General features: G+C 30.3%; 2 protein-coding genes across 11 annotated transcripts; one reads left to right on the top strand and one right to left on the bottom strand.

The window, feature by feature from the left end:
• Window positions 1–2,947: 2,947 nt before the first annotated feature.
• LOC132752034 (uncharacterized) lies at window positions 2,948–6,091 on the bottom strand. Its single transcript, XM_060742307.1, has 2 exons — window positions 5,875–6,091; window positions 2,948–4,825 (listed from the first exon to the last, which is right to left on the bottom strand). The coding sequence occupies exon 2, from the start codon at window positions 4,808–4,810 to the stop codon at window positions 3,218–3,220; it is 1,593 nt and encodes a 530-aa protein (XP_060598290.1). The 5' UTR covers window positions 4,811–4,825; window positions 5,875–6,091; the 3' UTR covers window positions 2,948–3,217.
• A 9,412-nt stretch (window positions 6,092–15,503) lies between these two features.
• LOC132752033 (FMRFamide-related neuropeptides-like) lies at window positions 15,504–65,446 on the top strand. Of its 10 annotated transcripts, XM_060742296.1 has the most exons (23): window positions 15,504–16,121; window positions 46,918–46,956; window positions 48,073–48,120; window positions 48,808–48,864; window positions 49,162–49,203; window positions 49,429–49,486; window positions 51,562–51,603; window positions 53,517–53,564; window positions 54,382–54,417; window positions 54,597–54,809; window positions 55,111–55,149; window positions 56,014–56,058; window positions 56,516–56,548; window positions 56,866–56,907; window positions 57,273–57,305; window positions 57,593–57,625; window positions 59,304–59,390; window positions 59,951–59,992; window positions 60,322–60,363; window positions 61,363–61,485; window positions 63,631–63,666; window positions 64,013–64,210; window positions 64,770–65,446. In XM_060742296.1, the coding sequence occupies exons 2-23, from the start codon at window positions 46,934–46,936 to the stop codon at window positions 64,812–64,814; spliced, it is 1,365 nt and encodes a 454-aa protein (XP_060598279.1). In that variant the 5' UTR covers window positions 15,504–16,121; window positions 46,918–46,933; the 3' UTR covers window positions 64,815–65,446. The 10 variants fall into 10 exon arrangements, with proteins under 10 accessions (XP_060598279.1, XP_060598281.1, XP_060598280.1 ...); XM_060742298.1 differs by lacking the exon at window positions 60,322–60,363 and having other exon boundaries at window positions 15,506–16,121; XM_060742297.1 differs by lacking the exon at window positions 57,593–57,625 and having other exon boundaries at window positions 15,507–16,121.
• The last annotated feature ends 6,643 nt before the right edge of the window (window positions 65,447–72,089 follow it).

The raw sequence follows: 72,089 nt of genomic DNA, 5'->3' as shown, positions 1-72,089 counted from the left end.
TTCTGCCAGTGAATATCACATCATATTCCATGGCTCACTAGTCAATAATTGTTTTATTATATGAATAGGTTATAAGAACTAGAAAATAACAGAAATCACAACCTTATACGTGTATTACTTTTGCCTGTTTCGTTGAAGCGCGGGAAAAAAGACGCACTTGTGAGGTGTGCAACAACTACGCTAAAGCTGCGCATACAAAAGTAATTCAAGTTTAAACTCATCATTGCGGTGTAACTTTCAACTATAATAATAAAGTAATGATATTTTAATCGAGAAATATACCATACAGAGCAAAACGCAACGATTAGTTTTTAATAAGCACGTGTAATGAACAGTCTACGATATATGATCATTGAATATGAGTCTCAATCTATTTTTAGACGGGGAAAATCCAATTTAGCCAGTGAATATCATAGTTAATTACTACACCCAGGGAATATGATTTTATAAAAATTTTGTTGACTATAGTTTGAACCAATGAGATTGCAGCTATATTTAGACCATATAATAAAGTATTATAAATTCGCTATAAAACTTCTTGGTGGGTTATATGGCCGTATATACGTTAGTTTGTAATATAACATATACACATGTATATACAAACAATCGTTTATATACGTCCATATAACCTGTCAAAAAATCTTTATAACTAATAGTATATACGAATTCTCCTGTGATATTTAAATATCCTTGAGGAAAAGACATATCTTTAAAAAAAACTCTTATATTATATAACTCGTTGAAAAAAAACACTGAAGAAATATGATCATACAAAATTTGCTTTGTTCGCATATTTTAAATGTCGAGTCATTAAAAACTCGATCAGTTACATATAATTTCGCATACTATGTCACTTTTCGGTACTTAAGCAGGAAGTCTCCCTAAATAAGCCAGCACAATTGGTTCATAGCAATGATCGTTTCATTCTAATTCTAGGTGTATTTACTGTGCAAAAAGATGCGCAGTTTGTGCCAAAAAGTCTCGACTTGATAATTACATAATACGTTTGAAACTTTATATATAGATTGCAATATGTCTGAACATTCCTTTACAAAAAAATAAATGAAATGTCTTCCAAATAACCTTTCTGTCAGAAAACCGATACAAAAATAAATTATGTAGGCGGGTATGATTCTGTTTTGATTTCATGATACATCATGGTTTTTCATGATAGTTCATCAGACTGAGTCACAATAACAACTCATAAAATCTCTAAGTTTTGATGACTAAATTAAATGAAATGTATTAAAGAATTGATAAGAATATGACTAGTATGTTCTTTCTTCTTGCGTGGGAGTAGCAAAAGGCAGGTGGATGGCGATACAATATGAAAATTATTTTTTACATGTTTAGGTTTTAAACGTAGCAACTTTATCCCATAAAATATATGAGTGAGACTATAAGGATTGGAGCACCACATTACAAACCGTATTCTGATTATATACAGGAAAAGGCGCTTGAATGAGTAAATGCTAGAATCTCGCCTTTTCATCCATCGGAATAAATTTTAAAAAGTCTAATTGAGCCGCGTCACGACAAAACCAACATAGTGTGTTTGCGACCAGCATGGATCCAGACGCTTACCAACCCTATTACAAGCAGAGAAACTGATAGCAAACAGCATGAATCCTGATCAGACTGCGCGGATGCGCAGGCTGGTCTGGATCCATGCTGGTCGCAAACGCACTTTGTTGGTTTTGTCGTGACGTGGCTCAATTCATCTTATCACACTGATGTATATACAATAATGAATGAAAATGTAGGATTCGGTGAAAAAAACAAATCAAACAATATTTGTCTATTTTGTAATCCTGATTTCTGCAGCATCTAGAGGTACTGCTCCGGGTTCGATTGGAATGTTCATTTAAGATATTTAGCGTGGTCAGGGTTAAGGTTCGAGTAGCAAGGGCGTCCTGTTTAGCGAAAAGGTTTGTCAGGCTGCACTGTTGGTCAAAATTTATTTTGCAAAATAACAAGTCTTTGAAGTAATAAACGCGATGGCATAGTTAATTTATTGTTCCTTTATTCTACACTTTAAAGGCACCCCACTGAGGTTTCAAAGCCTTAAAACATACCATTTGAATTTCTTACATAAATGAGCTGGGGCGTATTAAACAGAAATATATGTAAAGATAGTGAAGAAATATACTATGAAATAAATTGAAAATCGTATTTTTATGCTTTTCTTAGCCCGATTTGAGTGAAAAAGCGTTTATACGCTTTTCAATTTGGGTCACTTTTTTACATTTTGAATTATTATTCTGGAAAAACGAAGTGCTCGAATGATCTGAAATTTTGCACAACGTTTAGTGGCAAATGGTACATTATCTGGAAAAAATATTTTCAGTCCAATCATGTTAAAAAACCTCAATGGAGTCCCTTTAATATTAAAGTGAGTTGGTCTATAAAGGAAGTTCTGTTATAAAATTGATCATAATCACGTTGACAGTATTTAGTATCAGACATAACTACAAATAACGAAAAAAAAAATTATTGTGGATGTTGTTGGCAATTATGAGATACATTATCCGGTATTGCATAATTATATTTATATAGGTTACTATAAAATGTTCTGGAACAAAATACTACTATTCGTCATATATATGTTCATACTAAATCACTTAGAACTTTATCAACATTTTTTTTTCAAGGAATATTTTGCTTTTATCAATATTTAAAATAGTTATGGAAATATGTTCTCATTGCAGACCATCAACTTTAAAACTTTAGTTATCAGATAATATAACTATTATTCATTTCTTTTTATAATCATTTAAGGTTGGGATTCATTATAACACAAAATTGGGATTTCACAACAAAAATGAATTAATCGCTCTTGTTTGATTTCAAATGTGACTTGAAACAAAAACAATAAAGAAAAAAGAATAAAACAGTAACATTAGATTTTATAATTTATTAATGTTTCATCATATTAGTCTATTTACAAATTTGCTATGTACAAATAATAAAATTTAAAAACTTAACAATTTTCATATAAAATATTATATGAGCACCAACCATCCAGCTCTTGCGATAAACGAAATGCTTTTAATTTTATCGGAAATTTCCCAAAAGCATGAATGATGTTAAATTAGCACTTTTCTCATTTGGCATTGCCTCATTTGTCTTAATTACTGGATATGATATAACACTGTACGGCAACGCTGGGAGTTCTAGATCAGTACATATGCCATATCTTGCTTTGCATTCCCTTTTTTCAAACTATTGACTCTCGCTTCAGTTTATAATGCCGCCCACTAGAGGGCGCCGTACAAATCCTGCTTTGTCTACACAATGCACTCTTTCTTCGGGGACTTGGTACCACTGGTTTAATTGCTGGTAAAAGTTTTGGTCTTACTTTTAACGAACCATTTGTTTTTATTCGAGTACATCTGTTCGCACGTTCAACTCGCCTCTTCAAATCGCAAACTACATCGATATCCAATTCGTCGATGGGGAGAGTGTTTATAGGTTTAGTTTTCCCGAGGACACCAAGTCTCGGACGAAGTCTCGTTTGACCGTTTTCTTCGTTCACTGGACTGATATATTGTTCGGTGTAATTTACTGGGTCAAATCCTGCGTTCAATTTTGGAGAACACTGTGAATTTTGAAAAACAAGCTTTCGTTGACATTGATCAAACTTTAAGTTAGACATTCCCATAGAATGCAAGCGTCTGCTACCCATAACCGGTCTAGATACATTTCTTTCACGGTCACATTGGTTAGAAAACTCTCTTCCACTTATTTCTATGTCAGTTTCAGAAGCTGTTACGTTATTGACGTCACGATTGTTCTTTTCTTCAGTAATAACAGCAATGGTCTTACGTCTTTCATTTTTTCTAAGAAAATCGGAAAGTCCTCCTATGTTAGTAGAATATCTGGTCTTCCTTTGCCGCCTCTTCTCTGATGCCGAGACGCTCTTTAAACACGATGAGATATCTAAACTTCGTTCATCCGAGTTAGTTTTAGATTTCATAACAGATCGTATTCCACATTTCACAAGTTTAGTAATTTTTGATTGTGGCATATCGACATCATGTACTGATCGTTGTTTTTGGTGATCATGTTGATTCACTGACAAATCTTTTGGTTTTGATAAATAATTGTTTGAATCCACTTTGTAGTTTATAACTGGGGCTGTTGACATAGCATTTCGAAAGCTTGGAATTCTTTTTACACCTCCGATTTTACTTTTATACGAACACGGAAGGATTGGTTTCACTAAAAGGTCCTCGTGTTTCGTCCTTGTACACTCAGCATAGTTAAGACTCAAAGATCTTGCTACCAACGCATGTCGGTTTTTATGTTCATGGTCTGCTTTTCTTTGAATCTCAAGGTTAGAGTCACTGATAAAGTTCCGAGATAATCTTTTTTGATAGCAATCGGTTTTCCAATGTTTTCTCACTGGAACGTGAGCAGGCTCCATGTTTGCCGATGGTGTTGCTAAGCAACGTTGTTTTGGTGTAAATATGAGTCTTGCATCTGACATGTTACCATAGTGATGGGTCAACGCATCCATACTAACAAGCGTTTCTGCTCTATCCATTACTGGACTGCTGGCCAATGGTGTCCAAGGGAAAATATCGTCTGCTCTGGGACTTATGATAGTGTCGACGAACGAGAGCTGGTTGGTGACGTCATATATACTGTTCTCCTCGTGATACGCAGACGACTCCAGACTCATTATCTGAATACTCGTATCTGTCGTGAGATTCCTCCAATCATGTCTGCCCGTGGCAGCAGGCGTTGCCTCGAACTTCCGGGATACCACGTGACTTGCGGGCGGTGTTGAGAACATAGGCGGTCTCATTTTTACAACAAGTTTCTGAAATTATAAATAAATACATGTATTTATTTCCAAGCAAAATATCCGTAAATCAAAAGGGGACAGAGAAAAGACGTGAAGAACCATCTGCTTTTTTAAACAAAGTTTCAAGCCCGTTTATATTTCCATCAAACTTGTTTTACAAAATCAAGGAATTTACAAGGATCAGATTTGAGTTGATAACTTATTCTATAAAATTTGTAATTATCATTTATATTTAAGGTTTTATTTTGTTTCGGCCTACAAAAACAGAGGAAATAAATGTGTCTAATCTAAACTGTGATCTTGGTGAAATTATAAACAAAACAAATACGCAAAAGACCTCTGCACATTGTACATGACATTGTATTCATTTCATCCAATAAATGCCAAAATAACTTGACAAGCTAGATTCATGAAATGATTTATTCGTTTTCGATCCAATATCTAAATAATACTCCGAAAGTTGTCTGGTATAAGGAGACTCGTTAATGAAAATATTGAATGTGGGCACCCCCGTCATGAAAAAAGCCTTCAAATTTGATAGCGGTAATTTCCGTATCGCATCATCTGTCACATATAGTCATGATATAATGAAGTCGGCAATAAAAACAATAAAACTATCCGAAAATCACTCCTCTGCGATTTGGACGGCGCTTCGTAAGAATCACGCCTTGTGAAAAATGCCAATAAAATATACGTTTATTTTTAATAGCCGCCGATGGAAATCATATTGAATGAGTTTTCGTCATGCGTTTAAATGTTCAATTTCTTAAAGAAATCGAAATATGAAAATTAAAGCAAGACTAAAGCTTTTTGATTACTGACAAGGGACTCGTTTGCGAAATATATCAGTTATAAAACTAAAATACAATCTGATATTTAGCAAAACATGACTTTCTTTTACAATAACAATAAAATATAAATACTCTAAAAGAAAATCAACTATACAAAACAGAAAAAAACATCATTACAAACAAATAAGTTGCAAGGTTTGCTCGTATAAATAAATTAAAAGATTTTTTTTTACAAATATTTAGAAAATAGTGATTATTTTATAGCATACATACCTTAGATCTACACAAGTTAAATCCAATTCAAGAGTCCACAAAGACCCTATCACAACAACAATTACAAACGTTCCTGTGAGAGATTTTATAATATTCTATATGTTTAATTTTTCAAACTTCTTTGCCTGGCTGTTTATGGTTTGAGAATGGCATACACTTCTCCGACGACCTAATTTATAGCATATAGAGAAAATTGAGAATTTGAGTAAATCCGTATTTAAATTTTTACTCACAATTGTTATATTTCGGCACCTCAGATGATTGGGTATATTGAAAGAATGTTTGTACAGGCGCAAGTAATTCTTCTATTGATGGTTGCAATTAGCGCTATAGAAAAGACTTTTACTAACGGCTAATAGGTTTTTTACAAGGTGTGAATCGGTTTGCCTTTTTCATGAATAGCTAATTGATGTATACTTTGTTTGTATAAACAAACAATTATCCGGTAACAACGGACCATCCATCTGTTGTGGTTTGATTGAAATTTTGATTTTCGAATAAAATTCTTTCTTAACAGCAGACGACTTGTATCTATTTCATACGACATAAGTAAAAAGAGATGTCTATATATTTGATTGACATTACTGTTTGTCTAATAGGAAATAAATCGCCTAAACATCAGTTATATAGTGTAATGAAAATAGAATAGATATTTTTTTTAATAATGTTTTTTTAGTATATATTATCATTTATAATTCGAAAATTACCGATTTTTACGGATCAGATTTTTTTTATTAAAATACTACTATAATTGTAATATTCACAAAATTATCGAACAAATACACATTTCATGTACATGTATGGCGGTTTTATAAATTTAATTTTTGAGTTTTTATAATAGATCTTAAATTTGCATTAAAAAAACCAAAGAATTAAAATACAACATGAGGATATGCAAAATAAATATATTTAGCTATTTAGCCTTATACGGAAAAAAATAAAAATATATCGTCCCCAGCCCCCACACATACAAAAGAAAAAAAAAGTTGAACAATAACTTTACTGTTAGAAATGCATTATTATTTCATGCTTTCCAGTGTCCATGATCAATAACCATAACTTATCTTAAAAATAAATAAGTAGATGCAATGAAATAAAACAAAATGGCATTTTCAATATTTTTTATTGAAAAATTGTTAAAATACAAAATCAATTTGGTAAAATGAGTTTGAATTTAGTCGTATGGAAATTGATTTAAATATTTAACTAGTACTGATAGATAAATGCGACTGCTCATTACAAACAACAACAACAACAACAACGACCTTCGAATGAATGAATGAATGAATGGATGGATGGATGGATGGATGGATGGATGGATGGATGGATGGATGGATGAATGAATGAATGAATGAATGAATGAATGAATGAATGAATGAATGAATGAATGAATGAATGAATGAATGAATGAATGAATGAATGAATGAATGAATGAATGAATGAATGAATGAATGAATGAATGAATGAATGAATGAATGAATGAATGAATGAATGAATGAATGAATGAATGAATGAATGAATGAATGAATGAATGAATGAATGAATGAATGAATGAATGAATGAATGAATGAATGAATGAATGAATGAGATTTATTTTCTCAGGCATGTGCAATCTGCATGGGCTAAAAAAGTATTTTCCTGCACATACTATGTATGTATACGTTAAATTAGGCTTGTAACGCGTTCATACATATTCCAACCCTCGAACTAAGTTTTAATACATGAACAATACAGTAAAATTATTCAGTGCATAGATACTATAACATAAGGACATGAGAAGGTTATATAAGTTCAATTAATATATTGAAGTGTAATCCTTCATAAATATACAACATGTTATTTATTAGCTCATTTCTCACCATCATGTATGATCCGTTAATGGAATATTCGTGTATTCCGAACATAATCATCACGGATGTTTCTGAAATTCTGATGATTTTTTATCGTATCGTAGAAACATGTCACTTAAAGTTATGAGCATTCAATATTTATATTTATTTTGTGATAGAGATATAAAGATATGGGGATAAAATCCTGACCCCGATTTTCTAGATGTGAATAAGTACAAATGCGTATCCTTATTGTTAAAACTATACATGTAATACTTCACTTTCGCTTTTAAGCTGTTGTGTTTTCATATCTTTTTAGGCGTTTTTTTTCTCTTAAACTCTTGATTTCTATGAATGATAATGATATTGTGTTACTACCCCTCAATTTTTTTGTAATGTTAATTTCCCGTAGGCCAGTGGGAGTTATTCTTACTGTTAAAACAAGTGTATCATGTGACTAAGATATTTTTACTGTTACAGGGTAACAGTACTTTTTAACAGTATAAAGTCTGGTCATGTGGTGTTGTCTTTTCATAAATAAATAAGTTTTATAGATTACATTATTTGTTCGGGGTAATAAAATAAATATGGGTTGTGAGTAACAGTAAAAATTTCACCTCTCGTTATAATATTGGTACCCTCGACTAACGCCTCGTGTTTTTTTCAGATGATATCTTTACTGTTACCCACAAACCCATGTCTAATTATATAATGTTCTGTTGTTTTTTCTTTGTCTGCAGCTGTCTGTTCTCCGTTTAAAACAAACTTAATCAATTTTTCTAGAATACCATAAGTTAAACTTTTGAAGTCTTTATTATTAACATTTTTGTTTCCTTTGCTTTTGTCACGTGACTACAGAATTATTATATTTAAAATTGTAATTTATGTATGTAACGATATGCTGTAAATATATGTCACCGAAATGAACTATTTTTTCTTCTTCTTCCTTAACCTTGTATTTAACATTCTTACGACTTGAACTCTTCAATTCAATGTTTAAGGATTCTTGATATAAACATTCAAAGAGAAAAATGAAGAAAGAAAGCCACCCCCAAAAAAGCCTACAAAAAACAATAACAACCCTAAGTTACCAGCAGTAAAGAGACTAGTCAGTCAGATTGCCCGGATGTATCGTCTGTCCTCTGAATCACTAAACTGATGGCAAAAGTCAACCACTTCCGGTTCTAGCAGGTTCAGGTTAAGACTTTTACTGGAAATGTCTTCTTGTTTAAGCCGTTAACAGACACGCGGGGACTTATCAATAGATACTAAGATCTCCCGTTAACTAACGAGATATCAGATTCAACATGAAACAGCTCACTGTACTTTGTGTGATTCGAACATTAAATCGTGATTTGGAAAGTTACCAGCGGTATTACAACTCGAAACCATATAAGGCCGTACCTTTATGTAGGATTAAAATCTTTTTTTTCTTTTTACAAGTTACAGTAATTTTTATACTTATAATAGGCTTTTCTATAAAATTTTGTTCTCTCTATTGTGTCTATTTCAAGATGCGTCTATTTTAATTTTAAACAGTTACATTGTGATTTTAGTTTGATTATAAGTCAGATCGACACTGTTATGGTCAAATGGCGTCAAGTGGCGTTTTTCAAGCCTTCCTTGTAGATGAAGATACGGACGAATACCTGAGTAAACCACTGACTGGCCGCAATCTATCGTCCTATCATGCTCTATATTAATTTATTAATAATTATATCACGTGATGTTTGACATTACACATATTATCATATTTTCAATGTCATTGCACGAACACTACCGCTAAATGATGATATCTCATTTACTTAATAAACTCACATTAATAAATTAGTATTAACAGTAACCTTGTTAAATGTCACTCTTACAATTTCTGATTTTCCCCTTCTTGCTCAACCTTCATTCAAGGTGTAATTTTGCCATAAATACTTAACATACGTAAACTAAACGTATTAATTTATTGACAGTTGGAGTTCCAGGAAAAGTCTTTGAAGTTTTATAACAATAAATCTGGACACCTTTTACCTAATACGCCGAGTTTAATTAGTGGAATGAAACAAAGTAGCAATATCGCCTGTCACCCCGTCCCCGTACCGTATTGACGCATTCCCAATCTGCTTTAAACGATCACGCAAATGCACCTTCGGGAACATTTGAATACAGCCTGACAGACATGACCACAAACGAATACGACATTAATGAGACTATAAATATTGGTCATCTAATAATTATCAATAGTACGTATAGGTATTTAATATTACACGCAATTGTTCCATTAAGTCACGTGATAGAAGTCAATATGAGCGCGTGAGTGCCGCGAGACTTGAGGGAAAATGGCCGCCCCATGGGATAACGACATTATAACTGTAATCTACAGCATGGAAGCCGACGTGAAGCAGTATTCTCCATATGAATTCGCGTCTTTCATTGTGAATTAGTAACTTAATGATTTTTTCTGATTGATGCTGTTCAGGAATTGAGTTCCTTTTATTGTCAGTATTAAACCGCGGCGGCGCTTTGATAAGACATACATGCTGAATGAATAGGACAGATTTTATGACTGATGTTTTTATACGGAACGCTGTATTGGGGGAATAAGAGAACAAGTTTGTACTCTAGTTCCTCTTTGAATGCGTTTCATTTACCATGTAATGTGATACAAATTGTATAAAACCATGATTAAAGGTTACACGATTAGATAAATTTACCAATTAGTTTTAAAGGCCCCCTTTAATGTAGCAAATTTGTTTATTCATTTTCGCTGTTATGATGTATAAGATTCTCTTGAGGACGGTGTTAGCTGGCAAATATATTCATACTCTCCTTCCCTATACATGTATTTAGAAAGAATGCAAACGGATGTTTAATATTTCAATCTGGTTTCCCTCTCGTTACAAAGAAACAAACGGTGTACATGCTCTTAAGAGTTGCTTAGTGACCTTAAGGTAGTCGTGCTGCAATGCTTTCCCGCCAAAAAGTTTCTAACATCCGCCAATATAGCAATAAATCGGTCATTCCCGGAACATTATTTTTCACAATCTTCGGTACCGTCAATAGCCAGAATTTAGTACATAGTATAAAATTGAATGATTGTAAATAATCTAATGCCCAATATTTTGAAAAAATAATGTTCCGGAAATAACCGATTTGCTACGATACTGGCCGATGTTAGATTTTTTTTTGCGTGGGACAACCTTAAAAATGTAAGGAAAATTATTTTTATTCTTCCACAGTGTATTTCGTAATTTGTTATTGTTAGGATTTTCAATCACAGACTTGCATATGAATCATAATATTTCACGTAAGCAGACAACACATTTATATGATTGTTTCTCCAATCTTCGTCAATCCCTGTTTCTATCAAAAATTTCCGTATTACACTATATCTGTTAGCATTTTGTCTAACAACGGTAAAGATAATAAAATCTGTAGCTATAAATGAAGAGTGTAATGAAGTAAAATTGCTCGCAAGAACAATAGTAATTCACAGAATTTTTGAAAATTTATTTTCCAATGAAATAGAACAACGAACACTTATTTTTATTTTAGCCAAAAAACAACTGTCTTTAAATATAACACAAAACAGGCATGACGAAATAGATGAAACAAAATGACAATACGAAATTAATTGCGTTTTTTATAACGTTTAGGATGATGACATCGGGTGTTTTGTAGAATGTTAATTAACAAAGCGGAAAAGAATCAATGATCTTAATACGAGGTATTAAAACCTTCGAAGAAGAATCCGTAAGAAAATTCTTAATCAAAACATTAGAGAATATCTTATATGATAAAATCAGCTAGATATACGGAAATACTGTGACAAGAAAACTGCCACCAACAATACCGTACCGTGTCTTAAACATTGTCAGGCAGTAATAAGTATACCGCAATTTGCTCGTGCCAATGGTTGTGTTCTATATTGTCACATCAAAGTACCATTATTAAACTGAGAGATGCACGGTTTTGCAAATATCCAAGAAATACTATATTAAGGATCAAGTTTTTTTGTCATACTACTATTCGTGTGTATTCAACAATATATACACCCTTTTTGAAATCTCTGTTGAGAAATAACCATCAGGATGTTAAAACAAAATTGATTATTAAACTTTTTGTTATCTTTATATAGCATATCTTAAAGCTTATCATGTGTAACACGGAAGTCTTGGTAACTTTCCGGGTTTTTTGTGTGGCTGGTTATGTCGGAGTCTGCTTTCCTTGAAGGTCTCTCGCCCTTGATGCTGTTTATTTTCATAATTTACACTTTTACACATTAACTGTCATGTGACTGTATGAAGAACTCCCCCCCCACTGCTGTGGGTTCGAATTTCTCATGCGAAAAGATTTCAATAAGCATTAGGTTGACTCCAGTCTTATCCTTATTTGTATTCATTGAAAATTTTATGTACATTATTTCTTGTACATGACAACAAAATATGTTCAAACTAATTCCGCCAGGGTCTTCTGATTATTTTATGATTGGAAGCTATCAACGTAGCTGATGAAAGGTATGTGGCTCTTCCTCCACCAAGCTGGAAAATTGCCATATGGCATTTACTTTATCAGTGTGACTGAAAAGCAAAAGTATAAATAAAGTATGTGCTTTTTGTTACAGTAATGAAAAATTAAAAGGGAGATAATCGTTGATTAGTTTTCCCATACGGTTTCCCTGCTTAATAATTCCATTTTTGTTTGAATGGCAAACTACTTATTATTCTATTGAAATTGGCCTTTTGTTAAAAAAAAGACATTAAAATTATAAATCAAATCATTGTTAATGACGACAACATATTATCTTTGCTACGCCATAATATTATAGTCATGTAATATTTATAGATAACAAAGAATGTTATGATAATATCTAAACGTTACGATGCATATATCCTGCAAAGATTCAAGTCAAAGATCAAAGTAAAAGTCTCCTACAAAGCAAATTTCAATTGAAATATCAACAAGCCCGCAAAAATAGAAAAAAAATAGAAACCTGGCTTTTTTTTATTACACAAACCGATAACAGCCATAAATCATACCACGTGCTTTACATATTTTATTTCGCAATATGATTTATTGTTATTATTCATTTCACAATGTCCCATGGGATTGTTCCCGTCGGGATCATTCAATTAAAATATGCTATTCAAATACGTATTGAATATAACCGACAGAGCGCTTCACCAGAAAATACTGTTTTCGATAAATATTCTTTTAAACAATTACACACTGGTTATGAATATTTAATTATTTCCTTAGAACTCAATTTATACGTATTTTGCTACATACTCAGCGTTATTTTAAATAAATAAGTTTAGAAATGACATTCGTTTTGGTGCTCGGTGTTATACTGAACTTTAATATAAAATACTTTGTTTAGACATTTGTTTCAACCATTCCCTGATGGAAAACCATGAAGCATAAAGCTAGAAATTTTCCATCTAAATCCATGTTAATTAAACTAGCTATAGATCAAAGATATCACGTGGTGTAATGAGCCCAAAGCGTTTATTGTCTTCTGCATAAATCTGCCGCTGCACGTGTTTTTTTTTCCCGACCATTGGATGTTTGCTTTCTGTTCGTTTTCCGTTGAATTTACAAAATAATTCGCCCTTTACCGTAATTTGCTGTAAATGTAATAATATAAAACGTTCAGAAATTATATAATACACCGTGGAAATTGAATGGAGGTAAATTATCACTACTATGTGCTTAAAAATTAACCCTTTAAGGGTATGACTGGTGACATGTCCGGCGTCCGTCCTCGACAGCGAAAGCTGCTTGTTTTGCCCTACATTGGCGAGGTAGAAAACGAAATGTGCCGACGATAAGATACATGCTCTTGATACCTCTAATCTACCTATCTGCTCTCGTTTCCCAATTTTCTATTTTTAGAAACGAACGTCACTGACCCGTTATAAATAGCTCTCGGGACGCTGTTTTTAAGAACGCTTAACGGTGATATGATCCACTTTTCCGAGATAAAATGACTGAAATGCTTAGTTTGAAAGAGTACATATTAATTGATTTTTCCAACAGAAAATAAAAGCCGAATGCAGCTTTAAGAAGAATTAAGAAGAGGACGCACAATTTAAGATTTAAACAATACGTGTATGTATTTGTTTAATTTTAAAGCTATGTCTCTGTTGCCTGCAGTTAATTTATTTGTCTGAAAAAGAAAATTTCAAAATACGTGAACATATTAAAGGACTTTAAAAATGCACGCTTCGTTTAACAATATTTTCACAAAGAGTACACTTATAGAATCATATTATTCATACATATTTGTTTTAAGCTATTTATTGTTGTCAAAAAGACACCAAAATATTTTTAATTGAATAATTATTAATGATCTAATTGCATTAGTAAAAACAGTGCCAAAAAAATGAAAGTAAAATGTTTGTCTACTTTGACATACTTCATGGTTCCTTCCTAAGAAGATGTAGATTTCTATTTTTCTAAACAGTCAGGTTGTTTTCGTAACGGTATAAATCCGAAAAAGGGTGATCCCTCGGAAGCATTAATCGCAACAAAATTACATGAAAGCTGCATACTCGGTTTGATTGAGTTTGTATATAATGGATTATGAAAAAGCAACATCCCTCACGCCTCCTAGTAGTTTTGCTTCTGAAATCATTTTAGTTTCACTTCTTTCAATAATAAAGATCGAATTCAACAAAATTAATATTTCATTTATGTTTTCTATGAAATGGAACATAATGTTGTATATAATATGGCATATATTGTCGGCATTTCACAGCGTATACATTTAATGTGTGTCAAGGTGCTTGGCCACCTTACTAACTGGTCCTTCCTTTTTTGTTTGTTTGTTCAGTAATATGCTTGTTACAGAAAAGTCAACCCCTTTACATGCTGTGGGATATAGAATACTATATATTTTGATTTGTAGAAAACAATATAAATTTTATCAAATAACTCGCATAATTAAAATAGTGACATATGCATTGTTCTATTTTATTACAAAATATTCTTTGTATTTGGATAGAACATTTTAATAAAGCAAACTCCCTGATTTTATTCAAATTACTTAAGCACTTGCTGGAAAGGGTTACATAACTAGAGGACAAGAGGCGCTTAACCGTACAAAAATCGTAACTGATTTAGTTGAATAAAGTATGATAACATCTAACCAGGTTCATTTATTTATTAAAAACTAATCTTCTTGTTGCTTTATTTGTAATCTAACAAATCAAAACGTTTAAAATTCTCATAATTGTGTTCGTAAATTATGGGTACATGGCATAACAGACATTTTGACGTCAATCACGGACAACACGAATCAGTTAAATTAGAATTACCGAATGGATACGATCCACAAGGGTAAATTCTAACATCAAAACGGCAATAACAGAAATCATAATCACATGATTCCATTAAAATCAAAGAATTCCGAATGATGTTGTGTGTAGGCTTAACATAAAACAAGGCACGTCGGTTAATTGTTTTAACGATTTGATAGCATACCCGGATGTTTGATAAGGTATCAGGGTACATTCCAGTCGTGCAGCAGACGTGATTCATTAATCGTCTGCTGCAATTAAATCAAAGTCTTTTATCAAATTTGTACTTCATGTTACTTTATTAAATAACAAAAAAGTTATATATCATTGAAAATGTTCGCCAAATACTGTCGGAAATTAATCGCTTTAAAATAGCGCAACGTTGCCAACAAACATGAATTTACGACAATCTACGCACGAATACGTTTATTATGAAATGCATATTTTGCGACAATCTGTTTACTATTATTATTGAGTCCATGAAAAGGCCAAACCCCTGACTGGTACCACCTTTTATTATAAATCTATAATGTGGTGGCATTATCCTAAAGTGGGTGTAACGAGTATATAAAACTAGTTGAATGCATCAGTCTATTTCAATATCACTACAGCCAGCGCGTGGAGAATTTTAACCAACCGCTTTTATCTGACGAAATAACTTGGATACGTACAGTAGCTTGCAATCATTTAAAAACTTTCTACGAAACAAATCGCGCTTTTTAGAATTCACTTTCATTAGGTAACATAAATACAGATGGGATTTTAGTAAATAAGTACTTAGGAAACTATAATATAAATTCTGTCTAAAAAGGGCAAGTTTGTAATAAAATTAAGTATTGAATGCGCATTTACAATAATTTTAGGCTTCTTTGATAATAAAGTAAATTTAGCATATTAAACAGTATTTTGGAATCGTTTTGAGAAGAATTTTTGCGACAGTGAAAGAACATTTCCAAGTCGTTAAACGTAAGGAGCGGGATTACCAAAAAGCGATCCGGGATAACACTTGCACTTGGAGGAACACCGTCGGAACGCAGGAAAAACACAAGCAGACGACAAAATGTCTTTTTTACTACGATCACTTTGCGTTTCTTTCATCGTCCTATTAGTGCTCAATTATTCACAGGTAAGATTATGAAAAAAATATCATCTTTGGGTACTTGAATTTAAAGCGGCATGTCTCATTACATAAATAAAAGTATATTTTTAAGGAATTTAGAAATTGAGAATAGATTTTGAGAAAAAGATGTTGATATTTATAGTTGAATAAGCGTGTGTTTTTAACTAATTATTTATTTATCAATTCATTTTTACACAAATAAACAAAAATATTATTTCAATTAATTTCGTATCATGAGTTCATTTAAATGTGTTAAAAGTCACTTACTGCAAATTTCATTGCGTTGAAAATTAGAGTCAGTTTAAAAAAAATGAAATAAAATTTCAAAACCAAAAAAAAAAAAAAAAAAAAAAAAAAAAGCTTGTAGGATTTTCTCCTTGTTTAGTTTTACTTTAAGTTTAACTATCATTTTCGAGAATTTTGAAATTTAAATGAATCTAATGGCAAGCCGCTTTAAAATACTGCACTCTTTGATTAATTTGACTTTACATATTTCAGGAGAATTCATCCTTATATATATATATTATATATATTTTTCATTGCAGCATTTTAGATTATTTGTTTCTCGTTTATTTAAATTTCAGGTTTGAAATTGCCAGTTATAGTTATTTTTTTATAGCTATAGCTTTCCTTCGTATAGAAATAATGTCTATTTTTATATTTTATACTAACTATACTGTACAATTTAATTTCAGGACATTGCTAACCTAAGTTTTATCTTTTTAAGGATAACTTTAAGTTCCAGATTAAACTCACTTTTTCATGCCAATTCTAAGCTTTTTATTATCTTATAGAAACAAATATTTTTTAAGTTAACAATAGCTTCAATGTAAATTGAGAATAAAAGTTTTCGATTTTCCGGATTTCAGGAAGGCTCAGTGTTTGCTATATAAACAAAGCTTCCAGACTTGACAAGCGTATTACTTAAAATATGGCGGAAATTGTTTAAACATTCACTAACTTAATTTACAGACTGTTTGGAAACGTCTACCATGCAAACATTTATAAGTTCTGCTGAAAACACCGTAGCATACTGCGAGATTAGGAAATAATTTTGTTTGGTTTTTGTAGCGAATAAGGAATAAATTTCACTAAAAAGTGAGAACGTTTGAATATTTAAAGAGCTCAAAGCACGATTGACACAATCTATCACGAATTTATACTTTAAATCGAGATATTCCATATGCGATGTCTCATATTTACTAAAAACAAAGAATTTTGTTTACATCATAATTTATGCCGTATTCTGTATTTGTTCTGCATTTAGTAGACGTTTTCAAAGTTGGCACAAAATGACGCCAAATTGTAAACAAACTTTCAATATCTCGTCAAAAATCATGAGATTGAATAATTCACTTTGATAAATAAATGATAAAACGATAACTTAACTTTTCAACAATTGTAAATTGGCGCCTTGCATTGAAAACTAATTCTTATTGTATAAAATAGTGCCCTGCATTCATAAATAATTCTACTAGCATAATTTGGTGTCCAATATTGAAAAAAATGATTATATTCGCATAATATGGTGCCCTGAATTGATAAATAATTCTACTCGTATACTGTTGTGCCCTGCATTGAAAAAATAATTCTACTTGTATAATAAATTGCTCTGCATTGAAAAATAATTCTACTTGTATAATATGATGCCCTGCATTGATAAATAATTCCACTCTGTACTGATGTGCCCTGCATTGAAAAAAATAATTCTACTCGTATAATACAGTGCTCTGCATTGAAAAATGATTCTACTCGTATCATATGGTGCCCTGCATTGAAAAATAATTCTTCTAGAGGAACAAGGTGCCCTGTATTGACTTTTGAACCTGCTCTTTAGTGTTTATTAGAATTGTTGATATATCGAAAAGCTAACAGTATAGAGTATGTTAAGGCTGAACGGGTGTGCAGGTCGACTTTGGTTTATGCCAGTAATTTAAAGTTCTCATAAAATCTCCTACCATTCAAAGACTTTTAACTTTTTTTTTGTTACTGTTGCAGAAACTTACAACAGTGTTTCGGACAACGACGAAAACAAGATATTTAACTGTATTGTAAATTTTATGAATAATTTATGATAATGTTCAGGCTAAAAACAAATAGGTGTTTATCCATGGGATAAACATTTACAAGTATTTTCCGTCTATCATTATATATTTATTTATATCTAGAGCACTGAAAAACGTAAATTTAATAGGCCTCATTTTCACTATGAGCACGAGTTAAACTTCATTATGTAATTTACTAAATCATATCTAAAATGTATCCACCAAATTTAGATAGCAGCCATTTTCGATAGACAAACCTTATCCATGCCTAATGTACGTAGTAATTTGCACATTTTGCAGTTTTAGCAAATCATTATAGTAAAAACCAAATAGCATAAAATTTTATATCCCTATTTTACGATAAATGAAAGCATTGCAATATATTAATATAATGCGACGCCTGATGTAATGAAAACTTATATTTTGATGGATCAAAGTGCGGTAAATATTCTAGTATCAAACTTTTAATAGGATGGCGTCACGTCAAGTAAAAGTGTTGTATTTAACGATTCTTCATGAACAGTTTTGAACTTCTCTAAAATGTTTGAACAGAACAGTTTGAATAGACAGCCAAGCTGGAAGATCTACTTTGAATTCAGACGCATACACAATCCAAAAATACAAAATGTATTCAATGTATTTAAGGCAGTAAAGTAAAAAATACATTGTAAAATATGTATTGCTATATGAATGACTAGATCATCGATGTATTGCCACTTGAGGATATTTTGAGCACCTATATATATAAAAGGACCGATCATTTTACTTTGATACAAATTTGTGGCCGTTTTATCTTTACTTACTTAAAGGGACTCCACTGAGGATTTTTGACATGATGGGACTGAAAGTATTTTTTCCAGATAAATGCACTATTTGATGTAGGCTTTGATCTCTAATCATTATGCAAAATTTCAGACCATTCGCGCACTTCGTTTTTTCCAGAATAATTATTTAAATTGTAAAAAATGACCCAAAATGAAAAGCGTTTAAACGCTTTTCAGTCAAATCCGGCTAAGAAAAGCATAAAAATATGATTTTCTATTTATTTCAAAGTATATTTCTAAACTATATTTCCATATACATATCTGTTTACAGTGCCGCACCTCATTTATGTAAGAAATTCAAATGTTATGATTTTAGACTTTTAAACCTGAGGTCCGACTGATTAACTAACTCAATAGGGCGCGCATGGGGTTAGAAATCCAGGGAGTCGTTGAGAGGCTAACTATTTACGTGACCATTGACCTCGGACGTTGAGTCTGATGGTTATTGAGCTCTCGTCGCTGACCCACAAATTATTTGGGATTAGTAGTTGGTCATTTGCGGAGAAAACTTGTAATTACAAGTTATCAAGAAAAGCCGATCAGGTCAAATGACCGCCGCGAAAAGTCCAATGTATTAAAATCGGCGTTAAAGATGATCTATTTTTGTGAGGACACTTTCATATATAGATAAAAAAAATACAATGCATGTCTTTTCGGCATCCCTTTCCTACCTGGAAATCCCTGCACAGTAACGATTATTCACTGGCATTTTATTTTCACGGAGATTAAAAATATATAAATGAGTGGTGGCCTGGTGGTTAAGGTGTCTGCCTCTCAACCCAGAGATCATTCCAGGGATCATTGGTTTGAGCCCTAATCGGTCACGACCATGTTTCTTCATATGACACCAGTACTGGTTGGTTCCAGGAAGCAACTCGAAAGTGCTTGATATAAGTCGCAAGAACTTGTTTTGCAATCGAGCTTTAATAAATATGTTTAAACCAAACCAAAAATATACGAGAACACTTAATCTAACCATACCTAATTTTTGTGAGACTTTTGGCCTTAACACATTTTTTTTTATTTCTCTGTTAATAACATTGAGTTATTTATTTATAATTTGGAGCCGCCGGAATTTTAATTCTGGGGAAGATCTAGTGCAGACAGCTTAAGTTACGAAACCAAGTTCTTATATATTAATCAATTATCAACGGCACGAACCTACTATTCATTCTGTATCAGACTGAAGAAGTGCTAAAATCAGGCTCATTTCATTTTCATTTATTTTCCCGCTTATCTAATCCGTGTTATCGTCTGTCGGAGGAAAATGGATAATCCGCTTTAGATTATGTGGTCATGTTAAACAAGAAACTTTGTTATTGCGTTCCCGTAAAAATAAATTGCACGTGCGATATTACCTCACATCCGGAGAACATTGACAACATTAATTGATTACACAATAAAAAAAGTGAACAACTGTTCTCAAAATTGCTTCATTTTAATAAAAACACCATCACGCCGCCGGAATAAAAGTGTTATTACAACAATGTCCTGCATTAATTCTTATCAATTTATACAACATAATGTAATACTAATGTTGCATGGCCCTGGCGATAAATCAATTTGTTAAACCAAATCAATCACGCCGCCAAAGTGATTAAATTCTCACGCGAGAAGTCACTAAGAGAGGTGGCGCCCTCTGTCGTCATGTCACGATACTATAATTTACTCACATACACATTCTCTCATCAATCACCCTAACTGATAATTTCGTTCATCCTTCAGCAATTAGTTGCAGAAAAAATTGGTGTATAATTATAAAAACTGGGATAGCTACTGAAAGTCAAATGTCACAATTTCTAAGACAAGAAATGTTTACGCAATCATGTTTATGCTACTCGTCGTTCAATCAAAATTTGTCTGTCTCTGGAATGACCATAAACAACAGGTATTAGTATCGTACACTTTTTCATATTTTCTCACCCTTTAATTGTTTTAAAAGTTTTTAAACGTGTACAATGCAAATGTTTAAAAATTATGCAAAATTGCACGTAAATTACGTTCACTGACCGATAACAAACACATGTACGTCATTTTCATTTTCTATTGGTCACCATTCCAGTTAATAAAATTACTTGTTTATCAGATTTATGCTCATTTTTTGTGTGAAAATTGATGTAGATAATTTGTTAACAAATCTGATGATATAGTGTTGAAAACAACAACAATATGAGAATCTTTTACTATATAAACAAAGACCATTTTTAATTAAATTGAATTCGTTTCTTAAGCAAAAATGTAATTTATCTTATTGAAAAAATATACGTTATATTAACATTTTAACAAGAGAAAAAATACAGTTGTTTCTTTAAAAGGAAAATGAAGTTTAAAGATGTGTTTCAAACTTTATGTCGTGGCTGTAATTAATTACAATATATATCATTTCCAAACGTTTACTTCAGTCGAAAGCTGAAAAATTGAGGTTTTAGGTTTAGACTTTCGGGTATAAAATTATTTCAATATGTACAAAGCAGTTCGTATCTATCATTTTGATGTCGGCAATTAAATCTACCCAAGTGACCAGTTCCAACCAAGATCTGCCGGCAAGTCCGTGCCGTCTCATCATAAGTTTGCATCGTTCGCTTTGCCTTGTATTCACTTATTTTCAGTACTTATTTGAATATTTTTCCTAAAAATAAAATATGAACAAGTCTAAAATATTTAACTTGGCAAAGATTATTTATAAGTTGGCGCATGAATGGACAGGTTATAGTCTGATGGTATTGACGTATTGTCAGTGTCACTTTGTTAGTAGTAAACCAATACTCCGAATTCCCGTGAGCGTATCACTTTTCTCGCGAGACTTTAGGTTTCAGGTAGTCAAATTCGTTAATTATTAAGAAATATGCATGTCACGAATATCTGATTTACCATAACACCGGGAAGTCATGACCTGATTTTAGTATCAACAACAAATCTTTGAACAGATTCCGAAGACAAATTATTATGACCACGTGAGCACTCATAGCACTAGTCCATCATTGTCAATTAGCGCGAGATTAAATTAGCAGACGAACTACGCTAGATATCTACAAAATTGGAGGCTGTTCTACATCTCCGTATCTTTCTTAAGATATTATATACAGTAGTGAAAAGTGAAAAGATCAGCCGATATAGTAAAAATGAAGCTATTGTATGTTTTTATAAAACATAACATTTTTTACTTAAGTATGTTTTTCTGTGTTAGTTCTTTTGCAAGATTACGTCGGATGGTTGTAAATTACGACAAGCAATACCACATATTGTTGACCTGTACAGCCATTCCTGCCTCTTAAATATCACGCAAATTTTCCTATAATTCATATACGAATCGTATATCATTGCAAACAAATAGAATATTTACATTAAATATTAATATTATTGTAAATATCTAATTGCCAGATAACGTTGTCATGAAATGACAATTTCCGCTTCAAAATGTTTACATTTGCACGTTTACCCATTGCACGAGACGCCTGTCACGGCCGCATACTTTTTATATACAAAAATAATTGACAAAAATATGATATCACAATGCCCTGATATCATTTAGTCATATTTTAGACATTTTTCTACGATTTGTGTCAAAAATGTTTTGTATGTTTACGGTGCAAAATTATTTGTTCTTAGTCATCATACATTTTGAGGACTACTGCGATACTCGTCTTTATGGACTTCTTTCAGGGTAGTTTATATGAATGGCTTCGTTGTTGTTCTTTATTGACGTTTATAATGTTTGTCTTAATGGACTTCTTTAATGCTAGTTTATATGAACGGCTTCGTTGTTGTTCTTTATTGACGTCTATAAGGTTTGTCTTTAGGACATTCTCGATGTTACTCTCTAACTACTGCCACAATGACAAAAGTCTTTATGGATTCTTACGGGAATATTCTTTATAGACTGTTATGGGGCTTGTCTTTATGGACTTCTTTATGATTATTTATTTCATGGAATGTGCGCATTCTCTACCCATTTATAGTTTAGTAAATATTATAATCAGCCTGTTAATCTAACTTTTACTAAGAAGATGTGGTACTATGTATGCGTACTAATTTGCATATAATATTAGATAACCTGTAGAATTATATTGCACTACAGTATACTATTTATAGAACTTAGGCATTATTAGGACAAAACTACGTTGGGAAGCAAACATGTTTGACCTCATTATCTTTGTTGAACTATTTTTGTACTTTTTAGACTTCGCTGACCATAATCTTATTTCCTTCATTATAAAAATGTTAACGCGTGCTTTTAGCCATGCTGTAAACATTAGGAGCGTATGTAATTAAATTGTAAACGCCATTTCCAATAACTACAGCTCGAATCGTCCATAATATTGGCTTCACGCGATGATACAGAATACAAGCTCACTGTGCTTTACGAGCTGTAATTCTAAACGTGGTAATTACTAACACAAAAAGTCAAATTCATAATGAAAACGTTATCATATTTGAGCTTGGTTCTAAATCATTTCCGATACTATATTTTCTATAACAATCGATTGTTTGCAAATCATAGCAGCCGAAAGAGAATAAATGAGCCATTTTTTTCAGCGGAAAAAACTCTTTCACGTTTGCTCATTAACTTGTTGTTACACTGCATTGTTTAATAATTTCTAAACGTGTGTGAATGTTTTTAACTAACTTTCCTGTCGTACATGCTAAATCAGGGTCGAAGTGGAATCAAATGTTCATGTTACTTTATATCCCTTGTCAGTAAATTGCAACAAAATTGTTGCCCTTACGTATGTTTACTGATGTAACAAAATTTGTGTCACTTTTTTCCCCTTTGTTATGTTTCAATTCATTAGAATTAACAATTTGTTGGGGTTTTATTTTAAAAATCAACGATTGCTCATTAATACACACGTTAATCGACCTTTCTTTGAAAATTAAGTTAAACTTGCCTACCATTGTAAAACTACAATGGACGACTTTGTAATTATTATATTAATATAGTATTGATATCTCTGATCTCCGATATTGACATCTCGCGTGAGAATCAAATGAAATATTGAATGATATCAAATAATTGAATATCAGTGGTCCATTTTCTCAGACAAATGTATATGAATACTTAATGAGTAGTTTTAATTGTAGTTTTGGGACACTTGTGTCGACCCCGAGTCTCGTCTGCTTGCAGATTTCTAACTTAACCTAAGGCAAGCACGCATAGTGTAATCAGTTCACTAAGTGACAGACGTGCATAAGTCATCTGAAACATTTACAACCGGCAAGAGACAAATAACGTTACTAAACAATTTAACCTAAAGCAAACATGCGCCATTTTTATTATTTTGCCAACAGATAGACATACGTTCGTGCGTAACTGTGATATTATGTTTGTACGAACGATAATAAGACTTCAGTAACAATAATCAGAAGAAAAAAACGCTATTTTATAATTAAAATCATACTTCTTTCTGTCGTTAAATGTTTGGTATTGGTTAAGTTGTGCAACTGTGACAAAACAGTATTTACTCGCTGTGACGCCTGACATAGACTCGTGAAATCTTTGCTTAATTATTGACTTAACAACGCTGGAACTACTATCAAAATATAAGAAGGTTTAATATCTTATTTTAAATGTTTTGCCGCAGTCAAATTCAAATTGGTAAATCTAAAACTGTTTATATGCACTTTTATGAAACAAAGTTTTACCCCTGACAAGTCTTGCATGATTCAACCTTTCCAATTGCAATATATATTCAGTATCAATCAATGCACATGACATGTTTCTCTGGTGGAAAGCAACATTCCCCATAGCAATTAAGTCGCATACTTCTGTAATCATGTACAAAATGACGACACGTGACTGGCAGGAACCGGAAGTTGCAATCAAAGAGTCAAGGCGTTTCGAATCAATACATATCATTTGTCGTACAGGCTCTTGAATTGAACAGCCCACATAGCTTCTCAAGCTTTTTAAAGGCAAACTTCCAACTTTACCACATGCGCTATTTGTAACTCATTATCTGTAACCATTTTTTTCCCGTTGAGTTTTTATTGTTGTTTTTTTCTTTGAATTGTAAAGTCATGTTTGAACATTAAAGTAATCATGAAAATACATTAAGAACAATGTATAGTAATCATTGATAGCTACAAACCACTTCGGTGATTTATTGCCCAGACACGTGGCGCATTTTCTTTCTCCTTATACTTGATCAAGATGGAAGCACATCAATATGAAATGCACTTGGACTGCAATTTTCTGAAATTTTTGACAAATAAATTTCAATCAATTTGCAAAATTTTACAATATCTGGTTGGCATTTAAGTTACACAAAAACTATAAAAGCTTTATTTTTTTATTTTTTATAAATTAAAGAATTGCAATGGAGCCTTGTTTTAGGGAACATTTCTTTTGAGAAGGACTGACTAGCGAATAGTGCAGAATTAGTTCCAAAATTAAAATAAATCAAAAGCGTGTTCATTTCAGTTCAGTCGTTTAATTTTAAATATAAATCATATTCAATTTAAATTCATTCGGCAAAAGCATAATAGAGTTGTAAATGTTCATTACCAATTCAACATATACACACAATACATTTTAAATGAAATAAAGCAGACATCGAATGATAATGAAATTTTGTGTAGCTTTTTTAAAACAATTAACAAGTTCCTTGAAGCAAAGAAAACAATTGAAATTACATTGAAATTGCATTACAAACTATGTGACTGGTCTAATCTCGAGTATCACGTGACGTGTTGTCTTTATCAAACATTTTTTATACATTATTTCTTGGCTACAGAAGAGTTTAAAACAATTAGATATTATATCAACATTTGGATAATTTATTGTTTGATCTTATTGATACTTAACTATAATTATGTTTCAGATTTTTTAACATTGTAGGCAAAATATTTGCCCATACAGTATGACAGTGTTTAATAATCAATGTCAAACAAATTAAAGTGAAAACAACAACAACAACAACACAACGATTTTGTTCATTAATTTATATTTGGTTCTACCATGAATTGAACGTGGTTAATTCCACTTTGTTCCCATGTCTCGAAAAGATACCTCATGCGTATTAGTTATATTTTAAGTTTACTTCTCCGCCGTGTGTGTTTCGGAATGTAATGCAATTCTATTCGTTACATTGTCCCCCTTTTTAGTTGTAATATTTGAGCATTTGATTGTTTTTACATCTTCTTTCATACACACAGAGCACTTCAAATACATTTTACACTACTTTCATTGATTAACTATTAGTTAATAATTAAACAAAACCAATATGACAATTGGAAAACGCTTAAACTTTTTGGACCACTCCTGTCTGATTCTTGAACTAATTTTGACAGGAATGAACAGAGTGCCTGCTGTTAATTGCAAGAGCAGAAACATCTTCGTTTAAGACAATGATTAGAATATACAGCTTTGGAAGTTAATCAGTGAAAGCTCTCCGTTTTTACGTAGCAATATGGAGTAAGACTTTGCTCATTAACTTAATTATATATTCATGATCCAACAACCGGTACAAATTGACATGACAGCTGGTATGGTCCGCGAGTCATTGGCAGGTTGACTGGAAAATAACTGTATTCTTAAATTACACAAAAGAAACAACCCATGCAAAGTTTGCCATTGTTTAAAATAACGTAAAAGATAACTCTAGAACAAGAATAATTGATGTGCACCTTTTAACAGACTCGTTAATAGTTAAATACTGTCTGTGGAAACTTTGCTTTCATTGTGAATAGTACCAATAGAAGCAAAACGTGCTTAAAGTGATATTTGTAGGTATGAATAATTTAATCAAATCAGAAACACAATTATCTGTTCAATAATATGTAAAAATTTAAAGAATTTTATCTCTCAATTTAGAGATAATAGTTTGAGCATTATATGCGTCACATGTGCCGATCCCTTTGAAGAAAAGGACTCGAAAATAAGTAAATGTGCTTATGCAAAATGTATTTTCATTCACAATTAGTTTGTAATAATACTGGTAATGTTGAAGAACATCAGATTTCTTTAATTAGATGTTTTAAACGGTTCAGTATTATTTAAAAGTAGAAAGTAGCATTTGTTTAATTGAACATTCAATAAACACATACATGTACAAGAAACACATATAATACACATATAAAGTACACACATGGAAATATACTAATACAATACAATGATACAATAAACACTTACAATACACATGAAATACACACATACAATACACACATAAAATACACACATACAATACACACATACAATACACACATACAATACACACATACAATACACACATAAAATACACATATAAAGTACACACATGGAAATATACTGATACAATACAATGATACAATATACACATAAAATACACTCATACAATACACATATGCAATACTGAAATAAAATACACACCATTTAATTTCAACAAAAGCTATGGGAAAAATGAGTTGCCATAAGACGAAAAAATACCAACATATAAGCATTTGATGAATGCCCGCCAAGATTAAGCATATACTTCGTCGTCTGCATATTTTGAAGCCTTTTGACAAAACGACAATAATTCATCTTAAGTACTTAAATTTATTTTTATTGCCAATGCTCAGACACACGTTAATATCACCAAATCAAACACATGAATGAATATTTGTAACTGTAACGTCACTTTTGTCGTCTGTCGTTTTCGCGCGTGCTGACCAGACGACATCAATTTCAGAGGATTCGCTTTTAACTTGATATCCGTATCTTTATTGTTTATTTGTGCACAAAAGCGATGGACGTCTTAGTTTTCAGCTGTCTGTCTAAAATGATAGCTTAAAGTGACATTTGGCAATCTTGCAGTGGAGAAGAACGTTGCTGGAACGTGTAAATGTCTCACGGAGTGTCCTTTATCTGATTATATTTGTGCCTTTAAAGACACTCAGCGAGCTAATTTATTTACTAGGTCTGTATTATTTAACTTCACTTATACTCTCATAGTTTTTCTAAACATTTTTTCAGTTTTACTAAACTGTATCTTTGTATCATGAAAATATGCTAGAAACACATACTGATTGTTTATGGCGTTTCTGATAAAAAACTGACTAAATAGTGATTATTCAGTGAATAATATCCCAGAAATACTGTAAAAGAAAACACTTATTCAACCTCAAAGTTTCAACAATCAAATCTTGAACTTTTACTTTACCCTAGAAACTCGATATCTATATTACACTCTTATACGTTAGGTCTATTACTTTAAATAAACTTTAGGAAAAAAAGGCACAGTGACCTATTTTGCCCATTTCCTTCTTCATACTATACATTATTTGCTGGATTTTATATTTTATAATGGTCCAACTGATCACATCAGCAAGACATACTTTAATATTCATGAACTTAAATCAAATTTTAATTCACACCAGTATAGAAAGTAATTTAGTGATTACTCGGAGTTTACAGCGCATTGACTTTATCTGTTCTCATCTTGTTAAATTTGTCACAGTCTCTGCAAGGCGGCATTAAATAGATATGCTAATCGCATAAAACTGCATAATTGGAATTTATTGATATCTGGAAAGTCAATTTACATATCTTATACAAGATTACAACGGTATTATCGTGCTTTTGATTTTGGAACTAATTTGAAAGACATAATTCCTCACGGGACATGATTTGTTCCTTTTGATAAAGAAGACAATGTTAATATAGTTAGAACATACTTTAACATCACAAAGTCTCACTGAGAACACTGTTCTAAGCTAATTGCTTGATTATTCACATATATGTTCATTAAAGCTGTCATTTTATGATATTTTATAATTTTGTTCAGAAATGACTTTTAGTTAATTAGTGGCGATGTATGCTCAAAATTACGAATTTCTGGAGTTAAGCAATAATTCATCGTTTTCAAGAGATCGGTATGATCTTGACACTTAAAAGTAAAACAGTCTAAACTGGTCGGAGATAAACTTCGCAAGCTAAACACGGCTCTTGGTTTTTTCCATTTTTTCTTCACTTTAAGAAAACGTGTGTTTTGAATACAGTGGAACATCTCTTGGGCGCCCCTCTTACCCGCCTTATCCGCTTTTAAAGATCAAATGTCCGGTACCAATTTCTCTTTTTCAATATAATATTTTTTTTCAGATGTAATATAAAGATCCTCAAGGACTATAATATCGTTTTTTTGTGGAGTTAATTCTTTAAAGACCCATTATGCCCCAAAAATGTTTTCAATTTATTTCTAAAAAGCTTCTAATTTCTGGTATACTTTTATAGTTCATCAACCAATTGCCTGAGCTATCCTTTTCTTCTGTTGTTTTTTGGCAATAAGTACAATTATAGTGATTAACTGTTTTGTCAACATACTACTAATTATTTCACATTTAGTGCTACCTTTTTAGGTAACAAGCAGCTTGCATGCTCTTACACCATTATTTAAAAGTTTAAGAACTAATGTTTGCCCTGTCTAAAGAAGTAAACAATATTCGTTTCTGAGGTATAATGGGCCTTTAAGGTATTCAATTCATATCAATTATCGATCTCATTGTCAGGGGAAATTCAAATGCATGTTAATAGTTCAATAATTACTGAATGAAGATGCATAATACTGATATGTTCGTTTTTAGGCCTGTCTTTTGATGAAAACGTCACGTGATTTTTAAAACTCTCTCGCACAGTTAGTCTTATCAAGATTAAAGGATCCACGAGGAATAGTATTATCAAAACCTACATCTTATTCAAACTTCCCCTTTTCCTAACATAAATTTTTACCATTAATATTAAAGTCTAATTTGGAAATCAAAATGGCATCATAATCAAAATCAATATAGAATATACATGTATCTTAATTACAAAATGGAAACAATAATGTTACCCAATGTGCTCTAATTATGGACACAATGTTCTTTAAAGATAACATTTACTGTCATATTATTCCTCTCCGCTTTGATACTTTCCATTATGATATTCAAACTGCTGTTGTTTTTGTGGTGGTGTTGTTGTTGTCCTTTTATCAAGTATATATTTTGACGTTATTTACACGTATTTGATATTTCTACATTTTGTTGAAACATCTGGAAAACGGTATGGAAGAAGTTTATAAGATTTGTAAATGTTCAATACTTGACTACCTTATGCATTTAAATAGCTGAATCTATGAAAATATTGGAATAAAAATCCATCTAAACCGTCTCAAATAAACAGAAATGTTAGAAAATCATGGATATTTATGTCATTTAACGGCGCTTAAATTCCGTTATTTATTTTCCAATATACTCATAACATTGAAGTACCTCTCGAAAAAACAAATCATGGTTTGCCAAATGAAAAGGGATAACGTAAAGAAATAGAATTTATTGCAATCTTTCAGGAAGATAATATTGAATTTTGCGCATTTTCCGAACGTTGTTTCGTTTGTAAGAACGATAAATTCGTTTAATGTTACTATTTTTATCACTTGTACACTGAAAAGGAAAATAAATAACATTTATTACTCCCTATTCAAATGCTGATCTGAGACACATCTTTAGCTACCATCGTCTAACATTTATGTAAAGCCGTTGTAATAGTCTAATTTCCTTCGAATTTGACCTGTTAATCACCGTCACAATTGTCATTTTACACAAATATTTCAGAGAACGAATTGTCGTCTGGTCACCACGCGCAAAATTAACAGACGACAAAACCGCAATTTAAAATAATTCTATCTTTTGTTTACTTGTTAAACTTGTAATATGTGTTATTTAAATAATTGCTTTGCAGAAGTATGAATTATTTATAAGCCAATCTTTAGTAAATATTTCGCACATATAAAAGTATTTTAGTGTTTGAATAACAGAATAGATAAACTTATTTATTTGTAATCATCTTCTGCTAACGATTTATATATTAATGTAATTTGGATAAATTCATATTTTAATTTTTATTCCTTCTGGTTTAAAATTCGAACCCCATAAGTTAATGGATAGCTATTTGAATTTTGTATTAAAACAGTACTATTAACAATACTTTAATGACAAAAATTACTCGAAACGGTCTTTTTTGGCCTAACATGGACATATTCGATAAAACCGGAAATGCAACTTTTTTCAACTTTGCAGACCTCATATGATTTGATAACATAAAATATTTCTTCTATTTAAACATTTTTATTGTAACAAAAATGTCATTACAAACGATTTTTTCATCTTAAAATTCTTCTTCATCAATGACCATAATAATATATAGATTAAATCATTATCGTTACTCGTTATTACACACAGGAGAAACATTTGCAGAGTAAGCTTATGTTGAGAGATAACGTTAACCTTTTTACACTCGCAATTTTGATTCATCCCAAAGAAAGTCTTCTAAATATATATTTAAGCGCTGTATATTTGAACACCTATCAGCAACAAATAAAATCTTTGTATCCAAAAAGATGATGCTATGAAGTGATTTAAGTGTTTTGTCGAAACACTGTGACCACAACAATATAATACTGTAGACAAAATAGTTTTCTTTCTATCTGTTAAAAGTTAATATAGTTAATGTTATTATTTTATGATTGTAAATAAGTGCCCGGAAACATATTTTGGTGATTTATATCAGAATGGTTAAGTTCCGTAAACATGTACTATACAGTGTAATTGCTGTTATTCTATGGCATACTAACTATTCATATTATATATTTACGAGTTTATACTTTAAGTGAGTGTGTATTATCAATGTAAGATATTGTAATTATTTCCCCAATTTCGTTCCATAGTTTATATTCCGTGTATTGAAGCGTTCGCAAATGGTACATAATTAAACTCTTTCCTTTTATGAATGACCCTTATGCTTGCCAAAACATAAATAAATGATGGTAAACCGAGACATGGTTATTTCAGGCTAACCCCTATAATGCCAAAATCTGTGAAAGTTAGCCAATATTTATAGCCCTACTTCGAAACCAGACCTTCTAATGTGGCTCTTCGGTGTAACAATAATATTTACCGATGGCTATTTCCGTCGATTCTAAAGTAAAATAATGTTGAGAAAGGAAAAGGGGAGCATAAATATAAGTATTAAGAAAATATTGATATGTACGTATGAATGTAATATATTTTGTATGTTCAATTTTCAGTGGAGGAATATTACTATATAGATTGCTTTAATTAATAGAAATTGATGCTATGTATTTTATATCACAAATATTAAATCGATAAAGACATAACTACAATACGAATACAAGAATATATGCATATAGATTACTATTCCAGTATATAAAAAATTTTCATCACAAATAGGAATTGTTGCGCAAATGTTATATTTAACTCCGGTCAAAAATACGATTATTGGACGATGCTCTCGATTTGGTGCCAATGATTGCAATAGTGAATTCCTTGAAGTCAGCTCTTTGAACGGAAACCATGATGAATCTGTGTTTAACAATAAGTTGTCGAACGTATAAGAATTATCATAAAAGACATGTGAAGTTATTGGCCACCGCGCCGAAGCGCGGCGCCCTTATGGAATGAAATCAGATTTTGTGAAAGGGCGACAGCAACTTCTCGAGCCTTTTAGTCGGTCATAATAAAAGCCGATCATTCCGATCGGTATGAGGGTGCTTGATTATTAATTAAGAATGAAATGTCGCGATATGTTACAATGAATAGCGAACTGGAGAATTTCGCAATGCAAACATTTTCAAATGAAATAACCTTTTCCGTCAATAAATCGCGCTCTTCGGGGTTTTTTATTTATCATTTTGTAGTACACAGTGGGTTATCATGGTATGTTATTGTTGTACATGTATCCTAGAAAGATCAGTTGATGACCTAAATATTCCAAAAATCTATTTATAGATATATCTATTTATCACTCCTATCGGTAATTACCGGTCTCTCCCGGTCTATTTTGACCGGGATTTACTAGTGACCGGCGAATAGTACCACACGTTTATTGTCCGGTCTCTCCCGGTTTTGGAGTAGATGTTTGATATCGTTACAATTAGAAAAAAAACAACAATAGCATGTTTCATTTTATCTATATGAGATAAAAACAATAAATATGTACACGGATTTATATGTAATATAAATCCGTGATATGTACAATAATTGAGAAAAAGGTACATTTTTATGGTATTAGAATGACATTATCAACTTTGAAACATTTTATCTAATTTCTTATCCGTGTTTAGTAAAGATGCCGAGGAATTATTCAAAGTTACAAATTAGATTTTATGAATTATTCAATTGATTGATAATTTAAAAAATGATAAAGAAAAATACAAATGTACATGTACATGGTTTAAAAATAAACAATATTATATATTAAAAGATAAACCATATTTTACTGACTTTTTCCAGTTAAGCTTTGACTTATAATCGTCGGTCAATATGACAATTGAATTCTTAAAATTTATTTTACAATTTTAATAAAAAAAGAGTAGTAAAAACTCAGTATTAAAATAGCACATAAAACACAAAAAAGAAAAGAAAACAATATTCATAAAATTTGTATTTTTTTTTATTAATATTAATAGATATTACAATTATTGTATAATAAACAATTATGCTCAACATGATCAACATGGTAATATAACCAGTGTCATATTTTTACTAACTTAAAGTGTGAACAGATACCTTACGAGGTGGTCTTCGCTAATAGCGATAACATAATAAGGGACAATTACAAAGGTGTGGTACGTGTTGATCATGCGTTACACATATGGATTATAAATGATTGCATACATGTTTATCCGTTGCTATTAATAACCACGATCATAAAGAAATAACAAGTAATATTCTAATCTCTAGCATGCCAATCAAAGTTCATAATGAACAATGTCTTTCGTCCGCTCATTCATAAGTAATATACATTTCTGGTAGTTTATAAGAATATCTTGTCATCATATGTGTACTAGTTCATCTTCACTTGCTGCATTTCTTGCTTGGACGCCCTGTGATGCTTTGCATCAATGCTTTTCTTGTATATATTGTCTCACGTTTACTTACCCTAAGATGGGCCAAAGGCACATGTCCTTTTTTCACTAAACTGTTTTAAAAAGACCAAAGGTTCTAGTTGACCTTGTATGAAAATCTCTGACTGCATGGCTAATGTTAAAAGGTTTCCTAATGCTACATTAACTAGCTGAAAGGACATCACTTTATTAGTGTTATTCATCTTACTATTGACATTTCTAAACCTATGTTTATGTCGCCTTTAACAACCTGTTACAGGGCATAATTACATTATCTGGGGCCAATCTTATAAAATGGTTATCCACGAACATGCTGAAAATGTATATCGCGTTGAATAAATTGTTAGGTTAAAAGCAACACTTTATACTGTTCCTAAAACGTATAACAATTACTGTATTGTATTATATATTGTAATCGTAGATTTATCACTAACATTTGGATGCATAAAGCTCTATTAGTTGAAAAAGCGTATAATTTTACTCTGCAATCAAATTTTATTCTCATGTCTAAGGTAACATGCTTTCAAATGAGTAAATACCTCTTCGTAATCTCAATACAAATCTCGTTTCAAACCTCATTGCTATACAGAAACCTGGAGAAAATGTTACATAGACTAAATCAGTGCATGTCAGAAAAAAGTTTGTTTCATTATTTGTTTGTTTACTGTTGAGATTTAGCGGCACATCGACACATAACTGACCATAACACTATTATTGTTAACGTAAGATCGAGTTTATTAAACCTGAAAACAGGTTAGTACAAGGTTATAAAACGAGTCAGTTAAATCTTAGAATACAGGTTAATTCCTTTTAAGTAGTCGATCAATGTTTGGAAGGAACTGAGTCAAAAAGTTCTGAAAGTGAGTTTACTCGGTAATATCTATCACCAACTCGAACAAGATATTGTAATAATTGGCACCTATACAAAAGGAACATCATCATCTCTTAAAAGATTAGAAGGTGTTTTAGAAAATTTTCATTGGTTTTTGTGAATAGATTCACTTATTAATTTTCCATTCATTAACTATTTTCTAGATTTTATTTAATCTTCTTCTTCGAATCGTTTTGTAATTAATATGATATTACTCAAGGAAAGGAATCATATCAAGAATTAACATTATTTATAAACGTTAAGATTAATATATTCTTTTGTATAAAATGTAATTGTTTTTGTAACAAATAAACAGACATTAAATCATATACCTTACCACATATTGTAAGGACAAGAATAATTGTAAAGTAACGCTATTAAAGAGAACTGAACTATCGTTAGAACGACTGACAAAAGAGAATATTCTAAATACTAACACTTATTTCCTATGACGATGACATTTAAACAGAAGAAAAGTGTCGTTCAATAACCGTTAGTATAACTCTCACATCGCAAGGTTTTTTTAGATATGTTACTGTTTAACGTGTTTGTAGTTCTTGGCCTCCGACACGTTTTTGTATTTCCTATGGAAATGACAATTTGAAATAAAATTTGAAGGTGAAAAAGAAGAAAAAAAGAAGAAAAGTAAAAGCAACAATTACTGTATGAAATACAATTGCACGACTTGAAATTACTACTATGTTACTATGTGCCTTAAATAAAGAAAGGATGAGGCCAGGTTAAGATTACGCTCGACATAGTTAGATAGATTCGCGGGATGTCATGTGACATTCTATTCACTTTAATGTACTGCAATATTATTATCAAAACTGTTCATTTCTTTATTATGTTCATCTGTACATCAAATGTTTTAATTAAAGACTACAATTTCTTGAAGAAGTAACTTTACCTTTATTAAAAACTCTAAACCCATAGCGTGCTGGCGGCAACTAATTTTACACATGCGACAAAAGCAGACCACTTCCGTGCTTTCTGATCATGGTCTGCACTGTTTTTTTCAATTCATTCAAATGTTAAAAAGCTGATAAATGATTTTACCTAAAATTGAAATATAGAAACAACTATTTAAGATATTCAGATGTAAAGATTAATCTAAATTCTAACAACAAAAACCTATCCATGAATATAACTAAAACAGCTTTAGATTTACTCATAAAGAGAGCATCAAATCGTTGACTTCTATAATAGTTGATTTCAATGACCGATTATGTACTTTTACGATCCAAACGTCTATAAAAGACCATTGACTGTTGATGTAATTAATGAGGTCTAGTTTTCTGTTCATTATGTTTCAAATTTGACAGTTCCTTAATTCGGCTTTGTCCTGACTTGTCCAAGGAGAAGAAAGGTCAATGTGCAATAAGTGAGCGTCAATGTTTTGAGTGTGATTTTTATTTATAGACCAAGTACATTACCACGTTTTTTGATGGTTTTATTGTGAGGTGTGGACAAGCACACTACGGTTACATGTTTGAAAGCAAATAATTGATACTTTTCAATATAATAACATATGATTGACTGCCTTATTTAAAATCATTTCGAGTTCGATTTTTTGCCTTTTGTTTGAAGGATTGCAACGTAATCACGTTTATATAATCATATAGAATACTTCTTGAGAAAGGACATAAATTAAGTAAAACCAAGGGTGAATATCATAAATACCCTTTTAATTACTTATACTGTAATATACGGCATGGTCTTATTTTTTATAAGAATCCGATAGATAGTTTTAATTGCCAGCAGTTTGAAAGAAAGATGCCAATGTTTATAACTAAAAAAATATGCTGCTCAAATGTTCATAGAGTATTATAAACGTTATTTATTATATGATCATGACGAACATATTAAAAACATCATATCTTTATGGCCTTTAATAATGAGCTTATCAAATTATATATAGAAAAATGTATGTACATCGTCTGAAGAGCAATACTCTTTGTGAAACCGCACATTCGAATATTGATGAGAGGTATTGTTCCAAAAAGGGTAAATTCATTATGAAATAGAGAAATAAGAATCCTTAAAGAAAGCCCAACAAGACAAAATTGAACATGTTGAAGACTCGGTTTGATTAAGCCTGTTCATGAACGGTACTGTCACCGGCTTAAGCAGTATTCAACATTTAACATGAACTGGTAAAATTTAGAATTTTGAAACATCCGCAGATGTGTTCATTACTTTTAGGAGAACAAGTATTTTTGTTGTTAAGAGGTTATTGCTCACTAAGGGTCCGCTCTGCAGAATTGGCAATTACATAAGTTTCAAAATGAGTTTTTTATCAAAGCAATGCATTATCGTCTTATTGATATTATGATTGTTTTATTTTAATGTTCACGATTAATCAATTTAATTCAACAAACTACCTTATCATTTCAATTTCATACAAAACAGACATCTATTCTATAATAGCATTTGGACACATGCCAAATATTGCCAAACATATCAATAATTTGATGCGAATGCATTGTTTGAATTTATGCACTATAGTTTTCATCGTTTTATATCAATCATTTTATGAATTAATAAGACAACTTAGAATGCCTCTGAAACGTTCTTCTAATAGCTATATGTCTGTATCTTATGATGTATCAGTGTTCTTAAACTATCATACCATTTGTTTTATATGGACGGTAAATTATACATCATATGTTTAAACATGTGAAACGTATATTAATTATTCATTGTATTAAGGCCATACTTTAACAGAAAGAAAATGAAATATTGCAATAACGTTGAACTTAACAGTTTTTAGCCTGCAAAAATATGTTTTTATCATTTCAGCACTGCAATAACTTGTTGTTCACCCTATAGAGTCACAACAGAGCGGTGTAAAGCCGCCTATACGTACGATAATTCAAAGCGTTTTTATTACAAGAATCAATTTTCATATCACATTTCTATGAATAACGACATGCTGTCTACGATCTATTTAACTAACACAGAAAATAGATATAGTTCAGGACAAGAGCAATGGCGCTATTTAAGTAATTGTGATGTATGAGCAAAAGTTGTACAATGTTACAATGTTGCTCCGTACTTTAATCTCAGAGGTGTATTCTTGGTCCTTCAGGATCTGTGATTATAATACTTTTTATGTTTATGATTAAATTCTGCTTAAGCCGGTGCTAGGGGGTCCTACAGAATATTGCGCGTTACGTAGTCTCTCGTGAACAAACGTACTAATATCAATCATATGTATTTGTTTCAATTGCTTCCAAGGGATCTTCAAATTCCTAATATCTATTTACCATATATAGTATTTTGTTTATACAACACATGAAAAATATTATACCATTGTCAACGTGGTCAAATTATCTCAATGCAAATATGGCATGATGAATAAGTGGCATGTGTCCAGAGAATGTACGTTTATGTATTGTATTGCTCAGTGCCAATAGTTGCGTAAACGAGCGTCTATTACCACAAACTAGTTTTCAAGATCAGAAATATCTGGGTGCAATCGTTTAAAACAAGCGTAAATCTATTTAAAAAATAGTTCTGTGCAACATTTTATCGACGAAAATAAAATGAGAAGGTCTGTCTGTCATTTTACCAGGTTATTAATTGACAAATATTAGATTTAAAATTGCCTGCCTATGTTTACATTTCAATTGAAACAATGTTGTCATATGGATATTGGTGTGATTTAATTACCATTCATAAAATGAATGTTCTTATTTGGAAATGTTTCCATTTCTATTATTGTCAAACTAAAATTGATCTAACAGTTGCCTTAAAGTAACGATGTTTGTCCCTCAGCCAACTGTGCACGTATTCGAGCCGTTCTTTGGTCTCAATTATGTTTCCTTAACTGAAACTAGTACTGGTTAGTTTGAAAAAGCGGTCTCGATATCATCCCCGGTATTTGAAAGAATTCTTTCTTAATGGAGCATAAATAAATGCTTAAAGTAATTTCCTAAGATTTGAATAGCTCACAACGTGATTTGTGTATCAAACATTCCATAATAAAGTTTAGTTAAACCTCTGAGGAATAATTATAACGATAGATCTGTAAATACGTACATCTACTACGTATTGTTTCTAAACGCATTTATCAGTTATGTTCAATCAATCCTGCACAAAGTCGTTGCTATATATCATATATATTTATTATTTTTACACACATTACAGTCTAGACGGGAAATTGGGGTTCGCTGATAATTCCACGTTCCGTGTTTAAAGACAGTTCAATATTTATTACCCATCCCCTATGTTTATTTCAAAATAACTATGGAACGATTTGATTATTCGAAGAGATTTTACAGTCTGTAAAACAACGTAAATCAATCACGTTTTTGTGCTTTGTTTCTAACAATCACTTTTTACGAGAATGTGTTGCCTGTCTGCATTTTTCAGAAAATAACAACATAAAATATATCAAAACTAATATAACGCAGTATTTATCAAACACATATCCAAAATAGAAAAAAAGGAATCATTGAAAAGCGCTCAGAACGGCAAAATTAAAAATGCTACAGGCACGGTTTGATGAAGCCTGTTCATGGACATAAGTGGTAATTGCAGGCTACAGTCCATGCCCCCTAGCACCGACTTAAGCAGAATGCAACTTTTAAATATGTGAAGGTGAAATTTTGAAAATGGAAACATCATCAGAATACCTCAACTCAAGGATTTACAATGAATAGGCCACGTTGAACATTGTCGAATAAATATGTGCACATGTATATCAATTAAGCAATCATTCAAAATTATTCCAATTGACCAAAACGTAACGTTGATTGTAATAAAATGAAATATTCGAAATGTAACATTCCGCTATAATTTTTAAACCGTTTCTGCAATTTTCGCTTTTTTACTTTCTTTTCCATTGCTCCGCGGATATTTTGTCTTTTTAGAATTGTTTAAACAATTTTTGCAATTTTTGAACATCAGCTCCCCAAATTATGGTAGACTTTTGAAAATAGTACAAAAATCTGCTGCCTTAACATCGCTGCAATCTGTGTGAATTAATCATATTTGTAACATATTGTTTGCAGACGGATTTTGATATCAAATAAATATAATATAAACCAAGTCTTATATGAATTCAAAACTCAAAGCTTATTAAAACTAAAACAGTAAAATCATAGCTTTGCAGCAGTGTCATTACGCAGTGCATTTTATTATATAAAGTCAAGTTCTTTATTACCCAAAATGACATTACAACAAAATACTTTATTTTGCTTTATACTCCACGTTTTCATTTTGTCGTCTGCGACAAATAAATAGAAACGTATAAATCATTCACAATATTTGTTGTCGGTCACAAAACGACTTAGAGGATGTTAAATATTAGTTTTCTTTAGCTTCTGCTATTGTGTTCCCTGCAATTAAGAACTGACTTTACGATGTTTGACATGGTTCGTGAAGTAATTTGTTACACAGCTCAGACGTAATATTGATAGATTGGGATATAATCTCGTCTTTAAGACGAACATTATGAATGAATTGCCGATAATTGAGGCCGAGGAAATATTATGGTTCAAACAAAAACAAATATTAAACAAACATAATTAATAAACAAAAATAAAAATTAAAAACTTTTTTATCATTGAGTTAAATTTTTGTTATGAACATTTCAAAGTCGTTTTGAACCTGCTCAAAATAAATAATGTAGCTGTGCAACATGTGACATGACATGACCCCCCCAAGCACCGGTTAAAGACGAGATACTGATATTTTGGAAAAAGCCATAAATTTTAATAACTAAAAGAAAAAATAGTAATCAAGACTGAACATAGGAAAAAAATACTTAAATGACAGTGTGTTGCTTTGTCTCTTATATCTATGTCATAGTATTAATTTACATCTGTTGCTTTTCATTTCTCTAACTAAATATGATTGGCTATCAGAGAAAGCCATGTGTCTATTATCATACAGTCTCTGAAATATTGTTCGAGAAAAAAACAACAAACTTTCCTATAAATAATTAAGTAATCACAAAAAAATAACATAATCTAAATTAAAAACAACAAACTTTGTATCTAAATTAATCAGATATGTATTTCCAAATACAAATGTTGTTTATGTTATACAAAATATAATCACTGATTAAGAGTCTGAAATTTCGAAAAAGGCACATTTTCTGAGGAACTTTTGAGAGAAACTGTTATCATTTTTGTTACATTAGGTTTGTGACAAGTAAAAAGTTCAATTAATTGCTTTTTACAAATTTCATTTACAAGCTTGTGGCCTGACATGTTTCTGTTTCAAAATAACTATAAAATTAGACACTCATAATTATGATAATAAATGAAAAGACATCAGATCTCCAATAAAGTTTGCTTATTTTTTGTATTGATTTGGTTCGTAAGGTTTGTTTCGACGTTTCTATAACCCCAACTATATTTTAACGACAATCACAACAAAGATAATAAAACCGATTATCTATTTGTATTTATTCTTTTTCGTACTTTAAAACAGATACATCTCTTACTCCCTAGCACCGTCTGTTGACTCAACGAATCGAATCGTCTTAAACAAAGGTCAGCCTATGTTACAAAGGTATTGAATCCTGTGTAACATTTCTGTAAAAATGTGAAACAGTAAAGGAAGAGTGATGAACACAAATAATCTAAATAAACTAACGATACAATTATCTTTATAAACAGTGCATCTATTTTATGCAACACATCACTGATATAGAAGCATGTAAGTGTTAAAGATAAGATCCTAAGTAGATTTGGATTAGTTTTTGTAATTAGTTGTTAACACAACTTCTAATTGAGAAATGCACATTGCTATTCACTTTCAGAATATTACAGACATTTAATTAAGATGTTATTTTGAGAGACATATAGGCTTTACCATAATAAACTAGTGATGTTTAAACTTCAATCTTTTATTACTATTTGTAGTAAGTAACGCATACAGCAAGCAACAAATATGTTCAAAATAAGCACCAATTAAGAATATTTCACTGCACTGCACATGTCTTAAATTTCTTTTTAGCAAAGTTACAGATAAATTCCTTGAGTTTAAAGACGCATCAAACATTACAATGATAGTACATATAATATATTTTCTGCACTGTTTTAATAGTTTGTTGTAAATCATAAATGGCTTTTACGATATATCGAGGCAAAAGACTCATTTATTTTAACAGTTTATGAAGATTTTAATATTTTCATAAACAAAATTATTATGGAATAAGATATATAATGTGATTGTTTAAAGAAGTAATGTCATAAAAACAAAGACTTTATTGCTGATCTATTTCTTAGAAATCTTATATACAACTTCTGTGGGCAATAAAAACATTTTGGAAAATGAAAATTTAATGTTGTAAGTTGATATGAATTGCCTATATCAATATTTAATACGGTTTATAGCGCCAGGATTTAAGTGTGTAACTTTGTAAAATTTCCCCAGTGTCTACTTTATAAGCTGTTTTCTATTTCTTGAAAAGTATTTTATGATATCATTATTTTAATACCATCATAAAATGGCGGGATAGTAAATGATAGTAAGCCCTTTTAAGAATGAGCAGTTAATAAACATTTAGATGTTCCCTTTTTGCCATTAGAACACAATCTATTTTATTTTCAAAGTGTTAAGATAAACAAAGATAATACAGCATTTACTACTGAAATCAAAATAATAATTCCTTTTATGTTTATATATATGTACTGTGATATGCGAAAACGTCTAATTAAATGTCCATGTATGTTGTTCTCATTCTTTTGGTTTTTAAATTAATCCCAATAAATGGTATAAGAATGATTTATAAAAATGTATATTTCTATAGATATTGTTTATCAATTCCCCATAGAATATCATTTCTTTAAATTAATTTTATATATCAGTTTTATTGGCAATATAATTGTTTTATAATTTTATATCAATATCAAAAGTTTCCTTATCTTGGACGTAATTCGTCAGTAGCAAAACAATGTAAAGCACAAGCTAAGTACGTTTTTTGTAAAAAAAAAAGAAGCTTCGAAAAGAGAAAATCGTAAATTACTGCAACAGTAAAGAATGACGTCAAAGCATTAGTCAAAGTATAGTTGTCAAAAATGTATAAATATACTCGATTTTCTCAAGTATTATACTGATGTTTAATGTGTGCGTAATAAGGGGCTAATATATTTTTTTCGCAGATGTTCCTTTTAGTATCACAACTTTAAAAAAATTTTAGTAATTAAATAATTATACAGATGACGCAAGCGTGACAAACCACTAGGATGAAAACATCTTATCTAGTTGTCGAAATTGTATTACTATATCCATTAGGAAATGAAATTGTATTACAGATATGCGTAACAAAATAAACGAATAAATGGTACTTCAACGCCTCTGAAGATAATATAGTTTTCGTTATATGTGGTTTTCATGGTTTTCAAGAAATTTGATTTTCAAGAAAAACGATTTCTTTTCTCTATAAATAAAGAAGGACAAAAATCAAATGTTAAGGTAAAATTTGATTTCATTTTTCATATATATTTGTAAAAAATATAAAAAGTGAACTGTTATGAAATATTAACATCTTATCTATAAATAATGGTTTGTTTTCTCTTTTAATGTAATGTGTTTGCCGGTGTTAAAACGCCAAAAGTAAATTATATTTCTTCTCTTACTTGTTCAGTTGTCATTTCAAAGAAAGCATGTTGCTTCTTTTGATCAAAAGACATGCCTTTTTTATATCATTTAACATTTACGTGACATACATGAACTTGTAATTGATTTATAATTTTATTTTAATGAATGGTTTAATTTGTCTTCATAAGTGAACATGTATATTGCATGTTATTTCGAAGATACATGGTTAAAATAATTAAGCAAACATAAATGTCACCATGGAGTGCCAGTTATGTCATATTCAAGTTACTTTCTAAAATAACTAAAGCGTTATATCATGGCATTTTGATACATGAGAAAATAGATTCACTCATTCAATTCAATAATTGCTTATATTTTGAGTTTAATTGAGGAGTCAATTTAACACCGGATAGTGTCAAAGACAATGTCGTATTTTTAAGCAAGTGAAGTAAATAAACATGTTACTTTTATTTTATCAAACACACCTTCTAGGAGTATAGACAGTATATTGTTTTAATTAAATCAAAATATAAAATGAGCAAATACTAATGTTTTGAGTGTTGTCGTGAACATAATTTCTGTACGTGGGCGGTTTCAATGATACCCCCTTCAGCACCGGTTTCACCTATAACAGTCAACGATTCTTAACAGTTTCTGGAAAAAAATATGTATACATGTAAAAATTTCAATGATGTTCGAATATATTTTTTCTTATAAATCTGACAGAATTTGGCAAGATCTTTAGAACTACTGAATGATTTGGACTCATGTTTAGTCATATGTCCATATATGTCTAAATATTGGCAGGCTTTTGGGATGAATGTAGAAACTCTACTTCTGAAATTGTGTCGAGGGCAATATCGGTCAACGTGACACGAGTGATAAAGTAGACCAAATGTACTTTATAAAATCTAAAAAAGTGGTGATCCTTCGACAACAATAAAAACTAAATTTAAAAGTGAAAAAATTGCAGCCTCGGTTTGATTTAGTCTATTCCTGAGAGTAAATGGAAAAGCAATATCTCTCACCCCTCTCCCCGGCACCGGCTTAAATATTAATGAAAATGGTAAAAGGCTAGTTTTTTATCTTGTTTCTAATATTGTTTTACTAAGCAAATGTTTTGGATTTTTAAGTAAAATAAAAGGAAAAGAAAACGTTTTACTATATGTTACGAAACATTAAATTTTGTAATATAATACGTTCCAAACTGAATTATAGATATTTCAAATTTACACTTTTACCCATTGTTTGATACCTAGTGTTGGAATTAGTTCAATAGTTTTAGAGAAGCAAGAACTTAGAACTGCATAACAGTTGATTCCTCAACCTAATAAATGAAATACTGTAGTGAGGAAAACACCAATAAATTGCTTTATTTCGTGTAACGCAATCGGATTGTAGAGGAATGATTCTTAAAGCGGTTTTTGCTTCCCTGGTTCAAGAAGTAAAAAATTTAGAAATATGTCATTTAAAAATAGAGTCTACCTAAATCTGTCATATTTCTTGCTGACAATAATAATAATAATAATAATAATGATGATGATAATAATAATAATAATAACTTATGCCAAATTTCCTACAGGAACCGAGAAAGCAATGCGTATAAAAAATAATAGGTTGTTTGCCCTTAAAATATCATATGTGATCAGATTAAAATATTTAATTGAATACGAGATTTTATATAAATTGTCTTAATTTGAATTGTTTGTTCTATGTTTTGCATGTAAAGAAAAAATGTACTTCCAGGAAATTAGAGACAGTCAATTCTAGCTCAATTCCTGGAGAAACTACATATCAAATCACATATTTGTTGATTTGCAACAAATAATTCAGTCATACCAATTCTAACGATAAGTAGACACTTATCAGAACCTTTTGATTTTTCTCTGTGTAGAAATGTTTTATAAATTCAATCTCTCTTTGTATATGCTTTAATGTATTATACGCACACACGTTTTATCCTTGAGAATACTTTTTATCGTCAGGATTTGGTACTTAATGACCATTAATCAATGATCCTATCATGATACGATTAATGCTAAATTCCCACTGGAATTGGTCTTCTAAATATGTAAACTGTTATTAAGTATATGTTTTAGTTAAAAACATTTTATCACGTGCAAAAAGCAATTAATATTACGATGGTTTTTAGTCATTCGTTTATAAATACATATTATGATAACGATTATGAATGGAAACAAGAACAACAGACACATTAGGTTTTGTGATAAACCTGTCTGGTATAAAAGAGAACTAGATTGTAAAGGTGATCACAGGAATGTCATTTCATAACAATCTGAATCTTCTTTCATTATTGTAAAGTTGTACTGAACAACTTAAAAAATATTCAACAGATGAAGTACAAAAGTCGTGTTTAGACATCTTCAATTAGATGACGGAGGTGTATTTGCCAAAGTATTATTTTTCAAATGGAATCGGGAAATCGGTGATATTTGTTTGTCCATAATGAAAAGGAAACACTTAACCTATTTGACATTTATTGTCTGTAAACATAATTCAGTGATTGCTATTAAGTTTAGCTGTAAGTGTACCGCATGTTTTTGTATTTCTAAATGATTAAAGGTGCTGCTAGCGTCATTAAAATGATCAGAAAACTGAACATTTTTAATTACAAACGAGTATCTAAACTATTGTCAAAAGAAAATAATTCTTGCCTACGCTGTTTTCCCAACTGTGACTTTTCCCACGAGGCTTTCATGTAAAGTGTTCTGAATTAAATAAAAGAGCTATATTATGTTCTAACATTATAGCTGAATCACTCTATTATCTAGTGTTTACTTAAACTTTACGACATTATATTCCATCTAAAATTACCGCATTAATAATTTAAATATAGCAATTAAAAGCCTGCTAGTAAAATGTAGTTGTTTTATTGTTATTTCTGTTCCGTTTCACTCGATGTCAATGTAGCGGTCAATAGTCAATTATAATAATCGAACGTTTTAAGATATGCTTTAATTGCTAAAATGATTATTTCATTATAATTTACATTGTTGTCAGCAGTTGGGGGTGAGAAACATCTTTAAAGTGTACCTCAATTATTTAAATATGTACTAGAATAATCAAAGTACAAAAATGTTATTTGAGTACTTTAACAGCGGGTAATTCGCGCCTGGTTGTGTTTACTGTTTTAATTAAGCAAACAGTCCTGTCCTGACATCCAAGAATAATGTTTGTACATCTATAAATGCTATTATGTTACGTACGAGTATAGATACTTTTGAACACGTTCTGTACATTTTGTACAACAGGCTCAACAGCAAAACGGCGTAACAATATTGTACAGGGTTTGGACCCTTAGAAGACATCAAGTTATTGCAAAGATTGTCATTTATTTAAATATGTTTCCGATATTTAATAGGAAATGTCATTTGTGTTAGATAATATAGGATATTCTTTTCAGGAAATGTCATTTATCAAGAAATATATCAGATTTTTTTCAGGGGATATCATGTGTCAAGAAGTCAACTTTTTTTCAAAGGAAAGTTATATGCCAAGAACTATATGTCAGATGTTTTAAGAAATGGCATGTTCAGAAGTATATCTGAAATTTGCTGTCATTTTCGAGATATCATGAATTTATTGTAAAATTAAAACTTATAAATTATGTTTTGATATTTACAGGGTTTTTCATTAGGATATGGCGCGGAGTCTGATGAACCGGTATTTTGCATGACATATAAATGTGTAACAGTATATATCTTTCCCATGTAAAATCTCTAAACTTTTCCAGACATAATACATTTACAATTTTCAGCATATGCCTTATCTTTCACATGAATGTATGTTTACTGTAAACGACATTGTATTAAATTGTCTTATTGTAAAGACATTACATCCATCTATGTTATTGTAAAATACATAACATCTATATTTGTTATTGTACAAGACATTGCAGCAATTTGTGTCATTGATGAAGCTATTATAGCAATGTTAGCTCTTGTCAACGATTTTAAAACAATGTTTGTTCTCAACAAGACATGTTATATATCCTTGACTTGTATACAGCTATAAAAACTGCCTGTAAAATGTGTTGCCTTTGTGTTTGTGTTAAATATATATGTGTTTGTTTGTTTGTTTGTATTCAAGTATTGTAAAATGTCTGGTATGTCAAATATACCTCATTATCATGGTTAATATACGAACTTGCCAATATATTCTTAGATCACTTATTTCTGGAAAAAAACATATGTTTTATATGTTTCGTTCACAGAAAAATTTTGATTTACCTTTTTTCTCTCTATGATTAAATGTAATAAAATGCATGGTACCTTTATATTTGACATATAAACACCTTGAAAATAAAATAATAAACCATAAATATGTCTGTCTTCTTTCAATCCTTATGGTAAAACAAAGCATTGAAAGTGCCAACTAAAGAAAAGTTTGCGGCATAAATGCCACAACGTACCCCTCTGTTTCATTTGATGCACGCTTTTGAATATTGTTCTTTTATTGTTTAAAGTGTTGTTTTCTTTTATTTGTTTATCATTTGATTTTAACAACATAAGTTATTTTGAAAATAAGATTCAATAAACATATTCCAAAGTTTAATTTATTGGTAGCAGTAGATTTTCAATTGGGTGATTAAACAATCATCGTTTCTACAGTTAATTTTCTTATATATCATTTTGAATTAATTATGCTTTTTACTGTATATTTTAATTTAGTGTTAAATTTAAAGTAGAATAGAATTTTTATGTTTTTATTTAATATGAGTTTAAATGTTTTGTTTATTATAATTTTGATTTGCTATGTTTTGAACTAATGCCACTTCAGGGGACCGAATGGGAAGATTCACCTGACGAAGATAAAAGAGCGTTGTCGGTGCGTACATTTTTCTCGAGAAAATGATATACATGTATATTGTAATATATACCAATGAATGAAAAAAAAAAACAATATATCGATATATTCTAATATATTTATAATATACATATTGAATTGCATGCTACATATATAACTCTAATACTTTATTGTATTACATACGGGTTACGTAAGCTGGTATTTTATAATTAATAACAAAATGTATTATCGAGTTTAACAAATTAAAGTTGATCGTGAACACACCCAGTCGAATGGGTCCATGTGATATTTAAACAGATAATATATTAATAAAACACTAATATTAAATGACATACAAACAAATTTGGTAAATTAAAGAAATCTTAAACATAGAGAACGTTTTGTTTAAGTACTTGAAAAAGTAGGCTTTTGAAAGGAATATGTGGCAACGTTACATATATAAGTATAAACTATTATCATACTAATTAAATTATACAAATACTGCATTGATCAATGGCAGGATATCAAAAAGACGTTAAAGATAAAATGAAAATGAAATCTTAAACATTAAATTATTGTATTTGATATATGTAAGTAATAAAGTACTTGTAGTGATAGTAATAATAATAATAATGAAAAAAAAATACTTAACCAATCTATATGTCTGAATGATTGTACCAATGGTTGTAATGGTATTAAATGATTTTTATTATGTCCAATTTTTTAAAGGATTTTTATCAAGCGCTTTATCCACTACATAAAAGACGACGACCTTCATTTAATCAGGTTCGAGAAATTTGCATTTATTCAATCCCAGAATTCGTTGAATTATTCATTTAGAGTATCAAACCTTAGACATATTAACAGTTTCATCTTGTAGTAATAAAGTTATTATTGAAAGTCAGACACATCCCTATTAAAAACAAAACATTTTGGACTAGTTTTTAAGGAAATGATAATTAAATGAAATGATTACAAATATTTGATAGTCAGTATATAACATTTTAATTCTATAAAAGCTTCTTGGAATTATCATATTTTAACAAACATTATGTTAAAAGTCAACCTTTGGTTTCTACTTAGAGAAATTTTGCCGCACCAAGAGGAAAACGCCAGGATATTATGGTACACCAATTTTTTGAACATTATGATCTTTTTAATACACATTTGTAAAGATTGATGCCTGATATTATAAGAACTGTAGCTTATGATTTTAAATAATTAGACATTTCTTTTAGATACATTTAAAAAGTTTTGATAAGTACTCATTATCACAATAGCTTTCTTTTCAAAATTAATAAACTTATTTCTATTAAATTTTCGTTAAAAATAATTTCACAAATTTATAAGTCAACTACAACCGAAGATGAATACATATTCAGAGCTCCGAGACCCGGGAAAAGATTCGGTAACATTTTCATATTTCAAACATGTTTTTACCCCTGCTTTACTTATGTAAATTGCAAAGCGTCCTAGTAAACTGTGCGTCTGAATTATTTCGTACATTAAACCTGGCATTACCAATGACATGTTTTTGCCCTTTTATGAGTGTTTATATCATCGTGCTTCAAAATAAGCTGATTTTTTCCTTTGTATATGATAAGTTTTTTTTATACCGTCTTCCCTTTATTATCACAAAGGAGTATTTTACGATTTACTTTTGATGACCTTAGTGAACAGTTCTTTATTTCAATATGAAAACATGTCTAAGTACAATAAGACTAAACATAAACGATGATCAAAATGTACAAAACACTTATTGGTTTATTTATCAACTTATTTATCACTCTTTATTCTGTATTCCACAAAATAGCAAAATCATACAAATTGCTATATGATGCTATTGTTTTCGAATATATACCAATTCAGACATTTGACGTTTTGGTTGTTTTTTTGTGTCGTTATCTAAGCCATGTCACCATTAGTCAAAATGACAAATTGCTATTTTATCTAATCGGAAGGTAACACATTTACCACCATGTTACAGAGATAAACAATTGTTATAGCCCTCATACTTTTGTCATCGTTTAGAATTTCAACTCATTTGTGACTTTAATCAATTTGGCAATTGGCTTCACTCATTTTTAATGTTTGCAATTATTTTAAAATTGACAAGCAAAAACATGCGACTGCTGTCTGAAGTATACCTTTGTCGCGACAGTTAAACTAACGCATGTTTCCCTTTCCCGCAATTTCTGTTGTGATTTTACTGTCACTATCTCTCACATAACATGCCCAATTTACTCTCTCTTTCTCTCTTTTACAATTCATTTGCAGGGATTGAGTTCCTAGCGTATTACGGCTGCTAATTTGTAATTGTGTGATATCACGTCTCATTGTCCATTAAACATAATTGAATTTGCTACAGTTTGCTCTTATAACATGTTCAATAAAAGTAAATGTTTGATTTTGCTTCGAATGGAATAAACTTAATGGCTTACAGTTAATTTAGTTACACTTGAAGCATGAACGTAGAATGAATGGTTAATGTTTAAAAAAGAGAATTTGAATGAATGTTTTGAAAAGAGATTTTGTTGTTTGATCAAATTAGCTAAGCCTTGTAAAATTCAATGAGAATTAAGTCAGGTGAAACTATCGCTACATGTGATACATTTGTTAATTCCTTGTTTTTGCACCAGCTTTAATTTATTAAGTTCAAGATTATTACGTACTAGATAATGAACCGATGACCATATTTCAAAATGTGAATAAAACTCTCGACGATCTAAACACACTTAAATTCTGTTTTCTTAAATTTAATTTAAACAGTTTTTATTAACGAAATAATCAAAGCCCAATTAGGAGACATATACACCTGCAATGCTTTCCATGTGGGTATCGTTATTGCATTTCACGCAGAAAAACTCGCTATGTATAATTCCGTCAGTCAAAGTTCCCTAAAGTTGATTTTTGTAAAATATTGCACACAGAAATTATCATTCCATATAAATGGTATTTTATTTCTGCATTTATATCGACTGCTCTCATACACTCTTCTACCACGGCAATGTTTTGGACTTTTTGTTCGTATATATTGCATGCTGTTCTTTTAACTATTATGTATTATTTTGTAGACTCGTATAGTTTTGATACGTATTAGGTTTTTTATTATTTATTTAATTTATTTCGTTTTAGTTTAAATTCAAAATATAAAATACAACTGTAGTTCTAAAGGAACTTTAGATTGCTGAAACCTATTGCATTAAAAAGCATTTCGGCTTGCATAGTATGTTCTTTATTTGCTATTTAACGCATATGAGACACAGCTTCTTTTCTCGTTTTTACTCACTGCTTTATTTAATAATATTTAATAATAGAGTTTTATTTTAAATTTAGTTATTGTTTAAATGCACATTTAATTGTAGTTGTAGATTAAAGAATGTATATATTATTTTTATAGTTGACATTAGATTTATTTTGTTATTTTGTTTTTGCTTTTAGAACGCACGTAATCACATGTTTATGTTTATTTTCGTTTTGCAGTCTCTGCAGCCTGGTAGATCTTTGTCCATAGACGAGCATCTGGTATTAACTGCATGATGAATGTATACTAATCTGATGTAACTTTGTTATTTCTGTTACTAACTGCTCATAAGTTGTTTATCGCATGACACCAATATATAACAAGTGACTGTATGGGTAGATCGATGTCACTATACGCTCACTTTTAACTCACCAAAACATGAATTCGTAGAAGATCGAGGCGCATCATCAAACTATCAGACGCATTAAGAATTTTTACATGATTTTAATAGTGCATCATTTGTGCCTTAGATATATAAATATGTATCTCTTTTATTTTAAAAATAAGTCCATGTAAATAAACTTAAACAACGTGTTTTTACTGTCGTATGAAAGGAAATGACTTTTTAAATGTTCCGATAAGTTTATACATATGTCTTCAACTAAGACTGTCTGAAAAATGTGTGTAATGCCTTAAGATCAGATTAGCGTTTGAAATGGGTTTGAATGTTTCAAATACGTGTTCTCGATACATTTTTAATTTGATATTTTGTTTATCAATACTTAATGAGATCGGCAGTGACAATAAAATAAACAGCTTTATGCTAACATTCAATGTAATGTTAACTACAAAATCATAAATGAGATACATGTACGATGTTTGGTCATATGTTTACTTATTGAAATATTGTATTCTATATGTTCTTATTTCTAAATACATTAAACATTCATTGAATAAATTTCTTAATGTAGTGTCTGTCGTTATTCTCTTAAGTATTTTCGTATTGCATTTGTTATTCTTAAAATTTTATTTGAAAATATGTACTGCATAACATTATAACATAACATATATATATTTATATATATGATATGGATATATTTAAAACATAAAATGTTACTCCGGAATTAAGAATAGTTTAATGTTTACCGAGCTTATCCAACACTTTTACTGTTACAACTTCGAAAATGAGCGCAACAGTTCGACTGATCTATTGTGGACGGGTAGTGCACCGTGAAGATGTAACGGTAAAAGTTTGTTTGTACCGGGGGATTAGCTTGGAAAACCCCACATTTAACGAGTTCCGAATAACATATATTGCAGCCTTACTACATTTCATTTCACTCCTTTTAATTCACAGACTATTATATGTGAAACGTTTTTACCCTAAAATTGTTTATCAATTACAATTACGAGTAAATGTGCGTTATATGACCCAGACACATTTCAGAATTATCCTATAACAAGTCATTTTAATAGGTTTATTAGTAACCACATTGTTGTTAAACATAACAAATTATAGTTCTTTGTCGCACGATATGATGTGCATATTGACACGTTGGTTGTATGCCAATGAGAATTTTTATATTGAGCATGGTTGAGCTTCTGTAATTATAAGCTCCGGCAAGAGGGGACTTCATTTATGCTAAATGGTGTGTCAAATGCAAAAAATGTACGTATTATTTGCCCATCAAAAACATAACATTTCATGAAAATAGTTTGAATCCCTTGGTAATCCTCGTGCAAAATGTGAAAGCAATACCTATGTTAATCCTTATAAAAATACTGTTGTCTACATAATTATATGGAATATATCTATATCTTCTCTGTATCTACAAACTTCATGTAATCTTTTGTTGTTATTGTGTCGTTTGAATGATGATTAAAAATGTGCAAATTAATTTATTTGCCTTTGCCAAACTTGCTAAATAGATATGGTAAAAAAGCATATATAAAATATTAAGAATAAATATTCCGAAACAGAGGATATTTCTGTATGCTAAAAATCTCATAAAAGTTAAAATATAGAATAACCGAAACTTTAAATCTTCTATATAGCAAACTTTTCACAAATGTTCAGCGATACATTACCTTTAAATGTGTTTTCAAAAATTCAGATTTCTATAATTTATTCAATGATATTATTACATTATTCTCGGCGTGATTTTCTTCTTATCGAAATATTGAATTTACGAAGGTTCCAGGAGAGGACATCCTGTCAATAAATGGAGGAACAAGTCAAGATGTAAGTGTTTTTATATATAGTACGTTTGAAACACATAAAAGGTTCGCAATTCTTTTTCTGCCAATGGGTCAATGACCATTGGACAATATCTTATAATAGAGTAGCTGTTAATCAAACGTTGATATAAGTTGATTTACTTTATGCTTTCATTGCATGTTGAACGTCAATGACTTAAATATGACAATGTACACTAGAATATTTGTTGGTTCTAGTTCTTCTAAGAAATGTCTGATATATATTATAAACATTATCTGGCATCATTTGAGTAATCAGTTTTTCTTGAATTAAATAGGGGGTTGATAAAATTGCATATAGAATATTTCAAGCGATTATGGTAGATTCTGCTAAAGTAGAAATTTGAGATCTCGAAAGATATTACAAAATGCAAAAATATCATGATTTATTTATCTGTCTTTGACATAATGTCAAAACGTATTTTCAACTTTCTGACATCGATGACATTCAATAAATTCCCTGTAGCTTTAACATTGTCAAGTATTTAACTATTCAAAAATGAAAATTGTAAGAAAGATGATCCGAAAATATTCAGAGTAAAGTAAAACTGTATAATTTTGTTTCATTGTCAACTTGTAAATGGAGATTAAGATCAGCTCTGTATACAATTTATACAAATCTATGCAGAGGAAATTAAAAAAACAACAACAACAATTTTTCTAAGTAATTAACCTTTAAAACAAGCAAGATAATTATGTTGTTCTTTTTATATGTTTTGCAATAAAGAACTAGAATATATTCTTAATTCCACAACTACAAAAAATGCATGATTAATTATAATATTAACTGCTTTACCTTTCAGTCAACACATATTCGTCCGAAAAGAACCGGTGACCAGGTATATCGCTTTTACTTCTCACCTTCTTGATTATGTTTGTCTTAAAAGAGCTTGAATAGAAACCAATAAAAAATCGGGATAGATTATATTGATACTTGCACAGTTCGTCATAGCTAATTGTTATTATTAAAGTAATATTATTATCGTCCAATATTTTCATCAAAAGTGTTTTCTTTCAGGGATTTTTAAGAATAGGAAGATCACCATTTCTTAGAATCGGTAGGTCACCATTTCTAAGAATCGGCAGGTCACCATTTCTGAGAATCGGCAGGTCACCATTTCTTAGAATCGGGAGGTCCCCATTCCTCAGAATTGGAAGGTCCCAATACCAGCGTACCAGTAGGTCACCGTTTCTACGTATAGGAAGATCACCTTTTATACGATTGTTCCATGTAAGTTTAAGCATTAACATTAAAAAAATCATTTAAATTGGTGTAAATTCAATATATAAAATATTACTTTTCTAGATACTCTTCATAGAATAAGGGTACCTTAAGTTTCAATAGTTTTACAAATGAGTTTGCTTTGCTAATGAATCATAACAAAATATATAAACTATATATGATATATCAAAATATGCATGCTTACATTTTTGTGTAGGTACATTAAGATCGTCTTATAGCGGTTCCGAAAAAAAACCCTCAATTTTTCAATCCAAATAATAACAAGCTACATGTTTTCATTTCTTTTCAGAGTCCAAAGAACATGTTCGATAAGAGAGCAGATGCTCAGGTAATACTAATAAGCACTCTTGTAGAAATTGTCTTTACCGTGTGTTTTACCCTATTGTGTCATTCGGAACTTTCCTTTAAAACCTTTTACACATTTCACTACACTCTTTCATGACATTAATTGACATTAATAATTTTAATAATTTTTATTTTGTGTCTTATTCAATCACTTCATCCTAATTCTTAGATCACTAGAATGTGCAATTTGATTATATAATTATAAGCATTTACATCTCTTATACCTACCATATCAATACAAAGTTTTAAATCGACATGCGTGTTATTGGACTGATCAGAATACTCTGTTTTCCTTTTAGAAATCAATGTTTCATAGTCAAACTTTGTCGGTGAATTGCAAGTCCATTGTTTTATAATAAATATCATAAGAGTTGTTATTACTGAGAAAAAAATACTTGAGTAAATTGTAAGACGCAGAGTTTAATTAAATCTTAAGAAAAGATTAGGGCTCAGATTGAAATGATCATTTCCTCGAAGACACTGGGGAGCATTTAACGCAAATTAGCAGGAAGAATTTCTTGTGACAATTTGCAGAATGCCTTTTTTTGTAACAATCCAATATTCAAATGAACATTTGCAAATTTCCAATAAAAACAATTGTCATTTCATTCATTGGAATAAACTGTTTGCAAAAAAATTTTTTTTATTAAATAAGTTTTATACTTTTATGTCTGTAGAGTGAGTGTAAACATATTTAGAATTTTATCAAAAATGAAAATTAATTAAGATAGAAATAAAGTTACAAAGCATTATTTACTTGTATTTGAAAGCTGCATTTTTCGTCTGTTCTCTTTATCTATCTATATAATGAACTTGTATTTGTACCTGTTTCTTTCTTTATCTTAAGATAATCCTACCTGACCAATATCCTGAGGAGGATTCAGAATATAAGGTAGATTAAAAAAAATATATAATAACTAAATAAATGTTTGTAAAATATTAAGTCGAAAACATTTTTATTGCTTGACAACCTAATTTACCGCTACTGTGTTAAACCAAACAAAAATGTATATATATATTTATTGACTATTTAGCCCTTGATAGAGTCCCGTTTCCTGAAAAAAAAAAACGATTAATCCAAGCTCATTATTCTTTTTATTAGATTACCTTTAATCGTTTAAATAGATTCGTTCATTAAGGAATGGGTTTGGGAAATAGAAAATGACCACTATGATCAATCAAAATAGTGCGGTTTACTTTCCTCTCATTTCTCTTAATACCCATCGATATTATGTAATATTCTTACATTGTTAGTCTCCTCATTTTTGTATTTCGTTTGCTTTTAAACTGTAATATTTCTTCAAGACATATTAGCTTGAATTCTTCTCTATTACTTTCTTTTTCAAAAGAGAAGTTTCCTCCGAATTGGGCGAGCAAGCAAGGTAATTGTAAAGCTAACTTTGAAGTTTATTGAAACAAAAGATGATAAAGACATATTTCGATAGTATTGTCCGATTTTGGTTTAAAGATATTCAAATTATGATTTATACTATCATCTTTGTAATGATTTTAATGAACTTCTTCCCCTTTTATTTAGTGCACTTTTTTAAATCATAATATAACATTATACGAACTATTCAATGTTATTAGTAATTGTTTGAGACTATTTTTCACCCTTCTTAATGCCCTTTTCTGTGTAAATTATCAATGTTTTCTGTATTTCCTGTTCTTAGTTGTTTACTTATATTTTTTTACAAAGGGAGGTTTCCTTCGAATTGGAAGATCAAATAACAATAAAAAGGTAGAGAGCAGACATTTCTTTAATTTGTTATATTCATCATAACATTAATTTGGTTTTTACTTATTTCATTCAAATATTGTGAACCAAGCAATAAGGACCAGATTTTACAACAAAAAAATCTTATCTTTAGTTTTTTTCCTTTACTAAAATTAAATCCTTCTTTTATTGTTGATGTAAATGATTCGTGTACAGTTTCTTTGTTAATTTAAAATGTCATATTTCATATGTAATCGAGTGATTAACAAAGCTATGTCATGTTTTCAAATTTGAAAAACTAGAATTAAAACAAATTACTCAAGACGTTATGATCTTTTTCTCATTGTACATCACCTTTATTTCTCTTCATCTTCTATTCTTTTCTGTAGCCGAGTTTTCTGAGATTTGGTCGAGCAGATAAGGTAAACTACTTCTTCTACATAAACCATTCTCTTTCTTTACATTTAAGCTTTTCATCTGATTAATTTTAAACAAAAGCAAGTGTCTCTTTAAACTATATAGATGTAATTGAGTTGGTATCTGTTAAAACAATACAAGTGATAATTGGTTAAATGACAATTCGTAAAAGTTTCTGTTGTGTCCTAATCATATACATATCGTATAGATAAAGTTATTATGTATCAGGAATGTAGTACTCTGGACTTGCTGTACCTCTAAATTCTTTTTCCTTTCTTCCTTTTTTCCAAAGCGGGCCTTTCTTAGAATCGGAAGACCTGATGAGGTAACTTGATATTATATAATTAGTATAATAATGATAATCTATTACAGCATATAAGCGTGTTGTTGTTTTAGCAATTAATATGTTGATTTGTATTCAAGAAATAATATCGGTCCCAAGCTTTTGTTTATTGACTTTGAACACCGGTTTTGTAGTTTTGTTGCGTAGGAATTGACTGCGAATGCCTTCGTGGTTAATTATTGTCCATCAAAACGACAAAAAAACGGTATTTAATAGCCGAACAACACCGCTGAGACCGATATCATTTTGATTCTAACAATCCAAAACAAGGGAGATCTTTACCAGCGGATAATATTTCCACCCCCGATTTTCGTATAAGATTGTTATCTTTCGCACCCTACTGTCGCAAAGGTGTTAACATTTTTTATTAAACAAAATAAATAATAAGAAAAGTAAAAAGAAGTTTTACCTTATTATTCAAGATTAGTTTTATCAATTTTTCAGCAATTTAAACTTGCATGTCCGACTGGATTGTATTGCGTTTCATTGGTGCTCGATTCTTCTTATTGACAATATCTAAAGGCATGCTAGAATTTTTTAAGCATGACAATATTATATTCGAACATTACAATTTATGTAATTGCTTTAACTATTGTTGTAGTTTCATAAATTTTAAGTTTTACAAACTTAAAAATCTTTTTTCTTTACTTCTGTTGGCAATTTATGATTATACGTTCTATAAATACGACATTATGGAACCGTTAAAATTTGGTATAAAATATCTTTTACAACAGGGTTATATTAAAATATATTCAAAGATAATGTTCGCCATGAACATCTGAGGTGAAATGAATAATCCAAATGGAATTTGATTGAAAATTGGAAGCTTTTAAGGAAACTATTCTTTGTAAACATAAGCATGTTAAGGCCTCAACAGAGGTCGGTTTAGTTGTACAACATTAATTAAGGATAAGATTAACAATTTACAAAGCAATATAACACTTGCATTCAGACCGTAATTCTATATTGTATGAATTATCATGTTTCCCCTCTAAATAGACCCCTTGTGGTATTATAACTGGAATATCTGTAAATGTTATAATAGTTGGTATTGACCAATTAAGGAGTTTTTTTATGAGGTAGACACAAGATTCGGTCGTAAATAGCAGGGATGAAGTATTTACGTAGGAAATTACCGTGTACTTCTGGGATAACGGAAAAACTGATCCCTTCCCCCTTCAGGTTTTACGTTGAAGAATTATTTTGTCTTCATGAGCTCTAAATAATCCCAGCAAGGACAACTCCTTCATTTTTCAAAACTTCTTAATCTGTAATCCTTTTAGAGTAGTTGGGATTTGAACATCCATCAAGTCCGGCTACGCAAATTATTTCAACATCCTCTTTACTCCATCTTACTCATTTTTACATTTGTCCCCTAATCTTTCTTGAATTCCATTCATTAAGCACATGATTAGGTGATAATGTTTTGAAATATGTCACTTTTAATCGTGGGAGGTCTGTACAACAAGAACTACAAAATAAACATGTTTTATCCTTATCCATATTAAAGTTTTACAAAATCAAGAAATAGTACCCTTCACACATTAAGATTTTCTTGTACATCAAAATTTTAATTTCTGACGTACTTCTACATCCTACCGTGTGTTAACACAATTACGATAATAATTATTTTAAACTGTTTTATATTTTGTCATTATAGTCATTTCTAAGAATTGGGAGATCAAATGAAATGACAGACGAAGATGCATTTGAAGAAACTGGAAATCAAAATATTGATGAAACAGTGGTAAGTACATTTAAAATGGTAAATATCAGGTCAGTTGATTAAAAAAAACATAATTTATAGAAAACGCCCATAGTTTAACATAGATGTTTGGTTTTTGATGGACTTAAACTATATAGATAACTTCTGTTATCAGAAATGGTATAATGTTTGGATTGCTTGGCTTGCTTGTAAGTCTTGTCGCGAAAAAAATGACATATTCTATTAGACATATCTTCTCTCCACGGACCAGTTCTTAAAAAAGCAAACAATAAGAAAAAAACAACAACAAAAAACTTAAAAGATAAATATAAATAAATCACAAGAAAAATATATAATAATAAACAAAACAATGTGTTCCAGTTTCAAGATTTATAAAGGTATATACATTATGGCATAGGCTTTAACAATAAACAGTCGTATTAAAGCATTTACAATAAATACAATCATATGTACAAATAGGAAATACTCATCTAAATAAGAGAAAAATAAAAATATATTAATAAATTTCAAAATCACTTAACAGTTAGTATCAAAATATAAATATTAAAGATTGAATTGTTTCAAACTTTTTTTCATGACAGCTTGATGACGTAACTGATGCAAGCTCTAGCATGGACAAACGAGTAAGTTTTCAATAAAAAAATGTATAGGAAGAACAATACTGTTACAAACTTTTTTATCATGAAACCAATTTTTCTATTAATTTAAGCGATATTTCAATTATATAACTTGATTATCTCTGATCGAACAAATTGCGAAAAAGAAAACTTCGCCCTAAATATCAATTATAATGTTACGCTTGTTTTATATATTTCCAATATTTCCAATGAAATTTTTTAGGTCGCTTAAATGGTTTGGTTTTAATTGTTTCATTAATATTGTTATGTAATAATAATGACGTAAAATAACTTATTAAGCGCTGCGACACATATTTTCGATATGCATCTTACAGGGCCTCCGAATCGGTAAACGTGTGCTAGGTGCCATTAACAAGGTAATGTCTGAATGTTGTGTGACTTATATTAGTTCACTTAAAAACGGAATTTAAATATACAAAAAATGTTTATAACACAAAACTCTTTATATAGTCGTTGGCACAAAATTAAATAAGCAACATTTATTGAAAATATAAATAAACACAATCAATTTGCTTATCCTATTATTATGAATTTATTATTAAAACAATCATTTATGCTTATTATTTGCTTTATAACAAAATCATATTTCAACAAATGTATAACGAGACTTCCAACGTATTGAAACACTATCTTTTAAGCTGCATGGTACAATCAAAATGAATGTGTGAAATGCTCATATTTCAGTTAATGCAAAAAAAACTCCGTATTGTTTCTTTACAACTTTCCATATCATTGAATTGTTTGCTAGCGTTGATAGTTAAAACAGTTGTGTTTAACTTAGATAACATAATTCTTGTAATATTGAATATTTATATCCATATTAAAACCAAATAAATTTCATTCAGGAAATTGTGGGAGGTCATGTCATTTGATAAAAAATGATTGAAGTATTAGATGAAAGAAAGAGAATAATTGATTGCAAATATGAAATTAAAAAAGAGCACTATCACCATATTTGCATTATTAAAATACAATGTTTACATTTTGTTTTGTATAACAGCATTGTCAATAAATTACATTCTATAATTACAAGAAGACAATTGAGGCCTGATTATTTAGCTTTTTGAATGAAATACGACCATTTTAACTGTATATGTGCAATTTGAGTAGCACAATCATGGTTTCCTGTGAGCATTTGTCATTGCAAATATACCCCCAACTGGTTCATGCTACCTAATTCTTTTGTTGAATTAAACTTGTCAATTTTAACTAATTGGCTTTTAATTGTCTTTCATCCCACAAGGGAAAATATATAAATCTTCAATCGATTTCAAAATACAATTGAAAAATCATTCAGCTAATTTTAATTATTTGATTCAATCATTTATAAAACTATGCGAATTGTTTTATTGTAGGAAGAATCGAATGGACTTACAACCGAAGAACTACAATTGTTAATGGCAAATAAGGAACTGCTATTGCAGTATATGGAAGCACACCCGGAACTGTTCGATGGAAGTCAAAATGAAGATGACGACGTGAGTCTGCGCATGCTCAAAGGAATTTTTGTCCTTCTTTCTATACCACTCATACATATACGAAATATGCATGTAAACTTGTAATTGGTATCTATGTCTATATAAGAAACGTATATTTAAAACATGTGGTTTGTACAATTCAGCAGACATTTTCACAAAAAATCTTACGATACTTTTTTGTCGTAAGAGAAATCTTACGATAAATCTCCTTTTCACAAAATCTTAAGAAAATTTTAAGTGCAAAATCTGTCGTAACTTTACGATAGGTCTTCCCTGTTCGTAAGTGTATTTTCTTCTCTCTTATGGGTAAAATATCATTTATCTCTTACCTAAACTGAATAAAAACAAACAAAAAGTTGGAGGACAACTAAATATTAAGCAAACAGTATGCTATAAATAACACAAATTGAGGTATAATTATTTTTCAACATATACATTTGTGACGTCATGACTTGATGACGTCACGATGGAGAGGGTTATGAATAGTTTAAAATAATGTGAACTATACTGTAAACTAGTATTATTGAAAACTTATAATTTGTACAATTGGTGAGTTCGATTTCATTGCCAGCATGTACTAGTGGTACCTTTTTATTTATTAATAACATAGTAGACCTTCTTTCTGAACATTTTAGATATATATAATTATCTTCAATCAAGATATAAATTATATCAGTTTGAATCATTTTTTTGTTCTAATTGAAATTTGATTGTGTTCAATAGATACTCCAAGCTCTTGATTACTTGATTTTAAAACCGGAATCAAATATAGAGCATGCACATCACTATCAAATGAACGTTGCTAGGGATGTTTTTGTCGTAAGATTTATCGTAAGTGAATTTTTTATCTTAAGATAAAATTTTAACTTACGAGTGGCTTTGTGAAAATGACTTAAGATTTAACTTACGATTATCGTAAGTGAAAAACTTAAGATAAATCGTAAGATTTTTTGTGAAAATGTCTGCTGTAATCTACCTTTGTATTGATTTAAAACTATTGTTGATGCTGTTTGAAAATTTTGTATATTTCATACTTGGTAGGCCTAATTTTCTCGGCATAGATAAAACAAAGCCTTTTTAATAAATTCTTTAAGAAAGGCCCTATAGTTAAGTGGAATTCATTACTTGCCAAAATACTTATTATCGGTCACCATCTTGTTTTTTTTATGAAATATTTTTTTATGATAAATAGGATATTGAAATAAAAGCTTATTTAAAATGTTAATATGGATATTTTGATCTTTATTGAGAGTTCTTCAGAAATGCATTTACCTATATAAAGAAACAAAATGTCTTTACATATATGCACCTTTTCACTGTGTAATCGTGTACAAAAAACAATATAGCTGTGTTGTTTGTTATATACTTGTGAGTGTCAAATGTTACTTTGTTGATACATGTTTATGCCTATATTACTTATCTAATCATTTCTTACTTAGTAAAGCATGTATATTTGGGTGATGGAATTATATGACTCCGAGAAAGAGAAAGACAACACCTTTACAGTCAGCGATGCAGTGGTATCTAGAAAACAAAAATCTCTGAAAAGTATCTTGAAAAACGACGACATTTTAAATGATGTTATTAAAATAGATTATTTAGAATGTTATTCTATTGATGTCAAAAATCTGTTTATAACTTTATGTAGCGTTAAATTTACTTCGTATGTAACTAATGAAAATAACAATATTTGCATAACAAAATGCTAGTTGTAAGAAGTAGTTGTTTTATGTAGCAAACTGTTTATAGAATTTATAAGAATTTTCCTTTTAGATGGTGTAAGATGATCGATACTTTGATGACGTCATTAGAGACATTACGTGATGACGTCATTAGAGACATGACGTGATGACGTCATTAGTGGCATGACAGCAACAGATGAACTAAATATGTGTTTTGATATAAGTCGTGTTTAAACGACTTTAATGCACTACAGAAAAGACATTATTTTATTTTATTTTTATTTTATTACAACTGCAAAATAATTTACAATTTACAATAAATATATTTAAGTACTTTTTTGTTTTGAAGTGTTATAGACTTAATTGATAAACGAAGTTTATATAGATAATCGTATTCCTTTTAATGTGGTAAAAACATGACTGCTAACATGTTCTTAATATCATTTGTGTTTGTTTGTTCCAGGCATATTTTGCCTTTCCAAGACAAGGAAGAGCAATGGTATGTGTATAATACAATATAATATCATTGATATAGTTTAAAAAATTAAATGATATGCAATTTATGTGTTTATTATGTTGAAATAAATTGCACTTTTGTGTGTTCTTTAAGGATTCTGTTTTTTTTTCCTATTGTACACCATTACAAACTTAAAAATGTGACTTGAACTAAATAGACCATGTAATTAGAATTTAACTTGTGATACACTTACGGTTTAATATATATACATTTAAAAACTTAATATTCTATACATTATGTTAAGTTGTCATTAACGTATATTTTTTATTCAGTTTTTAAATATCACAGTGATATGTTTGGTCTTGATACCATCATTTGTTTTTTTTAGAGTTTCTATTTTCCACGAATGGGACGCTCAGGTGAAGACAGTGCCGACTCCACATACTGTTGCGCAGAAGGTGTGCGCAAAGTATTTACAGTAGGAAAAGGGTCCATAGATATCTGTTCGAACGAAAAGTCCTGTTGTTCAGGCTTAAGTGAGCAAACAAAAGTATACAAAGACATTGTTATAACCGAATGTGCCGAGGTATGAATAAATTACGTAATTTTTGGATAATTCTTCATATATACTGCTGACGTTCCGATAGTTTAGTAGATGGTATTGAATGAGTGAAGGTTCAATACTAAATGTATTGAACGAGTTGAATAAAATCATATCATGCGAGCCTCTGATGAGCAAAATATTATTTTATGCAACAAAATTAATAAATTCAGTAATGGACCTACACGAATATAATGTTCTATTTATCACATACCAAAATAACGACTGTTTAAAGTGAAAAGAATAATTTTTTATTGATGCGTCTACACTGTGACGTTTACATTTTAGCACGTTTTTACACTATGTTTGTATAACGCAAATGACGTAACATCAAAATATATGCACGGCCGTGCAGTACCATTTGTACGGAGTGATGCGAGTATGAGATAGATGTAAATATGTAAAAAAAGAAGACATACTCAAATGCAACCAATAATATGCCTGTAATTTGAATGTTGAAAAGAATAGTAAAATGAGGTTTATTCTGATTTTTCACTTCACCATTTTGTTGGTTATGAATATTCATTATATCTTATCATTTCAGGAAAGTGGCTTAGACAAAATAAGAGCATACATCGGTGACGAATAGAAAGGCAGCGTCTTCAAGATGTTGACGTCATAACGAGAACTTATGACGTAATAATGACATCAGAAATTAACTATTTTAATAAAATTTGAAATCAGTTTGACACTATGCATGGCTCATAAGTTAAAATCATATCATCAGATACACAGTGAATTTATTAAAGTAACAATTATAAATCAATAGAACAGTGTATTAATTTTCTGGAATATTGTTCAATGAAATATATTAAAATTTCCGTGCATATGTTAGAATGGCGACAGACTATACTATTTCTATCATAATAACATTTTAAGAAAACTTATCTCTAAAATAAATAATAAAAAAACTTTGTCAGTTGCTTAAAAAAAGGGTTGAGTTGCTTTTTGATAAAGATTTTTTTTTGTTATTTTGTTCAAGCGTTTGTTGGAATATGATTATGGTATACCCGCCAAGAATATTATATAGAAGTGTGTTATTTAACAATGTTTGTGTGCTTCATGTCGTACACTGTCGTTTCTAAAGTAACTGTAAACAAATTCTGTCATTGCTTATAAAGACAATTAAAAAACAAATTTCGTTTTACAACTGTGTTTTCAAAAGACTTCATATTTATTATATTTCTTGATGTGTTAAACTAAATAAAAATAGAGAACGAACCTAAATAGTTTGTATTTTGTGTTAGGTCCTGCAACCATTGCTTTTATTGCAAAAAAATTGGAGAAGTCAAATATTAAGCTCATCGATTTAAACCAGTGGAAAATTTATCATAACAATAAAGTATGTATTACATATGATAAATTCAAAAAGAAGACAGTAATTAGTTACCGGTTTATCATTTTCTACTTTAAAATACGTTAACGGAATTGTTAAATTGAATGAGAAGAACCATAAAGCACCACAATTAAAACAGTTAATCTGGCGATCATTCAATCATTTTTCATACACTCAGATTGTTTTACAAAAGCCACTTATTGATTGTCATTTATAATTTATAATCTATATCCTATTGTTTTGAACAAATCCATTTTAATTTTCATATAAAAGTTTCCAAAGTCTACCCGTTACTGTGATAATGGGACAATTACGCGATTCTTTTAGAAAAGAAATCCTTTAACAACACATTTGACATACAAATATCAAAGTAATATATCCAGTGCATAAAACAATACAAAATGAATGGGATCTGTGAATGGGATCCGAATTGAATAGTTAACTAATCAGTGCAGGAATGAAAAAAAATCTGGAAACAAAGTGATCCCTCGGAAGCATTAATCACAACAAAATTACATGAAAATTGAGGACTCGGTTTGATTGAGTCTGTACATGAGGGAAATGAATAAGTGCAACATCCCTCACGCCCCCTAGCACCGGCTTGTACTTGAGCGGTACTCAATTTTCAACACTTAATAGTGCTGGTATCATAATCCCGAACAACCAGAACAATATAACAATGAAAAATGAATTGAAATACAGAAATGGAAATGGAAATTATTTCAGTCAAGAGCGGTAACTAGAATAAATGGAGACATTAGGGCTATGAAAGGATGTGATTATCATCTCGCTTCTACAATGATGTCAAAAGATGCAATTTACTGAAAGGTTTCATAGAACGGTCAAGTATTGACTTAAAATGATGCAAACTACTTCAGATAATTATGTTATATTCTTAAGAATTATCACCATATTCAGAAAGACATAGAAATGCGTCTGCCAATAGTCCAGAAACCGTAGCAGGTAATGCAAGATCGTTTTGAAACCTTTAAAAAGAAGAAAAATGACGACAAAAACTTCTTTGCAATCATTGTAAAAGACATATTAAAGTTAGGAAGAAGTGTTTTATCATAAACGATAAATACTTCGTCATAAATACATTAAGAACATCTGTTGTCCTTCCTTTATCCTGTAAAAGAGGGAACATTGATGACACTGAAACAAACAAACAAACAAACAAACAAACTAACTAACTTACTTACTAACTAACTAACTTACTAACTAACTAACTAACTAACTAACTAACTAACTAACAGTCAGCAAACGCTGCATATCCTGTGTAAATAAAATATTAAAGGCATTCCATCACAAGTATTAATATCCAGTCAAGGGTAGATTTACATTTTTCCTGAAGTCTTTTGCCTTGCATTCAATCTATTGTATATTTACAAATATTTTGAGAAACATTAGTATGTTAATTATTTACATAATCATAACAATTTAATAGAAATTTATTTCAAATCAGTCCTTTAAGGACCTAAACTTAAAAAAAAAGATTATTTCAAATCAATAATTAAATGACCTGAACCCGCCGATACTTATCTCTAAAATAGAATGAAAATCATAATAATTATTGTTTCATGTCAAAGAAACACATGAATGAGTATTATTTGTTATTATACTGCACGTTTGTAATGCTGAATTTCATTTGACAATTATGAAATCTCATTACGTATATCTATGACTGTTAGGCTATTTTCTATTTTGATCAACGAAATCATGATGATTTATAACAAAACATTTAGAGTTGAGGATTGAATATATTCTTAAAGCTGTGACTTTAGGCGTGAGAGATATTGCAACTTACATTATCTTTTGAACAACATACTCAATCACACCGAGTCTTCAATTTTAAACTTTTAACTGTTGCTTTCATTTCTCTCAACGGATCTCTCCCATTTCCAGAATTTGCGGAATTGTGGAAACTAATTTATTGCATTGCATTTAAGTGATATAAACGCTACACTAAGATCAAATATGTTTTTTTCATGAGATTTTCGAACAAATGATTTGATTTATTCAAGATGTATTCATGAGAGATAATTGACCTTAATCAAAATACGACTGAGTTTTGAGATAATTGTAATAATGATTGTAAATATGATGTTTAAAAACAAACAGGCAACATATTTGCGATGCAGACATATTTACAGTTCTCTTGGTAACAGAAAAGTCTATTAATCACTTTTTGTATCAAAAGAAGACAGATAATTTTATTTCAATACCTATTTTAGCATTCGGTGTAAATGCTATAATTTAATATACCATTTGATTATGTAAGCATTTGTTAGTGTATATTTACCTCAATCTTTTTAATTTCCTAATATGCAGGTCTAGTAAGATAACATTACTTTTAAAGCTAAATGAAAAATGAACCGAATGGATATCAACTGCATTGATTCATATTTGTCGATTTTATACTGTAAAAAATGATAGAAAAAATGAAATAAACATTGATTAAGAGAAAACAGAAAATAAATAGAGACCACACAAACGTTTTAAATCAGATTATTTCCCTTAAAGATAATTTACGGACAAAATTTTAGTTGAGCAATGAGCGGTGTATGTTTTCTTCCGTTTTTGATTTTGAATGGTACAAAATTGAATATAACCAAGGCGACATTTTAAAGCAATTTGTGGAGTGTAGCAATTTTGTTGGAGTGTAACCATGCATTATTTGTGTGTTCTTTATTCCAATCAACTTAAACGACATATTGATAAAAATTGTTTTCAGGAACGATGCCAACATATTTTCAAAGGTTTGATTATCTGTGATTATCTGCAAATATGAAAATTTATAATAAAAAACAGAAAACCGAACAAACAACAACAAAAGTTTTTCTCAGGAGGTTAATTTCAAATTTCAAAAATCCCTTTTCAATCAAATAAGAACTTTTCGTTCCACATTCTCTTTAACTTTTTCTATGTTTAGCATCATACTTGCAATATACATAATAATGCAAAGAAAGGAACGATATGAATTTTAATGAAAGATTCGATTGTCTGCATATATGAAAATTTATAATGCAAAAGAAACCACCAAAATCTAACAAAACAAAAACAACAGCAAGGGTTCTTCCAGGAGGTTAATTTTAAATACTTTTAATCAAATTAAATTGGATAAAATAGATTTTTATTAATATTGTCTTTCACCTTTTTTACGTCAACAGCCTATTTGCAATACACATAATAATGATTAATTTTACAAAGTTTTTTTGTTTGTTAAGTAATCATAAAAGAATATCCCCCAAAAAAGTTTGTTCAGAAACCTTTGTTTTTTCAGGGGTAAGGAATAGCAGCCATTGTTCTTTTACTACTTTTTATCTCGTCCAAATGAGACATTACCTCAAATAAATACCTTGCTTGGGTACGATATGAGCACGAAACTAAAGCAGTGTAACAATACGATATGTAAATCATACAGTTCAGTTTATAATTAATAAGCATTTATTCAATTCCTTTTTAAGGGTTCAAATAATAATCCGTTATCCTTTATTTCATTATATAAACATATAACACATAATACGTTTAAAATACCACATAATTTAAGTAAATATATTTTATGATAAATTCCAAAGATATTAAGATTAATGCTCGTGAAAACTAATGATTTACGTATTGTACATTATGAAATGCAATGATATTACCATATTTGTCCAAGGATCATGTTATCTAATTAATATGTGAATGAATCTGATTATTTCGTAGTCGCATCACTTCACAAAACAACAAAATTTCAGACCAAAGGAAAAACAACTAAACATATATTTCAGAAATTAAAAAGAAACGCGAATACGAAATATTAAGAGAACATTGCAGGAAAACAAAACTATTTCAATGATTTAAGAAAGTATAATAAGTACATGTTACAGATGCAAAATGTTGTCTACAGGAAGGTATATTGAAAAGGTAAAATGTTTCTATTGTGAGCAAACTATGAAAATATAAACCAGAAAACATGTCCGATATTTTGGAATTTATGAATATTCTAACATGAATGTTATCATCCGATAATATTCATATGAATAATGTAAAGTAATCCAATCTGACTTTAAATTGTGTGGCAGGTATCCTGTACAATTAATATAAAACTTGAAATAATTAAACATTCAAAAGGTCGACTTGATGCATTAATCATGAACATGAGGATGTCCCATGTGGCGGAATGTTTATGATTTATCATTTCACATTTTTTATACATTTGTTTATAAAAGTTAACTTAGTGATTGTTTTATAATCCAATTATAAGTTAACAAAAGGAAAAATGAAAAACAATCTGCATGATATCTTTTATAACAGCTTACTCGCGTGCTGGCTTTAATTCGTTAGCGCATCAATAACTTTTGTTGACAGTAGTTCAGCAGGTATCCTGGTGTCATTGGAATGACATGCTTAACAAATAATGAAAGAGAAAAGAATGTCAATGAATCACATTGATTCTAGCACACAAAAGGGATTAATGAAATATTATACCATACGTTCCCAACAGAGCACAATGTGTTAATTAATAGTTTGTCTATGTAGACAATTGTCATTTTAGAAAAAAAACCTATTTAGATAAATCAATTGCCGTCCTGTTCATTCGTGTTTTCACTTGATTGAAACAACATAGTATGATTTTGTTTCGCAAATAGTACGTTGTTGTTTCAAAGGACATTCGTATGCGACAGCGAAATCTGCTTTTTGTTAATAAATAGCTGGTAGATTGACATAATCGGAAAAAATGCTTACTACAAGTAATTGAAGGAGCACCTAACATAAATGTATTACACTGACTCAAGGAAATAATAAAAGAGTAAATAGAATACTTTGTGTTTATAAATCGTTTTAAAGTGTAATAATGTGAATAATATATAATTATTGTGATAAAACAAAGCAAATTTTCTACTTTTAAAACCCGTAGATATACGGGTAGAAGAAGTCATCCGATAATATTCATACAAATTATGCAAAGTATTCGAATCTGCTTCTAAAATAGAGAAAATAAGAATCCCTGAAGAAAGCCCAACACGGCATAACTGAAAATGTTGCAGGCTCGGTTTGATTGAGCCTGTTCATGGACGGAACTGTTAAGTGCAAACTACCGTCCGAGCCCCCTAGCACCGGCTTTAGCAGAATTCAACGTTTAAAATGAACTTTTTTAAACATCCGCAGATGTGTTCATATGGCGGTTATCATGGAACCTTCAATGAGGCACGTAATTGCCATTCCATGAAAAGCGGCATATGGTCCCCAAGTAAAAAAATGCGTGTGCCCTAAACAAGAAAACAATGGGCGGAACTAAATAAAATGGAATTTGGAAAGGGGTCCAGAGGTTATGAAGCCTGCATATCACAGATAAGACGTTGAAAGACAAATTTAAAAAGCAGGCCACATATCCTAAGGGTGATTCAACAGTATTCAAATGAGATATACTAGAACCACCCAACAAGAAAAAAGCCGAATAGAAAGAACTAAATTACCACAAGCACGACAATAATTTCTAAGCTGTTGTCAGGCCTCCTATAAAAAGATATGAAACATGAAATAATTAAACACATATAATGTGGACTCGACACGTCATTAATCACGCATTTTGAGGATGTCCCGTGTGGCGGAATGTTCCTGAATTTTCATTTTACATTATTTTCATCATGTTAATAATTAAAAAAACCAGTTTGTATGGCAATTGTTGTATATAATCTACATAATGTAAATGTTAAAATGAAAAAAATTGATGACATAGTGTACAAAACCGATTGCCCACCTGCTTGTTTTTATTCGTTAGATCATCAATGACTTTTGCTGAAGTTCAGCAGGTATCCCGATGTTATTGGAATTACATGCTTAACAAATAATGAAGGAAACAAATGTCAATAAATAACATTGATCCTAGCAAACAAAAGGGATTAATGAAACATTATACCACACGTTCCCGTGAGTGCGCGATTTGTTAATAAATTGTTTGTCAATGTAACGATTGTCAATGTACAAATTACCTATTACACACAATCAATTGCCGTAGTGTAAGTTCATAAGCTATATTAAAAATTAAACAGCACAGTATGAGTTTGTTTCATAAAGAGATCCGTCATAGTTTGTGAGGTAAAAGTAACGAGTATTTGAATAAACGAAAATATTAAATTCAGTCAGAAATTAAAGCAAATGAGTGAAAGTTATATCATTTCAGATTGTTAGTAGTAAAGAAATATTGTAAAGTTGCGGTTAACGCGTAATCAAACAGTTACCGCATTGGTCAAAACCCGCTAGGGGCAGGCCGTTGTTAAGCAGGAAACTTTACACCCATTAATTATAACAATTGATTCGAGAGTGTTTTCAGTAAGCATATAGCTTCCAACACAATCTAAATATAGAAAGTCAAACAGTGATTTTATTGCGTAATAACACACACTTTCGGTTCTTCTATGTTCAATAGGGAAAAATGCGGGTCGTGTTAGAATTACAAATTGTTTTGTTTGTTTGTTTGTTTCATTTTACACCCTTTTCCAACAGTATTTCAGTCATATATTCCTAACCATCGATCCTGGA

Source organism: Ruditapes philippinarum, unplaced genomic scaffold (assembly GCF_026571515.1).
Source record: "Ruditapes philippinarum isolate M1 unplaced genomic scaffold, ASM2657151v2 ctg2192_1_1_1_1, whole genome shotgun sequence".
NCBI lineage: Eukaryota > Metazoa > Mollusca > Bivalvia > Venerida > Veneridae > Ruditapes > Ruditapes philippinarum.
The sequence above is the reverse complement of the archived record's forward strand: the minus strand, read 5'-3'. Positions and strand labels throughout refer to the sequence as shown.

Coding starts and splice junctions, on each gene's coding strand:
- LOC132752034 (XM_060742307.1), bottom strand. CDS start 4,810: ATGAGACCGCCTATGTTCTCAACACCGCCCGCAAGTCACGTGGTATCC.
- LOC132752033 (XM_060742296.1), top strand. CDS start 46,934: ATGGCGCGGAGTCTGATGAACCG. Junction 56,908..57,272: donor GATCAAATAACAATAAAAAG/GTAGAGAGCAGA, acceptor TCTTTTCTGTAG/CCGAGTTTTCTGAGATTTGG. Junction 61,486..63,630: donor GTCAAAATGAAGATGACGAC/GTGAGTCTGCGC, acceptor TGTTTGTTCCAG/GCATATTTTGCCTTTCCAAG.